Source organism: Trichomycterus rosablanca, chromosome 14 (assembly GCF_030014385.1).
Source record: "Trichomycterus rosablanca isolate fTriRos1 chromosome 14, fTriRos1.hap1, whole genome shotgun sequence".
Classification (NCBI taxonomy): Eukaryota; Metazoa; Chordata; class Actinopteri; order Siluriformes; family Trichomycteridae; genus Trichomycterus; species Trichomycterus rosablanca.
In genome coordinates, this window is record NC_086001.1 from 28,688,430 (window position 1) to 28,760,518 (window position 72,089).

At 38.3% G+C, this 72,089-nt stretch overlaps 3 protein-coding genes, 1 long non-coding RNA gene, 3 other non-coding genes and 1 pseudogene across 7 annotated transcripts; 2 read left to right on the forward strand and 6 right to left on the reverse strand.

The window, feature by feature from the left end:
• Positions 1-371: 371 nt before the first annotated feature.
• LOC134326816 (zinc finger protein 658B-like) lies at positions 372-1,430 on the reverse strand (the record flags this gene model as incomplete). The annotated part of the gene is made up of 1 exon (XM_063008971.1): positions 372-1,430. A coding segment is annotated over one exon (1,059 nt), but the record flags the coding sequence as incomplete, so codon positions are not given.
• Positions 1,431-27,053: 25,623 nt separating this feature from the next.
• On the reverse strand, positions 27,054-28,228 carry LOC134326833 (uncharacterized). The gene is made up of 3 exons (XR_010014593.1): positions 28,177-28,228; positions 27,251-27,386; positions 27,054-27,137 (listed from the first exon to the last, which is right to left on the reverse strand). It is a non-coding gene; the product is annotated as an uncharacterized LOC134326833 (long non-coding RNA).
• A 12,002-nt stretch (positions 28,229-40,230) lies between these two features.
• Positions 40,231-40,302, forward strand: trnaq-uug (transfer RNA glutamine (anticodon UUG)). The gene has a single exon. It is a non-coding gene; the product is annotated as a tRNA-Gln (tRNA).
• Positions 40,303-49,796: 9,494 nt separating this feature from the next.
• On the forward strand, positions 49,797-52,374 carry LOC134326274 (uncharacterized). Its single transcript, XM_063008442.1, has 6 exons — positions 49,797-49,884; positions 50,084-50,198; positions 50,282-50,484; positions 50,835-51,040; positions 51,130-51,289; positions 51,865-52,374. Exons 1-6 carry the CDS (start codon positions 49,797-49,799, stop codon positions 51,999-52,001), a joined length of 909 nt encoding a protein of 302 aa, XP_062864512.1. The 3' UTR covers positions 52,002-52,374.
• A 2,755-nt stretch (positions 52,375-55,129) lies between these two features.
• Positions 55,130-55,201, reverse strand: trnaq-uug (transfer RNA glutamine (anticodon UUG)). Its single transcript has one exon. It is a non-coding gene; the product is annotated as a tRNA-Gln (tRNA).
• Positions 55,202-59,993: 4,792 nt separating this feature from the next.
• On the reverse strand, positions 59,994-60,067 carry trnai-aau (transfer RNA isoleucine (anticodon AAU)). Its single transcript has one exon. It is a non-coding gene; the product is annotated as a tRNA-Ile (tRNA).
• An 8,681-nt stretch (positions 60,068-68,748) lies between these two features.
• Positions 68,749-68,857, reverse strand: LOC134327203 (5S ribosomal RNA; annotated as a pseudogene).
• A 1,642-nt stretch (positions 68,858-70,499) lies between these two features.
• Positions 70,500-71,558, reverse strand: LOC134326817 (zinc finger protein ZFP2-like; the record flags this gene model as incomplete). Its single annotated transcript, XM_063008972.1, has 1 exon — positions 70,500-71,558. A coding segment is annotated over one exon (1,059 nt), but the record flags the coding sequence as incomplete, so codon positions are not given.
• Between the last annotated feature and the right edge of the window lie 531 nt (positions 71,559-72,089).

Below are 72,089 nucleotides of genomic sequence, written 5' to 3' on the forward strand. Positions count from 1 at the left end.
TCTAGTAGATATTAGTAGAAAAAGAAAGTACACATAGCTTTTTCTGTACATGCAGTAGTGGAGTATCATTTTATTTTCTCCTCTGAATGCGCAGGTGTTTTTCAAGACGACTCCAGTCACAAAAACTATTAAAAATGCTGCTTCCAGTAAAACTTCATCCGCACTAAAAGCAGCAATATGGGTCATCCTCTTATGTGAATGCGCTGGTGTGGTGTACTTAAAGAATATTCCTTTCACTAAAGTTATTTTCAGACAGTGAACGGTGATATTACTTCTCTCTTGTGTGAATGCGCTGGTGTTGTTGGAGAACATAATTATGCAATAAAATACTTCCCACACTCTTAACAGTGATGTAGTTTTTCTATGTGAATACGCTGATGCCGTTTGAGATTATTTTCATGAGCAAAAATCTTTCCACACTCTGAGCAGTGATACGGCTTCTCTCCTGTGTGAATACGCTGGTGTACTTTAAGGGCACCACTGTGAGTAAAACTCTTTCCACACACTGAGCATTGATGCGGTTTCTCTCCTGTGTGAATACGCTGGTGTACTGTAAGGGCACTACTGTGAGTAAAACTCTTTCCACACACTGAGCAGTGATACGGTTTCTCTCCTGTGTGAATACGCTGGTGTTTTTGAAAGGTACCATGTTCAGCAAAACTGTTTCCACACTCTGAACAGTGATACGGTTTCTCTCCTGTGTGAATACGCTGGTGTACTTTAAGGGCACTACTGTGAGTAAAACTCTTTCCACACTCTGAGCAGTGATACGGTTTCTCTCCTGTGTGAATACGCTGGTGTTTTTGAAAGGTACCATAATCAGCAAAACTGTTTCCACACTCTGAACAGTGATATGGTTTCTCTCCTGTGTGAATACGCTGGTGTACTTTAAGGGCACTTCTGTGAGTAAAACTCTTTTCACAAACTGAGCAGTGATACGATTTCTCTCCTGTGTGAATACGCTGGTGTACTTTAAGGGCATTACTGTAAGCAAAACTCTTTCCACACTCTAAACAGTGATATGGCTTCTCTCCTGTGTGAATGTGCTGGTGTTGTTGGAGTGTAGTCTGACGAGAAAAACTGATTCCACACTCTGAGCAGTGATATGGCTTCTCTCCTGTGTGAATACGCTGGTGTTGTTGGAGATTACTCTGTGTAGTAAAACTCGTCCCACACTCTGAGCAGTGATATGGCTTCTCTCCTGTGTGAATGCGCTGGTGTTGTTTGAGATGACTCTGCGTAGTAAAACTCTTCCCACATTCTGAGCAGTGATATGGCTTCTCTCCTGTATGAATGCGCTGGTGTCTTTGGAGATTACTCTGCATAGTAAAACTCTTCCCACACTCTGAGCAGTGATATGGTTTCTCTCCTGTATGAATCCGCTGATGTTGTTGGAGATGACTCTGCTTAATAAAACTCTTCCCACACTCTGAGCAGTGATGAAAGTTCTTCATGTTTATGCTTTGATAAGACTGTAGAAACTGTTTCCTTGGAAAGCAACAGAAACAAAGAAACAAGTCGATTAATTAGAATTACTTTTACTACATTAATACCACAATAATATTAAACTCTTCACCTAGTAATAAAAACATGAAATTCACTTCACGTCTAAGTGAGAATCTGAATTCAAAGAACATCAGGATAAAATACTTATAAATACTGCAGATATTAATAATTAAATAACTATAAATAACTTGATATAAATAAAGATATAAGAGATCTGACTTTCTCAACATCAGTCCTGCACCAAGCAAATCTAATCCAGTTCATGACAGGACTAATAATTGGCTCACAAGTGTAAATCTTTGGTGTGCTGGGAGTAGAAAAGGCTTCATAAAACACCACAATTATGAGCATAAAGCTATTTTAAACAGTCTGAATATATTAACCTAATAATATTAAATAACATAAAATAAAAAGAACAACAAATGCAACATAAATGTAAAAGAAACAAACAAGAAAAGCCTTTACCTTCCTGTTAGAATCCTGGCAGCCACTTTAACAAAGCTGGTGTCTCCAGCAGGTCGTTTCTAATGAAGAACGTGCAGAAGATCCTTCTTACCAAGTGACTCAGCTACAAGTCTAGAGTTTAGTCCTTAAATAGAGCTGAGGACAAAGACCCAAGACCAGTTAAAAACTCTGCATTGGTCAATCATCAGACAACTATTCACACCTTCTTGTGTGAAGTACTAGCTCATTATCTATGGTACGTATGCAAATGAAGTAGATGGAGCCACAAAGCATGATGGGTGAGGTCAAACTACACCTATTTATCTCAGCAGAGAAGTTATTTACATTTAATCCTAAACACAAACAAGGAATTGAAAGGCTATTCTGTAAAGTGAAATGACATGAACTTTATATATATATATACAGTGTATCACAAAAGTGAGTACACCCCTCACATTTCTGCAGATATTTAAGTATATCTTTTCATGGGACAACACTAACAAAATGACACTTTGACACAATGAAAAGTAGTCTGTGTGCAGCTTATATAACAGTGTAAATTTACTCTTCCCTCAAAATAACTCGATATACAGCCATTAATGTCTAAACCACCGGCAACAAAAGTGAGTACACCCCTAAGAGACTACACCCCTAAATGTCCAAATTGAGCACTGCTTGTCATTTTCCCTCCAAAATGTCATGTGATTTGTTAGTGTTACTAGGTCTCAGGTGTGCATAGGGAGCAGGTGTGTTCAATTTAGTAGTACAGCTCTCACACTCTCTCATACTGGTCACTGAAAGTTCCAACATGGCACCTCATGGCAAAGAACTCTCTGAGGATCTTAAAAGACGAATTATTGCGCTACATGAAGATGGCCAAGGCTACAAGAAGATTGCCAACACCCTGAAACTGAGCTGCAGCACAGTGGCCAAGATTATCCAGCGTTTTAAAAGAGCAGGGTCCACTCAGAACAGACCTCGCGTTGGTCGTCCAAAGAAGCTGAGTGCACGTGCTCAGCGTCACATCCAACTGCTGTCTTTGAAAGATAGGTGCAGGAGTGCTGTCAGCATTGCTGCAGAGATTGAAAAGGTGGGGGGTCAGCCTGTCAGTGCTCAGACCATACGCCGCACACTACATCAAATTGGTCTGCATGGCTGTCACCCCAGAAGGAAGCCTCTTCTGAAGTCTCTACACAAGAAAGCCCGCAAACAGTTTGCTGAAGACATGTCAACAAAGGACATGGATTACTGGAACCATGTCCTATGGTCTGATGAGACCAAGATTAATTTGTTTGGTTCAGATGGTCTCAAGCATGTGTGGCGGCAATCAGGTGAGGAGTACAAAGATAAGTGCGTCATGCCTACAGTCAAGCATGGTGGTGGGAATGCCATGGTCTGGGGCTGCATGAGTGCAGCAGGTGTTGGGGAGTTACATTTCATTGAGGGACACATGAACTCCAATATGTACTGTGAAATACTGAAGCAGAGCATGATCCCCTCCCTCCGGAAACTGGGTCGCAGGGCAGTGTTCCAGCATGATAATGACCCCAAACACACCTCTAAGACGACCACTGCTTTACTGAAGAGGCTGAGGGTAAAGGTGATGGACTGGCCAAGCATGTCTCCAGACCTAAACCCAATAGAACATCTTTGGGGCATCCTCAAGCGGAAGGTGGAGGAGTGCAAAGTCTCGAATATCCGCCAGCTCCGTGATGTCGTCATGGAGGAGTGGAAAAGCATTCCAGTGGCAACCTGTGAAGCTCTGGTAAACTCCATGCCCAGGAGAGTTAAGGCAGTTCTGGGAAATAATGGTGGCCACACAAAATATTGACACTTCAGGAACTTTCACTAAGGGGTGTACTCACTTTTGTTGCCGGTGGTTTAGACATTAATGGCTGTATATTGAGTTATTTTGAGGGAAGAATAAATTTACACTGTTATATAAGCTGCACACAGACTACTTTTCATTGTGTCAAAGTGTCATTTTGTCAGTGTTGTCCCATGAAAAGATATACTTAAATATCTGCAGAAATGTGAGGGGTGTACTCACTTTTGTGATACACTGTATATATATATATATACAGTGTATCACAAAAGTGAGTACACCCCTCACATTTCTGCAAATATTTTATTATATCTTTTCATGGGACAACACTATAGACATGAAAATTGGATATAACTTAGAGTAGTCAGTGTACAGCTTGTATAGCAGTGTAGATTTACTGTCTTCTGAAAATAACTCAACACACAGCCATTAATGTCTAAATAGCTGGCAACATAAGTGAGTACACCCCACAGTGAACATGTCCAAATTGTGCCCAAAGTGTCAATATTTTGTGTGACCACCATTATTATCCAGCACTGCCTTAACCCTCCTGGGCATGGAATTCACCAGAGCTGCACAGGTTGCTACTGGAATCCTCTTCCACTCCTCCATGATGACATCACGGAGCTGGTGGATGTTAGACACCTTGAACTCCTCCACCTTCCACTTGAGGATGCGCCACAGGTGCTCAATTGGGTTTAGTCCATCACCTTTACCTTCAGCTTCCTCAGCAAGGCAGTTGTCATCTTGGAGGTTGTGTTTGGGGTCGTTATCCTGTTGGAAAACTGCCATGAGGCCCAGTTTTCGAAGGGAGGGGATCATGCTCTGTTTCAGAATGTCACAGTACATGTTGGAATTCATGTTTCCCTCAATGAACTGCAGCTCCCCAGTGCCAGCAACACTCATGCAGCCCAAGACCATGATGCTACTACCACCATGCTTGACTGTAGGCAAGATACAGTTGTCTTGGTACTTCTCACCAGGGCGCCGCCACACATGCTGGACACCATCTGAGCCAAACAAGTTTATCTTGGTCTCGTCAGACCACAGGGCATTCCAGTAATCCATGTTCTTGGACTGCTTGTCTTCAGCAAACTGTTTGCGGGCTTTCTTGTGCGTCAGCTTCCTTCTGGGATGACGACCATGCAGACCGAGTTGATGCAGTGTGCGGCGTATGGTCTGAGCACTGACAGGCTGACCTCCCACGTCTTCAACCTCTGCAGCAATGCTGGCAGCACTCATGTGTCTATTTTTTAAAGCCAACCTCTGGATATGACACCGAACACGTGGACTCAACTTCTTTGGTCGACCCTGGCGAAGCCTGTTCCGAGTGGAACCTGTCCTGGAAAACCGCTGTATGACCTTGGCCACCATGCTGTAGCTCAGTTTCAGGGTGTTAGCAATCTTCTTATAGCCCAGGCCATCTTTGTGGAGAGCAACAATTCTATTTCTCACATCCTCAGAGAGTTCTTTGCCATGAGGTGCCATGTTGAATATCCAGTGGCCAGTATGAGAGAATTGTACCCAAAACACCAAATTTAACAGCCCTGCTCCCCATTTACACCTGGGACCTTGACACATGACACCAGGGAGGGACAACGACACATTTGGGCACAATTTGGACATGTTCACTGTGGGGTGTACTCACTTATGTTGCCAGCTATTTAGACATTAATGGCTGTGTGTTGAGTTATTTTCAGAAGACAGTAAATCTACACTGCTATACAAGTTGTACACTGACTATTCTAAGTTATATCCAAGTTTCATGTCTATAGTGTTGTCCCATGAAAAGATATAATAAAATATTTGCAGAAATGTGAGGGGTGTACTCACTTTTGTGATACACTGTATATATACAGTACAGGCCAAAAGTTTGGACACACCAGCCAAAAGTTTGGACACACCTTCTCTTCAATGTTTTTTCTTGATTATTTTTATTTTCTACATTGTAGATTAATACTGAAGACATCCAAACTATGAAGAATTATGTAGTGAACCAAAAAGTGTTAAACAAACCAGAATATGTTTTATATTTTACCAACTCTACCTCTGCACAACCCAACTGATGGTCTCAAACACATTAAAAAAGCAACAAATTCCAAAAATTCACTCTAGACAAGGCACAAACATTCATTGAAAACCATTCCAGGTGGAAACCTAATAAAGCTGGTTGAGAAAATGTCAAAGAGTGTGCAAATCTGTCATTAAAGCAAAATATGGCTACTTTGAAGAATCTAAAATATAAAACATATTCTGGTTTGTTTAACACTTTTTTGTTTACTACATAATTCCATATGTGTTCCTTCATAGTTTGGATGTCTTTAGTATTAATCTACAATGTAGAAAATTTAAAAAAATTAAGAGAAACCACAGGAATGAGAAGGTGTGTCCAAACTTTTGGCCTGTACTGTATATATATATATATATATATAAATATATAAGAAATATTTTAAGCACTTTTTACATTCTGAGCAGTGATACGAGCTCACTAAGGAAACATAAAGATTAATAAAGAGAAGGAAATAAAAACCTGAAAATAAGAGCTTTACCTTCCGTTCAAATCCTGTTAAAACAGCTGAGAATTAGAGCAGTTCATAACTACAGGAACACAGACTGTACTTGTACTCGGTCTGTTTACCTCCAGCAGCGACTGCCCCAACCTTATATACAGTTGCTTTGCATAATGACCGATCACCACCCATTTCATAACAATGGAACCGGTGATCAGTCCATATGCAATTCACAATTGGGGTAAATGTGTGTCTTTTTCCCCAATCATGTGTAAAAGACACACATGGCCATTGTCATTAATGGTCATTGTGAATTACATATGGACCTGATCACCGGTTCCATTGTTATGCAATGGGTGGTGTTCGGTCGTAAACATAAATAAAATTTAATTAAAAAATAATATCAAACAATAAAACAACAAAACCCTTTCAATGGATAAAATAAATAGAGTAGAAAATGATGAACCTGAAATAAAAATGCAAACTAAACCTTTCTATAAACGTTTACTGGGAAAAGTGAAGGTACAACCTAAAGCTAACACATACTAAGCTACAGCTTACAGCCACACCTGAATCAGATAAAGACAGACCATGGGGACAAGGTGATGATTGCAGGCAGGGAAGGAATGATTTGTTTTTGAGGAACGTGACTTCCATTTATTTGATTGTTTGCTGAATATTGAAGGCAAACACAGAGTATCACATCATGACCACAAGTTTGTTACTGATATGTTGGCAGTTTTGAACAGAAAATACAGACTACACATCAGGCTTAGACTACTAATGTTATATATGAAGTTATAAAATTAGAATAAATACAAATAATCATAAATACAGTAAAAAGTAAGAAGTAGATGTATTGTGAGCTGGTGTGAAGAACAATGTTTGTTTCCAGATGTTCTCCTTGATTGCATGAATTTGTTAAATCACCAGCACACTTAGTTTAAAATAATGAAGTGTTGATTAACCAAACTAGGTACTGGATGATAACCACAAATAATATTAAACTATACATTCACATACAGAAAAGCACTACTTACTGTATTAATGTTGGTGGTTTTTATTCTATAATTAGTTTTATCTGAGCAAATAAACTCTTACTTTTAAATAGTTTTATTTTTATAGCTTTTAAACTCTCATTTACTCACAGTACTGTATGTGTTTCACATTTCCTATTTAGTTGTTTGCTAGAAGACATATTGAGAATAAAATATAATCACAATTATCTATCTATGTTTGCTTTTTTCTAGATATTGAGCAGTTGCAGGCAGTCAGGGACGTCTTAGACCGAGTTGAAGAACACAAAGGACTCGAGAGTGGACTTCCAATCCCAAAGGCTAGATCTGCCCAACATGAGTTATACCCAAACAGTGGACCAGACTGGCAGCAATTCAACAGGAGGCAAAAAAGGACTTGAGGACGTAATGAGTGTGTCAACTCACTGCATTTGAAAAGCATGGCAAAGTTCCAGAGGGGAAGAAGAGGCTGGATAAATCTAAAGTAAATGGATTGCTAATAAGTATCTTTTAGCTTTCTCATTTCATACTGAAGCAACCTTAGATGTACACAGTGTGGGTAGCGGTCATTACATTGTGGTCAGTATAACCAGTATAGCAGTGCTGTGGATAGATGTGTTGTAGACTCTTAGTACTCATTTATAAAGCCAATCACTGTACATACTTTCATTTTATATTCTACTGCACCTTATACCATGATCTGTGGTAAACTGCATGGATGGGAACCAGTTGAGAAAGCCAAACTGAAGAAATCCGTTATCGACAAATGTCATATCAGGGCCGAGTCAAAGGTTTTATAAAGGAAGGGAAGAAAAGAACTCGAGGTGCTGTTTTTGGATACAGAAAGCCCTTTGTCTTTACTACCTACCGTGTTTTGTGTCCCTGATCCATACAGCATTTGTTTATTTTGAGTTAAATTAAGACAAAGTTCTACAGTTTGTCTCAAATTAATCCTGTTGTTGTGAAATTCAAAACTTTTGACATTAGTTGTATTAGATTAACTTCTTATTAGACGTGTTGTACTTGTATTAGGTCATTTTATCTAGAGAAAGTTTTATTCCTTTAAAAAAAATGCATTATCCAAGTAATAATGCTTGAATCAAGCACGAGTATCTTTCATAGGCACCAGGCACTTTCATTAGGTAAAATTACTTAGAACAAGTTAAAACAATCATAAAATGATATGACATATATGGACTAGATTTAAGATGATTTCACTTGTGAAGATGTGATGTGTGTTATGAACATAAGATTACATTGATATTAACTAAACATTGTAGACTGTTTTCTGAGGTGTGTATATGGTGTCAATAACTCAGTTGCTTTAGATTCTATCTGATTTATTATTGTAAGTTGTTTTGTGGGAATATTGTGTTACTACTACTGTCAGCTGTATAACCCATTTATCTGGTGTATAATGATGGCAGTCCCAGCACCTGAAAATGCACTTAAGCTGTAATATGTTATTTTTTTTACTATGCAAAATTATTTCTGTTTAAGAATAAAAGGTAAAACTGATTGGACAGTTGTTTGTGTTGATTGATTTGAATGTCTTTAGTTAGGGTTACAAAGCTTTACTTCTTAACTTCTGAATGATTTTGCTACCTTTAAAAAGTGGCACTTTCGGAGAATTGTTAAATAAAAATAATATAATATAGATAGATAAGATAGAGCTTTATTAATCCTGATAAATTTTTTGTTACAGCAGCAAAACACAGAACTCTACACAGAACTTTACACATGTTACACAACCATAGAATATAGATCAAAACAGTAAGGGAGGAATATACAGGGGCACCGCTATATACACATATGGAGTAAAAAACAGTATACTGGATCAATAAAGTATCAATATACACATTTATTATTACCATTATAATTACCACTACCATTATCACCACTCTTATCAACATTATTACCATTACTATCACTAGATTATTAATAACAATAATAATAATGACAATAACAAAATGGGGTCTAGAAAATAAAGTGACTTTAGTGAATAAGTGGTTTACGATCAAGGAAAGCCCTAATCAGTCCAGCAACATTAGATCTAGCTGCCTCGACTGTGAAGAGACTCGTTGTAGAGTCTGATGGTGGTGGGTAAAAAAAATCATTAAAGATTTTATGGATTTTACTGTTTTTACTTCAAAAGAAAGGAACCAGATCCTGAACCAACCCCTATTTCTGAACCCAGCCATAAGATTAGTATATAAAGGAGCATTAAATCAACAGCTAAAAGACATTTAATATGAATTTACACACAGATTTTTACCCACACAAGCATGCACTGACTTAATGAAAGAAAAAGAAAGAAAAATAACAAATAAAATGAAAATAAAAAAAATAAATATAAAAAATAAAACAGGACCTTTTAAATGGATAAAAGAAATTAAGGAGAATAAAAAAATTATAAACCTGAAATAAAAGTACAAATAACAATGAAAACCATAGAATTGTTACTCAAATATTATTGTAACTCAATTCATAATGTAATAATACAGACCCTGTAGCGGTGGTGGTGCTAAAAGAATCAAGAAACTGTGATTGGATAAAAGTCTGGGTTGTTCACAAACATACCACATTTTTGTCCCTGTTAAAAACTTTAGCTTAGTTAAAATAACCCTTTATGTGTTCTGTCCAATATTTACCCAGAGCTGGGTTGCCAAATAACACCTTTTCACCTGCATTCGGACTTTTTTTTCCTTCATACCAAAAACAGTCGCCATTGCAGGTTTACAAAACACTTGGGACAGAAGAGCCATAAACACTTTCTAATGTTTATATATTATACAAATGAAATAATGATAAAGTCACAAATCTGTACCCACGCAACAAGCTGTAATGGTAACACTTTACAATACGTGTACATAACTAAGCATATACTAACACTTAACTAACAGTGTATTAACAATGAGTTAATACATCAACTAATCATTAGTGCATCATGATTTAATGATGAATTAAAGATATGTATACATTAACAAATTAATGAGTGACATATAGCCATTAATAAAGCCATCTGTTAACTATTAACATATTATTAACTAATGCTGTTAACTAATTAATTACTTATTGTATTAATTAACATTCAGTAATGCACAATAAATTGTATATACAGAAACTATTTAAATTAGACACTGTTAATATATCATCTTTATATATACATGTATATAGGTCAAATTATATACCTGTACTTATCAGGTTGTAGTTGGTGTTTTTGAGAAGGTAAATGGAATCAGTACTCCACAGTTTTCCTGTCCTTTATGTTTCACACACAACACTGAATAAAGCTGACACTATTTTTTGGATGGTAGACCATTCAGAACACACCTGTGGCCTATCCTGGTAGTGACATGTTTATATATATAATGTAATTTAAGTTCGTATGAAGAAGTTTTAAAACTACAAATGTTTAAGTAAAGTACACTCGTTTCATGCGCAGTTCAGTCTGCACAATACGTCAATAATTGTGCGCATGTGCTAAGAAGCAGAGCAAGGAGAACAGAGGACTCATTAGAAGCGTAACTTTTTCTGAGTAGGTAAGTAATTTAACTTTGTAACATTTGTTTTTTGTTTCCTTAGTCGCACCTGCTTTTCATATGCCAATAACTGCCAGTAATTAAAAATCGAACATTAAACAATTAGCGCAGCTAGCTTGTTAGCTCGCTAGCTCACATGTCACACAGCCTCAACAGAACAACACGTTTTTAACAAAATTGTTGACCTGGCTCATTTTTATTGATTTGAAGTGATAATTTGATGTGTTTATTTAAAATGTAGTTAGTGTAGTTAGTGTTTGTCTAGTCAGGCGACAGGACGAGTATGAATTTTAATGAATTGTGATTTATTAGTATACGCTAATCTCCGCACTGCTACAGTTCAGATGTTTATAACCATGTTGCTTCAGTCTGACAGACTCGCTGTACACAATAAGAGAACGACTGGCTGTGCTTTGTGATTATGGTTATATTTACTGCTTGCCAGGTCGGCAACATTTTAAGTCAGCTTTTAAATATACTTAAAATTTTACTCTATGCACATACTGCAACATGTCTACAAACATCAGAGAGACAATAATGTGAATAAATAATTTCACTGTACTGTAAACATGCATATGTATAAATGACTAAATCATTCCATCTGCCCTAGATTATCCAGATCACTCACAGTATTTTTGTCTGCAGGATTCAGATGCTGTTACAGATATCTTGCAGCCTCCTGTTGGGATAATAACTGTTATACCTGAAGACAGCCAGCATCCAGGTCCAAATACCCTGCACGTTGAGCCATCCAGCACTGGTATCATACTGGGATGTAATATCATTATGGATGGCATTGCAAGTCACACTCAAGCTATTTGCTTGACTTATGGACAAATACATTAAACATGATTGAACATTTATGCTTGTTAAACTGTGCCAAACTAAGTAATATTTTGATTGTCTTAAATGTGGATGTTTTATTTGTGTAATTAATAATAACTCTTCAATGTTATTTACATGTTACATGTATATTCTTTTAAAGTAGGAACTACTGCATTTACAGTGTAGAGACGTTTTTGTATAATTGTATATGTTATAAGTATAAGTATATGCTAAAGACAATAAAGTAAAACATAGTCTGTCATGCTGGTTTGCTCAGTTTGTTTCTTATTATCTCATATTTTATGTAGCAAAAAAAGGTTTGGAAATTGTGCATTTTAGTAGATGGACTGCAAAATATATGCAACTTATTAGCAAGCATTTCATTAATGTGTAAGTTACTCATACTTAATTATTGATTTATTAATATATACATATGTCATCACTTTACTTGGTGGGGCACATCATCATGAAATTATGCTGAATGTAGACAAATTTCATAATGCATAGATACATTAATTAATGATGTGCAAATATGTAGTTAATTAATAAATGGACAGTTTATTTAAAAATTGAAATTTGAATCATGAAACAGTGCACCAAAGCAAAATATCCAGTCAACAATGGATGGGCTATAGTCTCTAAGTATAGCATAACAGCAAGGTGGAGGTGCAAGGTAGATGTGGCTAATAAAAGGGCAGGTAAGTGTACACTACAACATTTCAGCAATGTTGTTTTGTCAGAAACATTCATGTTGTTGCAACACACATTAACATGTTACTACCAGGATAGGCCACAGGTGTGTTCAGGATGGTCTACACAATAAAGGACAAGAAAACTGTGGAATACTGATTCCATTTACCTTCTCAAAAACAGCAACTACAACTGTTGTTCAAGACTTGATAACTACAGGTATATAATTTGACCTATTTAAATGTATATATAAAGGTGATATACATATAAACAGTGTCTCAGCATATAACATTTATTGTGCATTACTGAAAGAATGTTAATTAATACAGAAAGTAATTAATTAGTTAACAGCATTACTTAATAATATGTTAGTAGTTAACAGATGGCTTTATTAATGGCTATTCATATGTCACTCATTAATTTGTTAATGTATACATATCAATTCATCATTAATTCATGATGCACTAATGATTAGTTGATGTATTAACTCACTGTTAATAAACTGGTAGTTAATTGTTAGTATATGCTTAGTTATGGACACGTATTGTAAAGTGTTACCACATTTTCTAAGGGGCCACATAAGAAACTGGGACTGTTGTGGAGGGCCAGACCAATAAGGTGAACTTAATTCTGCTCAATATTAATTTTATCTCTTTATTTACATTTTCAGCATTTTGCAGATGCCTTTATTCAAAGCAATTTACAATATAGTTACAGTATACAGTCTGAGCAAGTGAAGGTTAAGGGCTTTGCTCAAGGGTCCAACAGCAGCAATCTGGCTTTGGTGGGGCTTGAAACTGCAACCTTCTAATGACTAATCCAGTACCTTAACCACTACACTACGACTGCTCACTCTTTATGAAAAGCAGTAAATTGTACAGTTTAATGTAAACAAAATACATCACAAAAAAGTATCAATGGAATGTAAAATGAAACTATATTATTATTAATAATAAAAGATTCACTAGTAGTACTAATCGTTTATTTGCCATTTCACCAATATCTGTGACACCCTGGATTCTGGGCTAGTTTCAGCTTCAGGGTTGATTTTAGACCAGACATTAGGCTAAACCTGGCAACTCTCGTGGTTTTTCAAATTGGGCTACTTTTAAAAAGCTGTCTAAAAGCTTTCATTACAAACCGTACAAAATGTTTTAATGAGGATTTGTGCTCACATACCTATGAACAAGGTCTGCTAGTTTTAGCATGTGAAGGGCGGGTTTAGACAGACTTTGAGCTGGATATTTGTGCTGGACTTGGCATCCCTGGGTAGAGTTGAATTGTTTGGCGCTGGTTCCAGTTGCTGCTGGAGGTAAACAGACCGAGTACAAGTACAGTCTGTGTTCCTGTAGTTATGAACTGCTCTCATTCTCAGCAGTTTGAACAGAATTTGAACGGAAGGTAAAGCTCTTATTTTTAGGTTTTGTTTCCTTCTCTTTATTAATCTTTATGTTTCCTCAGTGAGCTCGTATCACTGCTCAGAATGTAGAAAGTGCTTCAGTAAATCCAACAGTTCACATATTTCTACACCATAAATACAGATAAATCTATAGGTGGGTGTTTCCTCTTCTAGTTTTCTTATTGTTCCTCATATACAGTAGAAACTAATTCACACAAATATACATACAGCATTTTACATGACTTAGATTCTTATCATAAAAGCTTTATCTAAGTTCATGTCATTTCACTTTACAGAATAGCCTTTCAATTCCTTGTTTGTGTTTAGGATTAAATGTAAATAACTTCTCTGCTCAGATAAATAGGTGTAGTTTGACTTCACCCATCAGGCTTTGTGGCTCCATCTGGTTCATTTGCACACGTTCCATAGATAATGAGCTAGTACTTCACACAAGAAGGTGTGAATGGTTGGCTGATGATTGACCAATGGAGAGTTTTTAACTGATCTTTGGTTTTTGTCCTCAGCTCTATTTAAGGACTAAACTCTAGACTTGTAGCTGAGTCACTTGGTAAGAAGGATCTTCTGCACGTTCTTCATTAGAAACGACCTGCTGGAGACACCAGCTTTGTTAAAGTGGCTGCCAGGATTCTAACAGGAAGGTAAAGGGTTTTCTTGTTTGTTTCTTTTACATTTATGTTGCATTTGTTGTTCTTTTTATTTTATTATGTTATTTAATATTATCAGGTTAATATATTCAGACTGTTTAAAATAGCTTTATGCTCATAACTGTGGTGATTTATGAAGCCTTTTTTACTCCCAGCACACCAAAGATTTACACTTGTGAGCTAATTATTAGTCTCACTTAGACGTGAAGTGAATTTAATGTTTTTATTACTAGGTGATGAGTTTAATATTATTGTGGTATTAATGTAGTAAAAGTAATTGTAATTAATCGACTTGTTTCTCTGTTTCTGTTGCTTTCAAAGGAAACAGTTTCTACAGTCTTATCAAAGCATAAACATGAAGAACTTTCATCACTGCTCAGAGTGTGGGAAGAGTTTTACTACACTGAGTAATCTCAAACAACACCAGCGCATTCACACAGGAGAGAAGCCATATCATTGCTCAGAGTGTGGGACAAGTTTTACTACGCAGAGTAATCTCAAACAACACCAGCGCATTCATAAAGGAGAGAAGCCATATCACTGCTCAGAGTGTGGGACAAGTTTTACTACACAGAGTAATCTCAAACAACACCAGCGTATTCACACAGGAGAGAAGCCATATCACTGCTCAGAGTGTAGGACAAGTTTTACTACGCAGAGTAATCTCAAACAACACCAGCGTATTCACACAGGAGAGAAGCCATATCACTGCTCAGAGTGTGGAATCAGTTTTTCTCGTCAGACTACACTCCAACAACACCAGCACATTCACACAGGAGAGAAACAGTATCACTGCAAAGAGTGTGGGAAGAGTTTTGCTTACAGTAACGCCCTTAAAGTACACCAGCGTGTTCACACAGGAGAGAAACTGTATCACTGCTCAGAGTGTGGGAAGAGTTTTGCTTACAGTAATGCTCTTAAAGTACACCAGCGTATTCACACAGGAGAGAAACCATATTACTGCTCAGAGTGTGGAAAGAGTTTTGCTCAACAGGTTAACCTCCAAAAACACCAGCGTATTCACACAGAAGAGAAGCCGTATCACTGCAATAAGTGTGGGAAGAGTTTTGCTTACAGTTATGCTCTTAAAGTACACCAGCGTATTCACACTGGAGAGAAACCATATCACTGCTCAGAGTGTGGAAAGAGTTTTATTCAAAGAAGTGACCTTAAAGTACACCAGCGTGTTCACACTGGAGAAAAGCCGTATCACTGCTCAGAGTGTGGAAAGAATTTTGCTCAACAGGTTAATTACCGAAAACACCAGCGTGTTCACACAGGAGAGAAACCATATCACTGCTTAGAGTGTGAAAAGAGTTTTGCTTACAGTAATGCTCTTAAAGTACACCAGTGTGTTCACACAGGAGAGAAACCGTATTACTGCTCAGAGTGTGGGAAAATTTTTGCTCAAGAAAATAATCTCAAACGGCATCAGCGTATTCACATAGAGAAACTACATCACTGTTAAGAGTGTGGGAAGTATTTAATTGCACATTATGTTCTCCAACAACACCAGCGCATTCACACAGGAGAAAGGTCGTATCACAGTTTACTGTCTGAAAAGAACTTCAGTGAAAGGAATATACTTGAAGTACACCACACCAGCGCATTCACATAAGAGGATGACCCATATTGCTGCTTATAGTGCAGATTAAGTTTTACTGGAAGCAGCATTTTTAATAGACACCAGTACGGTCACACAGAAGTTACGTTTTTGTGACTGAAGTCGTCTTGAAAAACACCAGCGCATTCAGAGGAGAAACTAAAATGATACTCCACTACTGCATGTACAGAAAAAGCTATGTGTACTTTTTTTTTTTTCTTTTTTTTACTAATATACAGTGCCTTGCAAAAGTATTCAGCCCCCTTGAACTTTTCAACCTTTTGCCACATTTCAGGCTTCAAACATAACGATATGAAATTGTAATTTTTTGTGAAGAATCAACAACAAGTGGGACACAATCGTGAAGTAGAATGAAATTTATTGGATATTTTAAACTTTTTTTAGAAATAAAAAACTAAAAAGTGGGGCGTGCAATATTATTTAGCCCCTTTACTTTCAGTGCAGCAAACTCACTCCAGAAGTTCAGTGAAGATCTCTGAATGATCCAATGTTGACCTAAATGACTGATGGTGATAAATAGAATCCACCTGTGTGTAATCAAGTCTCCGTATAAATGCACCTGCTCTGTGACAGTCTCAGAGTTCTGTTTAAAGCGCAGAGAGCATCATGAAGACCAAGGAACACACCAGGCAGGTCCGAGATACTGTTGTGGAGAAGTTTAAAGCCGGATTTGGATACAAAAAGATTTCCCAAGCTTTAAACATCTCAAGGAGCACTGTGCAAGCGATCATATTGAAGTGGAAGGAGTATCAGACCACTGCAAATCTACCAAGACCCGGCCGTCCCTCTAAACTTTCAGCTCAAACAAGGAGAAGACTGATCAGAGATGCAGCCAAGAGGCCCATGATCACTCTGAATGAACTGCAGAGATCTACAGCTGAGGTGGGAGACTCTGTCCATAGGACACAATCAGTCGTACACTGCACAAATCTGGCCTTTATGGAAGAGTGGCAAGAAGAAAGCCATTTCTCAAAGATATCTATAAAAAGTCACCTGGGAGACACACCAAGCATGTGGAAGAAGGTGCTCTGGTCAGATGAAACCAAAATCGAACTTTTTGGCCACAATGCAAAACGTTATGTTTGGCGTAAAAGCAACACAGCTCATCACCCTGAACACACCATCCCCACTGTCAAACATGGTGGTGGCAGCATCATGGTTTGGGCCTGCTTTTCTTCAGCAGGGACAGGGAAGATGGTTAAAATTGATGGGAAGATGGATGCAGCCAAATACAGGACCATTCTGGAAGAAAACCTGTTGCAGTCTGCAAAAGACCTGAGACTGGGACGGAGATTTATCTTCCAACAAGACAATGATCCAAAACATAATGCAAAATCTACAATGGAATGGTTCACAAATAAACGTATCCAGGTGTTAGAATGGCCAAGTCAAAGTCCAGACCTGAATCCCATCGAGAATCTGTGGAAAGAGCTGAAAACTGCTGTTCACACACGCTCTCCATCCAACCTCACTGAGCTCGAGCTGTTTTGCAAGGAAGAATGGGCAAAAATTTCTGTCTCTCGATGTGCAAAACTAATAGAGACATACCCCAAGCGACTTGCAGCTGTAATCGCAGCAAAAGGTGGCGCTACAAAGTATTAACGCAAGGGGGCTGAATAATATTGCACGCCCCACTTTTCAGTTTTTTATTTCTAAAAAAAGTTTAAAATATCCAATAAATTTCGTTCCACTTCACGATTGTGTCCCACTTGTTGTTGATTCTTCACAAAAAATTACAATTTCATATCGTTATGTTTGAAGCCTGAAATGTGGCAAAAGGTTGAAAAGTTTAAGGGGGCTGAATACTTTTGCAAGGCACTGTATACTAGAACTGTTCTACTTCAATTATCAAATGTACATGATGGTGTGAATATGATCATTAATCATCAAATGTAATGTGGTGTAATGTACCAACCTCAGATCTGAATCTGTTTTTGTTCTTTATTCAAGTTTAATCTACTTTAATAAACACAGAACAACTTTTACTTTCCATAAATGAATAGCTTCTTACTTTAACACTTTTAGGTCTACACTCCAAAATTCTAGTCTTTAGATGATTTCCACTTAGCAAATAATGAACCCTCCTCCACCAGAATGTACATGAGAAGGTGTGAATGGAGGGCTGTGGACTGAACAGTGTTGCATTGTTCTATCATCATGAGTCTTCGTTCTTTGTGTTTATCTATAGACCAGATTAGTGGTAGCTAAACTCCTTTGTTAAAAGAAATACTCATATTTACATTTAATTATCCCACCATCTTCTAGTGCATAAAACCCAGTTCATCTAAATCCTAGTGAAAAGCTTGAATCCAGATGATTTGTTATGGTGTTTTGTACCAAATTCATCGTCTCTATCTAGTGGTGCTAGGAATAAATTACAGCTTGTGTCTTAAGTACAGATTTGTGACTTTATTATTTTATTTTTATAATTATTAATCGTTGCCGTTGTGTTTGTTGTAATAAAAAACTCTTCATATTTTAAAGTGTAAAAGCGTAAACATCACCGTCTATAAATAAATGAATCCTCTTGTGCTTATAGACTAATTGGTTTGTAGTGTTATTTTTAAGCTTCTACTGGTGTGAATGTGTGAGTTGGAAAACAAAACATGACATTAGAGAAACTGCTTGGACTGACTGTAGTCCTCGCTAAAGCTACCTGAGCAGTGTTGTTACTCAAAAAAGTAACCCATTACTGATTACTCATTACTTATTACTTAATTAAAATTGTAATGGGATTACTTTACTCATTACATCCTGGAAAATGTAATCTCCCTGATAGCACATATACGTCTCAGAGATGTCTGGAAAAGGTCGGAACATCTTAATTGCATCGCGTTCCATTTAACTTGATCTTACTTTGGTCTCATCATCATCACCGCGTTCTACATATTGAACGTATACGCATACACGTCTTTTTGACATCTGCATTATGCAGCGATTTTCACCCGAGCTGTCGAACTTTCACACCATATGCTCACAACATAAAAAAAGTAGTCCCAGCACGCTGGAAGGTAGAATTATTACTGTTTTTTTAAACCTCTTTATTAACTCGCACTTACGGCATAACTACACTGGGCGAGGTCGCACGGCTTACCAGTTCATACAGACAGGCAAATGTGACCTACCTTTGGAGAAGGATGAAATAAAAGTGGGGAGGAGAACAAAAAAAAAAAAACCCACACCATTCATTATGTTGTTGATTGAGAAACACACATGCAGCAGTTTCTGCAGTGGCCACGCTGAATTGAACATATGACCATATGCATTTATTCTCGATTAGTGCAACTAGGAAACCTCATACTTGTCTAAACATCTAAACAGCTAAATAACGGATCAAGTACATGCAAGAAAAATAAAGGTTTCTTTAAAGTTAATGGAAAGTATAACATTCGTGGATCTTACCTCTGCTAAGAAAATTTTACAGACATTTGAATATTTAATCTACTTAATATAGTAAAAAATATATATATTTATACACACACACACACACGTATATTAGACATTAGACTTGGACCAATTGCAGCATGCATGAATTCACATCTTATACCAAGCCCTGAAAATTTGGTTGGAAACTGTCCAGTAGCTGGACAAGATCTTTGTTTACTTTTTATACTTCCTGAGTTACATTACAAAATCAAAACAAATATAACTCAGTAACTACTGTATCTGGCATTTGATGATCTGATGGACCCAAGTTCAACATCACAAAACGAAAACGAAGCAAGACACGTTGAAGGTAAGCACACTTATTTTATTGCAAATAGTAACAGAAGTAGCATAGATCAATGCCTTCAGAAATGTTACACTCTTCTTTGCTCATGTGTTCCATGTGTGTTGTGACATGCACAAATTTAAAGTTCAGCAAGAGTCAAAGTAATTAAACACTTTACGAAGCTGTAAATGTGGTCTGCATTACAGGAGCGAGGAGGGTAGCAGTTTTTTTTTTTTACTACCATGCAGAAATGGTCAAGAATCCATGCAGTACAGGTGCAGCAGATGGAAATTGGGTTAAAACTCCACTCATCAGAAACTTTCAAGACAACTCAAAACCCTTGCATGGCTGCTACAGGCAACACATATGATGTCTGCATTCACCTAGAAACAAAAATAGCAAGATTTACAATACAAAAAAGGTGCACTGTAGAAATTCTACAAGTGTCCTTATAACTGTGTGCATTGGTGTGTGTGCACTGCTGCAACAAAACACTTCATCTGGAAAATACACTTTGTATTACTTATATTTAACTTTCAACTAAATGTCTTAAGATTCGAATGAGGTTTAAGTTTTTGAGAAATGTAACATCAACAAAAAAGCCTGTGCTTCCCTCCAGCTAAAAGAAAGCAGTGTAAACTCACTTCCACTGCATAAGCTTAATAAAGCACCTGAACTAAGGATGCTGTGTGAGAGCTCTGCTGCAGCTGGCCAACATAATGCTCCATTTGGGTCACGGTCATCAGTTGGGGCCAAATAGTATAGCTAACCTTATTTTTTTTAAACTCCATCAGCTGGCTAACAGAGCTTCTGTCTGTATCACACACATACCAACAGTTTCTGTAATATTCAGAAGTGTTTGAGCACTGTGATATACAGTACTGCATTTTGAGTTTCCTTTTAATTAACCGTCAGTTGTTTGTTAAATTTTTACCATTTGTCTCTCCGGAATGCCTGAATCCTAAATTATAGCTGTAGTATCTCATTGTTTGAGCACTGTGATATGCTACAGTAATTTGCACAGAGCTGAAAGGTAGTACTACACTGCTTTACACTGCTGCTTTCACTAAACCACAAGGGTTTTGGTGAAAGTTTATTACTCAGCATGCCAGTGATGGAACTAACAAAGCAGCCAGAACTCATTCATTTGTAAGTAGTACTGCAATTTTGAGTTATGCAATGAAGTTCAGCTCTGCATTTTTTGGAAATGAGCAGTGAAATTGGGCATTGATAACCAGTCAGAGGAGAGGTTCCTTCTCTGACTGGTGCAGCATGTCCACTAGAACATGCTTTGCTCACCTTACTATCAAACATTTGTTCAGTTGAAACAGCAGGGTCTGAGATTACCAAGCTGTATGGAGTTCTGTTTATATACCATCGTCTTAATAAAAGTGAGAAGTCTAATTAAATGATAACCATGGCAACAAAGTTTTAATCTTATGATGTGACGGCTTGAGATTTGATGAGCACTTTTGAAACAGGAGATGCAGCAGGCAACGTTTATTCCAAACTTTTTGTTTAATGTTAACATTCGTCTGCCATTTCAGAATGATCTACAGCTGTTAACATCTGCTGAGTGAGAGTGTGTTGGAGGCTCAATAGGAAGCATTGCAGAGTTACGATTATTGGTTAAACTGTCCAATCGAAATTTTATTCACATTTAGCAAATGCTTTTGTGTTTTTTATCAATTGATAATTTAAGACTGAAAGCAAACCTAAGCTCATATTGAGCTCATATCACAGTTCAAAAACAGAAATCTATTCACCAGTAGAAACTATAACAGCATTAAGGAAAAAACTATAAATAAGATGATTCATTATACATTATAGGCAGTCAAGTTAACAACCATACAAATGACCAAGAGAACTTACCAAAGGTGACCAGGATTGGGATTTGGAGTTTCAGCATCCATTTCCAAGTGCTGTCAAACTAATGAAATTGAGTCACTAATAAAGAAAGAAGAAAAAAAGGGAGTAACTGTAATTATTGTAATCAGTTTGTTCAATTGAAAGTGAAATGGTCATGAAAGGATGCACATGGTCAGCAACAATACTCAAACAGTCTGTGACATTCTATATACACAAGGCAGGCTGGGTTTATGGATTCAAGCTGTGTCAAATTCTGACCCTACCATCTGTGTACCTCAGCAGAAATTATGTTTCATCAGACCAGGCTATGTTTTCTCAGTCTTCAACTGTCCAGTTTTGGTGAGCCTGTGCCCACTGCAGCCTCTTTGCATACTTTGGGTCTATTTAGATCAATTCATCACTTGAATACCACAGACTATTTGAGTGTTGTTGCTGACCATGTGCACCTTTTCATGACCAGTTTACCATCTTGTAATGACTTCCAGCGTTATTTGATTTTATGAACATGAGTTTAGTGTTCTTTAGTGGGCTTCCTAGTTACCAGGTTTTAATCCAGTAGAGCACGTTTGTGATTTGGCAGAAGGGGAGATTGGTAACATGTAAGTGCACCTGAAAGCTCTGCAGCAATTGCATGACAACCTTGTCAACAAGCACCACAATCTCAAAGGAATGTTTCCAACATCTTGTGGAAACCATACCATAAACAATTGAGGCCTTTTTCAGAGCAAAATGATTGTAATACTGGGTAGGCTAAAATGCTACTCCATTACAGTTTAGCGTTAGACTTAGCAGTTTTATTTTTACTTAGAATAAAAATATTTCAAAAAGATCAAATAGGTGAATATCCAATCAAAAAAATAAATAAAAAGAAAAGGGAAAAAAAGGCCAGACTGCCCCCCCCCCCCCCCCCCCCCAACCCTCCCCCATGTTTACGTGGCTCTGAACATGCAGCCAAATAAACATGGGCGTTTCTGCAGCCCTGCACAAAGTCTGTATTTCCATCTAGCACAGGGGTGCACAACTCCAGTCCTGGAGGGTTGGTCTCCAGCAAAGTTTGGGAGTTGCCCTACTGAAATACACCCACTTTGTCTGGTAATTAACTAGAGATGGGAGGATCGATCGGCTATGAATCGGTATCGGCCGATTTTTAATCAAAATATGCTATCGGCGATCGGCCGATATCTCCTAAATGTAGCCGATCCGATCGTGTGATATATAAAGACCATGTTAAGTTAACAGCTCAGTGGATTGATCCAGACGCCAACCATCACATCACCATTCATCAACCATCGTACAGAAACCACAGTGAAAGCTCTTCATGACCTAAAATAACATCATTAACTTTGTGCATCATACATACGATGTAATTTTGCTGATTGTAATATTTACTTTAAAAAGATAATTCAACCCGGTCACATCTGAGTCGATTCTATCAGCACGTTATATAAACTCCTGGTTCACTTTGGTAAATCGTAAGCGGTTCTTACTTGTGATGTAGATGAGAACAGAAAATGTTACAGAGCAAATCAGAGGCAAAAGTTTATTCATTACCAAATTCGTTAGTTCAGGATCATCTGCTGAACTTTTAGCTCCTTAGACGGAACGAGTCTGACTCGGTTACAGATCTGTGGTAATAGCAGTTTAATTAAGCTTTTTAATTAAGCTTTTTAATGTAAGAGAGTCACACAGAATGTTCTGTAGTAGCTGGTGTTTATTTAAAACCACGACATTTAATTAATAACAGTTAACACGGAGAGATAACTGAGAAGAGAAACTTACGCTTGGCGAAAAATGAATCGACTCATGAATCAATGAATCACTTATAGCGATACTGTGAACAAAGCGTATCTTCTAAGGGCACACACAAACACACACACACACGCGCGCGCTGCTCCGGTTTATCTTCACTGTGAGGCTCTTTTTAAGTTTATTTATTTTATTTACTGCTAAATCCCCCCCCCCCCCCCCCCCCCCGATCGCAATCGGCTATCGGCCGATGTCCCTGAAAGAAGATCGCAGATCGGAATCGGTGCCAAAAACCCCGATCGGCACATCTCTATAATTAACTGATGAGTTGAATCAGGTGTGTTTGAGTAGGGCAACTACCAAGCTTTGCTGAGACCAACCCTCCAGGACTGGAGTTGTGCACCCCTGCGCTAGCCTAGAATAACCAATCTCCGTGACCCTGTGACTGAGGGGCCTCTATCAATCTGCTAAATGTGAATCACATGATCTGATCAGCTGATCTCAGGATCAGCAAAGTTAGATTAACAAATTCTAATCTCTTAGATCAATCAAAACAAATGACTAAAACTGAGTATTTGACAGTTATTTGTGCTCAGGTAGGCTGAGAACCAAAACATTTCAGATTTATACACAGGAGTTACCTACATGCACCCTGTGTGCCTAGGAGTCATGAACCAACTTCTTTCTCTTCAGCTGAAGTGAGGACCTTTCATTAGAAGGGTGTCTGTATTTACTGCCAAAGATCTCACAACCAATGTCTGGAAGAGACCAGTCATCTGATTCTCCACAACCACCTAAGTTCTGCAAACAGGACAGAGAAATTGCATATAATTGTTCAGGCATTAGAAAACATTTGATAATGAGTAAAGGGAGCTGTTGACGTCACATTAAATGAACGCATGAACATGAAGCTATGAAATGAAGACAAGAGCTACCCTGTTACTAAGAAAAATGTATATATTTGATGGAAAAAAACGCCAAGAACCATCCTAAATTTATGGGTACATTTAATGCCCAATGTTGGCATTCATATTTTGTTCTGAATATTTTCACAAAAAGATTTACAGCTTCAGGAAAAACTATGGGTCTGTCAGAGAGCAATCCAGCTTAAACCCAGTTACTAATATTAAAAAACAACCTGCCTTTGATCGAAATACATGTTCTGATACTAACGCATCTAATCTCATATGCTCTTAATACTTGCATGCATAAGCACGTGTAGTTTGGTTAACACGATAAGCATGCATATGCCTTAGGCAAGAACACCTAATTTCATCATTTTAAATCATGTTGCCATTTAATTTCAATTAGAAAAACTGATAAGGAATCAGGTATGTTTCTGCTTAGCTGATGTTTAAACCTGCAGCCACACTAGCCATTTATGAATAAGACTGGAGAACCATCTAACGATATATAAGCGTTAAAGAATTCCACTAGCATTCAATGAGGGAGAGAACAACTTTGTCTTAGAAACGACCAAATACGTTGAGCTTAAAGGGAAATATTTAGACATTAGCTATAGGTGGCATGAAATGGAGTCCAGTGATTACCAATCCTGGCATTTAAAATCCATATCCCTGTATATTTTGAAGTTCTCACTTTTTATACCAACACTGAACTAACAAATCATCTCATTAGGAGTTATAGCTCAAGCACGAAACACTAACTGTGCACGTGGATGAGTTAGAATCTTCGTGGCGAATTTAAAAGATTAGCGCGAGCGAACCAGTTAACGGACACTCAACGGTTTTGTAAGCTATAGCCTGACACGCTGCTCTTCTACCCGTCAAAGCCATCGATTTATTGTAGCAAATAGTTGCTTTTTGTATATAGTAATTCCACTGACTTTTCTTCAGTACATCTTCCCTGAGTATAAGTTACACTCCTGTTTGTATACAAAGTATTTACCCCCATTTACAAAGTAAGTAGCACTAGCTAGCTAACTTGGCTAGCATTACGACTTTAGCTTGAAGCTAAAAAACTAGCTATAGCGTTAGCCAGAAATAGTTTTGGTATTTGTTAGTTAGAAGTGTCAATTCTGAATACAATTCTGTTATTAACTTACATCAGTAGCGTAATTACGAGCTAAACGACTTTTGCTAGCTAGCACTAGTATCCTAGCTAACCTCGTCTCATTTTAGCTTTAGCTAACGCTAAGAAACATGCCTTTAGAAAAACACGAAATGTTAGTATTACCTCTCCGCAGACTTTTAAGCAGTGAAAATTTCAACATACTACGTGAAATCCCTCCGTTTCTCATCAGCCGCAGCTAAACCACTCACCTTTAGTTCTTTGGGGTTTTTTTTGTTTGTTTTTTTGAAGTCACACCTCTCCACGTAAAGCATGTGATACATGCTTCAGCCAGTTAAATAAATAGTAGGCGAGTACCCTACATCCGCAAAGGGCCGGTGTGGCTGCAGGTTTTCATAAAGCAGCCTGGGCACATATACTTGTGTAATCAGTTGGCCTCAGTCTTTAAACAGTTAACCTGATGTGCTCTGGCTTGTCTGGAAAGAAATCCAGCAGTTAACTGGCCAGTTGTGGATAAGTCTGGACAACGCTGAATAAAAATACACAGGTTCTTTCAAACATCAAGAAACTATATATTAAAGAAGCATGTTAATTTAGTCGTTCAATGGATAGTTAACATTATCTCCCATTTATTATTAAATACATGTGTAAAAATGATCAAACCTACATTTAAATATATTTACCTTCACTATAGTTGAGCAGTCGAAAAAGTGCACAAAATCAGGAACTTTGCAAAAATGTCAACACACCACAGGGTCAGTGTTCCCAGATAGTGATTAAGATCAATCCAGGATTACTTTTTTCTTTATGGAAAACTGTCAAAGGGTTCTGAGTGATGCCACAGAAGATTCGCGTTTGTTACCATAAAATACAAAGTTTGCACATGGGACGTGAGAGTGTGAAGAAACTTTAAAATTAAAAAAAAAAAAAAAAAAACCTTTTCCAAATTAAGATTCTTTAAGACTTCTTCACACTCACACATCCCTTCTACAAACAGTATTTTATGGAACCAAAAGTAATTCTTCTGTGGCATGACTCAGAGAACCCTTGACAAAACAATGATTTTTTTCAAGGGTTCTTTAGTTAAGGAAGTAGTTCTACTTAGAACTATGATTTCTATATGGAACCATTTCATGCTTAAAAGGTTCTTTGCATAGTGAAATGGTTCTTTAGATTGTGTTGTGCATGGTTCTATACAGCACCAAAATGTTTCTTCTATTGTTACAAGCTTGACATTGTAACACTACAAGCACTCTCTTGGTGCTAAATAGAAACATGTACAACGAATTCTCCATTCTATATATGTCCTTAATGCTCATGGTCATTCACTTTACTAAAGAACCCTTGAAGAACCATATTTTTTAAGTGTGTACACTTATCAAAGGAGTATGGATTATTTACCATATTAACCATATTACCATATTTTCATACAATTACTCAGTTGTCTTCTTATACTCAGGTTCACTAGCAAGACAGGTGTGCAAAAGACAAAGGTATGTAATAAACAAGCAATAGATCCTTTAATAACTTTAATAACATACATTGAATGTGACAATGATTCTGTTTTGTATCTTTTGACTAACTGTGCAGAATGTACATAGTAGAGTTTGTTGGGGAGGAGAAGACCGGACCAGTGGCAAAATCTTGGTATAAGGATGGCTTCTCCTGGTGGCCTCCCTACAAAGATGAAAACCGACTCTTGAAAAGTGTCAGGAAATCAGAGGTCCCACAGCCTGATAAAGGGTGGAGCAAGCACAGCGTGCGAATACTTTATGAATCAGGTGATAATAAAAGTTTGGTGACCACACACTATATGGAAAAATATATTATTGTAACCATAATATACCTGATCTAAGCTGCTTTTTTCTTTTTTTGCCCTCCTCACAGAGTCGTTTGACAACATTGTTGCCAACTGGAAAAAGTCATGCTACACATCAGATCTTAACTCAGAAACTGAGTTAAGAAACTCCAGCACAGAAACTCTGGGAAAGAGAGTCAGGAAGTGAGCTGTGCATACTGTGGTATAAATATTGTAAAACAATTCTGCAGTGTGTACGACCTATTGCTAATTTATTACTGTACTCTTGTAGAAAGAAAATATACTCTTCCTCTGAACAAGAAGAAGAAGAAGAACCACAACCTGCCAAATTAAAACTTGCAAATGCACCAAGGCACCCAGCCCCACCACAAAGACAAAAACATGGTTCAAAAAATAACGGTTAGTGCATTTAATTTTACAATTGTGTGGATCCTACCACACAGACTACACACATTTTTGTTGTTGAAGCAACCACAGTGCATGTCATCTACTAACAATCTCATACCATAGCTACACCTTTAATCACAAAAGAGTTGCAAAAATGTCAACGCTCTAAACCTGACTTTTTTGCATTCTTAGCACTAACCAGCACCTTCCAGCCTGGAAGAGCAGAGCAGGAGTGGTGTAACAATCTGTCAGATAGTCAAGGTATAATGTCTGAAACATTTAGAATGGTGGATTTAAAAGGAACACTTCAGTATTTTTAACCTAATGACTGAAGTAATCAACAGCATGCATTTTCTCCTGTTACCTTTAAGCAGTAAAAACTTCTGTTTTAATAAAATATTAGTATCAATCTCATTATGCAAATGGACATTCAGACATCATCAATCCAACTTGTTAATATCATGTTTCGTTAATGATCAGAAAGCCATTTTTGTTTCCCCACATGAAGGAAATGACTGTTGTCCACTATAGATATTGGCACTTCTGAAAAAAAATTAAATACTTACCCGGTCTTTTCTGCTTTATTCAACACATGGATCACCACAGCAACACTGTCCTAAATGACGACAAATCAGAAGCAGGGGACAATTGTATGTCACGCCACATTTTATGTTTACTTTTTTCCAACATGTTAAATTCAGCTAAAAATAGTAATTGTGTTCTCTGTAGAGTATCTGTACTTATTTTCACTTACCAAGGGCTCCCAAATGTTAAACACAACAAAGACAACATTCAAGGAATTTTCAATTACATTTAAGAAAAAAGTTGATGTTATCATAATGTCAATGCTAGTTTGCAATTTGCAATTTGAAAGTGTTTGTGCATTTGGAACAATAGATTACTTTTACGCCAAGGATAAATTGGGATCATAGTTACATACGTCAAATTACAACTGAGACTTCAAGGTATCAACATTAAACACTTCTGATTTGAAGCTAACATGAGCACACAACAAACTTGTGATTTATTTTTGAAGATTACCCCATTTGTTCCGCAGTCAGAGAAAATGTTTAATTCTCTAAATTCTATACATTTTGTATACTATCTAGGCCCTTAAAGATTTGGAACTTTAATTTTTAGTAATTCAGTACAGTAAGTGTTTTAAGGGGGCTGCTTAGCTGCTGGTTGCTTTGTTTAGTATCCACTTTGGTGGCCTGTTTAAAAATAAAATGCTAGTGTACAAAATCATCACTCTTGGCTTTAATTAGATGGGGCTGTATCAGCTAATAAAGCTGGACATAGCACTGCAAATAGTTTCTATCATGACAATACACATGGTGAAACAATTTTTTTAATTCATAAGAAGTCCTGCGGTTAACGAGCAATTATTAACTAAAGACAGGACTTAACAGCCATGTGAGTTAGTTATAAAGCAGGCATGGGGTTTTTAAAAGCATCTTAGCATGAATATGATTCTTAAATTAGTGTTTATGAATCTTAACTAGTAGAGCGTAAGTCTTAAGTGTAATGCTCGCTCTACAAGTTAAGATAATCTTAACACTAAGGGTGAACTAACCTTTTGGGAATCTTGGCCCAGGTTAGTTAGTCTTCTTGTGACATTCCATAATTGAGCCATAATTGTCATAACCAAACTAATCTAGTCATGCCCTGTCAATACCAAAACTATAAATAAATAATCTCAGAGTTAGAGGTGGGTGATATGGAAAAAATGTAATATCACAAAGTCATTTTTTTTTTTTTTTTAATTTTCTGTAAACAGCACCTACCATGCAACAAGATGCATCAAGGTGGCCCATGTCCAACCAGTGTACATGGGCAGATGCTTCTCATGGGACAGCACAAGGCCAGGGTGTTCTACCTCATGTCAGTGGTGAGTTTACTGAAGAAGCAGAAAAATATTTTTTTTCCAGTTGGGCATTAATACATGAATAATATAGTTAACAATGACACTTTAGGTCGCTAAAATAAAAGAATAAAAGTCAGGCATTTTCTGTAGAGTAACCATTTTTATTTTAATTTCCCCATTAACAGCACCCACCATACAGCTATGACAGTTAAGTCACTTTTAATCTCAAAAGCATCTGAGCACGAATATGATGCTTAAAATAGTGTTAAGATAATCTTAACTGTCAGAGTGTGTGTTTAGTGTGATGCTCGCTCTACCAGTTAAGTTTATCTTTACACCAAGATTCTTTTAAGAATCTGGGCCCAGGTTAGTTAGTCTTCTTGTGACACACAGGATGAGCCATAATCACCATAACCAAGCTAATTTTCTCATCATGCCCAGTCAAAACAAAACTAGAGTCACACATTTTCTGAGTATCTTTTTTTTTTTATTCCCTGTAAACAGCATATACCATGCAACAAGAACCATCAAGGTGGCCCATGTCTGACCAGTGTACAGGACAAGGCCAGGGTGTTCTACCTCAAATAATAAAAATCAGGCATTCTCAAAAGCACAGGATGTGCCATAATTGCCATAACCAAGCTAATTTTCTCATCATGCCTTGTCAAAACCAAAACTACAGTGGTGCTTGAAAGTTTGTGAACCCTTTAGAATTCTATATTTCTGCATACATTTGACCTAAAACATCATCAGATTTTCACACAAGTCCTACAAGTAGATAAGGAGAACCATATCAAACAAATGAGACACAAATATTAGACTTTGGACCATTTTCTTCAATAAAAAAATGACAATGTTACAGATCTGTGAGTGGTAAAAGTATGTGAACCTTTGCTTTCAGTATCTGGTGTGACCCCTTTGTGCAGCAATAACTACAACTAAACGTTTCCGAAAACTCCTGATTAGTCCTGCACATCGGCTTGGAGGAGTTTTAGCCCATTCCTCCGTACAACTTCACAGCTTCAACTCTGTTATGTTGGTGGGTTTCCTCCCATGAACCGCTTGCTTCAGGTCCATCCACAACATTGTTTCATTAATATCGGGACTTTGACCTGGCCATTCCAAAACATTAACTTTATTCTTCTTTAACTATTCTTTGGTAAAATGACTTCTGTGCTTCTGGTTGTTGTCTTGCTGCGTGACCCACATTTTCTTGCGGATGCAGCAAAACAGGCCTAAACCATGATACTACCACCACCGTGTTTCACAGATGGGATAAGGTTCTTATGCTGGAATGCAGTGTTTTCCCTTCTCCAAACATAACGCTTCTCTTTTAAACCAAAAAGATCTGTTCCATTGTTCCAATAGTCTTCTGACATCAGAGCAAACCTGAAAGTGCTGGCTAATGCTAATCGTAGATTTTCGAAGATTGTTATCCACGTCGGCACTAATGATGTTCGTTTACGGCAGTCTGAGGTTACTAAGAGTAATGTTAAAGAGGTGTGTGAGTTAGCTAGGTCGATGTCTGAGGCAGTAGTGTGCTCTGGCCCCTTACCGATTCGACCCAGTGGCGAAACCTACAGCAGGTTGTTGTCGCTGAACCGCTGGATGTCTAAATGGTGCTCAGAAAACTGCATCGATTTTGTAGATAACTGGTCCACCTTTGAGGGAAGGCCTGGTCTTTTGAAGCGGGATGGTGTCCACCCCACGTGGGAGGGTGCTGCTCGCATTTCTTGCAGCATAGGTGACAGGCTTTACCACCGCGTTAGTGTAGCGGCAGATAGTGTTAAATGACTATCCAGAGCCAAGACCAGGCAGCAGACTAACAGGCCTAACCGACTGTCTGCGAGTCGCCATCGGACGTCACCCGGAATCCTTAGGTCACAAACCATTGAGACTGTGTCTGTTTACCGTGGCAGGTGTAAGCCAAAACAAAATCAAAAAGTATGTCATAATAACTTAATTAAAATTAATCTAAATGAGCATCATGAAAACCCTAGTAAAGTTAAACTAAAGTTAGGACTTCTAAACATCAGGTCACTTGCATGCAAAACAGTAATTGTAAATGAAATAATTACAGATAATTGTCTTAGTGCCCTGTGTTTAACCGAGACCTGGGCTAGACCTGATGAGTATCTAGGTTTAAATGAAGCATCTCCTCCGGGTTACAGTTATGAACATAAGCCACGTCTTAGCGGTCGTGGTGGAGGAATAGCCGCAATTTATGATAAAGACATAGGTCTTACTGTAAAATCATCTCCCATAACAAACTCGTTTGAAGTTCTTATCTCTGACATAACCAATAAATGTTCATCTGATAAAAATAGTATGTTTAAACTGGTTACTGTTTATCGACCCCCTGGTCCTTACTCAGAATTTCTTAACGAATTTGCCGATTTTCTTTCTAAATTAGTCTTATCAACTAAGAAAGCTTTAATTGTTGGTGACTTTAATATTCATTATGAGGATAAGTGTAATCCACTCAAAATTGCGTTTGATTCTATTTTAGAATCCTTAGGCATCACCCAAAATGTAACAGGACCCACTCACCGCTGTAAACATACCTTAGATTTAATACTTACTTATGGTATAAACATAGACAACCTGGAAATTATACCACAGAATGACTTAATCTCTGATCACTCCCTACTAATATATGAAGTGTCCCTGTCCAATAATATACAGCAACCAAATCGTTTTAAATGTAAGCGCACTATTACATCTGCAACTGCAGCAGCGTTCATAAACTGCCTACCAGAATTACCAAATATATCAGCATCAGAACCTAAAGAACTAGATCAGGCAACTCAAAACCTAGAGACCGTACTGCGCACAACCTTAGATAACGTAGCCCCACTCAAAACTAAACTGATTAGGGAGAAAAAACTTGCTCCTTGGTACAATGACCACACATGCGCACTTAAACAAGCAGCACGGAAATTAGAACGTAAGTGGCGTCACACTACACTGGAGGTGTATAAGATTGCTTGGAAAGATGCTCTAACTGAGTATAAACATGCACTTATAAAAGCTAAATCTTTATATTATTCATCCCTAATAGAGAAAAATAAAAACAATCCTAGATTCCTTTTTGAGACAGTGTCCAAATTAACTAAAAACGTCAATGAAACTGAATCTAATATACCGCCCGACTGTACCAGTGATGATTTTTTAAAATTCTTTAATGACAAGATAGAAAAAATACGACTTCAGAGTCAGAGTGTGTCACTTGCCAATGTTAAGTATGGACTCACTCCGAGCAGCATTGGTGATAATAGTAACGAGTTAATCCAACTAAATTCCTTTAATCCAATCTCCCAAAATGAACTAACTGTGTTGATTAAATCATCGAAGTCATCATCGTGTATACTCGATCCTGTTCCAACTCGTTTACTTAAAGATTTACTCCCAGCTATTGTAGAGCCCCTGCTTACATTAATCAATGCATCCCTTAGCCTTGGGTATGTACCTAAATTGTTTAAAAGTGCTGTTATTAAACCCCTGATTAAAAAACCTAATCTTGATCCACATGTTTTATCTAATTATAGGCCAATTTCAAACCTTCCTTTTGTCTCAAAGATATTAGAAAAAGTCGTTTCCAAACAGCTATGTTCTTATTTGAATGAAAATTGTATTCATGAAAAATTTCAATCAGGATTTAGACCCAACCATAGTACCGAAACCGCATTAATTAGAGTAGTTAACGAGTTGTTAATGTCTTCTGATAATGGATGTGTCTCTTTTCTTGTTCTATTAGATCTTAGTGCAGCGTTTGATACGGTCGATCATAACATTTTACTGGAGAGGCTAGAAAATACAGTAGGTGTTAAAGGACTCGCACTCTCTTGGTTTCAATCATATTTGACTGACCGCTCTCAATTCGTTTATGTAAATAATAAATGCTCAGAAACTACAAAAGTAAAGTGTGGTGTTCCACAGGGGTCGGTACTTGGACCGCTATTATTTACACTCTATATGCTTCCACTAGGTGAAATTATTCATAAACATGGCATAAACTTTCACTGCTATGCAGATGACACACAGCTGTATATATCAGCCAAACCAAATGATACTGACACAATCAGTAAGATAGAAGATTGTGTAAACGACATAAAAAACTGGATGTCGTGTAATTTTCTTTTACTTAATTCAGATAAAACTGAGGTTTTACTTGTTGGCTCTAAAGCTGCAAGAGACAAGTTGTCTAACCTGGTGCTAAACTTAAACACGTTCTCTGTTACTCCCAGCCCAGATGTAAAAAACTTAGGTGTCACAATAGATTCAGATCTCTCCTTTGATACACACATTAATAATATTACTAGAGTTGCTTTCTATCATTTGCGTAATATCTCTAAAATAAGAAATATACTATCTGTTAATGACGCCGAAAAACTGATCCATGCGTTTATAACTTCTCGGTTAGATTATTGTAATGCTCTTCTAACTGGATGCTCTGGTAGATCCTTAAACAAACTCCAGTTAGTTCAAAATGCAGCAGCTCGAGTGCTAACTAGAACTAAAAAATTTGATCATATCACTCCTGTTCTATCATCTCTACACTGGCTGCCAGTTAAATTTCGCATTGATTACAAAATACTTTTACTAACCTATAAAGCGCTACATGGTCTGGCTCCACAGTATCTGAGTGAGCTTATTAATTACTACAACCCAGCACGTCCACTTCGTTCACAAGATGCAGGGTTACTTATAGTTCCTAAAATTAAAAAGACCAAAGCTGGTGGAAGAGCATTTTCTTACAAAGCTCCACAACTCTGGAATAATCTTCCTGCCTCTGTTCGGTATTCGGACACAGTCTCAATGTTTAAGTCTAAACTGAAAACATATTTATTTTCTCAGGCTTTTGATTAGTATAGACAAAGGCGCAGAGCTTGGGGGTTCTTGGTCATAGAAACTTGTGGTGATCAGGGATGTTGGGTCGCTGTCGTTCTGCCTCTCTTGTCCAATCACTCTGGTTTGGGTAGGAGAGGTGGGCGCTGATGTCCTGTGAAAGCCTTCATGACCTTGTTACCTGCTCGCTCTCCCTTTTAGTTATGCTGTAATAATTAGGGCTGCCGGAGTCTAAAACTCTCTGTAAAACTGTTTGTCAACTAGCATTGTACATTATTAACTACATTCTCTGTTGTTTTACCCCGAGGGCATTCTGATGGAAACCTGTTTACCCGCCGAGGTTAAGGATTAAAGTCGAGACTGCCGGGACAACGATGCTGCTCCTGTCAGATGTGACGGGTCTGGAGTAATTGCAACGACAAGAAATCACTACAGACTTTATTGAAGACTAGAGCGGATAACAACTCTATTATTATTTAATTGTTTATTTATCTATTTATTACCACTGTATGACTTTTAGATCATTCAATTCTGTGTTTGTATGATTTGTGTAAATCGTGTATTTATTTAAAGTATCCTCCAGACCACCCAAGAAGGATGGGCCCTGTTGAGTCTGGTTCCTCTCAAGGTTTCTTCCTGTAATTTTCAGGGAGTTTTTCCTTGCCACAGTCGCCCTCGGCTTGCTCAACAGGGGTTTTTGTATCTGTTGGTCCTGGATTTTGTAAAGTTGCTTTGAGACAATGTATATTGTAAAAAGCGCTATATAAATAAAGTTGACTTGACTTGACTTGGCTTGTTCATGTGATCTTTAGCAAACTGCAGACGAGCAGCAATGTTCTTTTTGGAGAGCAGTGGCTTTCTCCTTGCAACCCTGCCATGCACACCATTGTTGTTCAGTGTTCTCCTGATGGTGGACTCATTAACATCAACATTAGCCAATGTGAGAGAGGCCTTTAGTTGCTTATATGTTACCTTGGGTTCCTTCGTGACCTCGCAGACTATTACACGCCTTGCTCTTGTCGTGATCACTGTTGGTCGACCACTCCTGGGGAAGGTAATAATGGTCTTGAATTTCCAACATTTGTACACAGCCTGTCTGACTGTGGATTGGTGGAGTCCAAACTCTTTAGAGATGGTTTTGTAACCCTTTCCAGCCTGATGAGAATCAATGACTTCTCTCAGAAATCTCCTTTGTTCGTGCCATGATACACTTCCACAAACGTGTTGTGAAGAGCAGACTTTGCTAGATCCCTGTTCTTTAAATAAAACTGGGTGCCCACTCACACCTGATTGTCATCCCATTGATTGAAAACACCTGACTCTAATTTCACCTTCAAATTATCTGCTAATCCTGAAGATTCACTCACAGATATGTTATATTGGATCATTTTCCTCAATAAATAAATGAACAAGTCTAATATTTTTGTCTTATTTGTTTGATTTGAATCTCCCTATCTACTCTTAGGACTTGTGTGAAAATCTGATGAAGTTTTAGGTCAAATTTATGCAGAAATATAGACAATTCCAAAGGGTTCGCAAACTTTCAAGCACCACTGTAAAAAAATTTTTAAAATAAATAAATAAATAAAAAAGAAAAAAGTCATGTATTTTCTAATTTTTTATTCGCTGTAAACAGCACCTACCGTACAACGAGATCCATCAAGGTGGCCCATGTCCAACCAGTGTACATGGGCAGATGCTTCTCAGGGGACAGGACAAGGCCAGGGCGTCCTACCTCATGTCAATGGTGAGTTTAATGAAGAAGGAGAAAAGCAATTTATCAGTTTATTAATACATAAATATTATAGGTAAGAACAACGTGCAAAATGCCTCTTCTGTAGAGTGAACTTTTTCATTTTAATTTCTGCTTTAACAGCACCCACCATACAGCAGGGACTGTCAAGGCGGTTCATACCCAATCAGTGCGCACGTAAGTTTGATCAGTTAGAATGAACAGCCCTACAACACATTAATCATGAATAGAAAATGGACTAGATCTTGTAAAATGATATATTTTTTTTATTTTGCAGCTGTAGACAGAACTGTCCTGGAGGCACTGAGAGAGATGGACCTGAAGATAAATTACCTGACATCTCTTGTAGAATCTCTTGTGGGTGGTCGTCGAATTTTGCCCCCACAACAGCAAGACGATGAAGACTTGAATGTCATCCCTCTGGATTCAGTAGAAGCCCTAGAAAATTTAGAAGAAAGGCTTCTGAGCAACGGACTGAAGCAAAGGATGGTAAAGCTCATTTATTAATTATTTTCCATCAAATAAGACCATGACATGATTCACAAAGTATTCACAAATATTTCCTGTTGTTTTATATTTTTAAGCGTATGATAGCTTTAACTTTAAAAATGTAATACAAATGCAAGAAAAAAAATACAAATAACACTTGGGTGAGTGACAATGGGAGAATGTAACTTTATATATAAGGATTCATACTTAATAAAAAAAAACCTTTAAATAAAATGCAAATAAGACATTTAATAGTAACAACAAAATGTATGAAGTTTATACATTTCTATTACTGTGCATTATTTCAGATTAACATGCTGTCACTAAGTGGTGGACATACCATGAAAAAGACAATCTGGAGAATTGCCAGCAAGGTGTTCACCCCCAACCTTGCGAAAAGCCTTAACTGGTGCGGCAGGGGAGACAAGCGAGGTCTAAAACAAACCGCATGTGGACAAGTTATTATTGGTAAGTCAAGATAAACAATTTACACCTAAAGAAACAATCAGAATGTTTATATAATACACTGTTAAAAAAATTTAATCTTTCCTGATATGAACTGGGTAATGTGTTAGGAACTAAAGGATGCCACATAGTTTAATGGAAATTATAATTATCATGCTAGAGAGGGTTGAATTCAAAGACACTCCAAACATCAAAGCGAAAAAGTTATGCAGCAGGCTAGTCCATTTAGCCCAAATTTCATTGCAGCAGGTCAAAATGGTACTCAGTAGTTTGTATGGCCTCTACGTTCTTGTATGCATGCCTGACAACATCGGGGCATGCTCCTAATGAGACGATGGATGGTCTCATCCCAGATCTGGACCAGGGCATCACTGAGCTCCTGGACAGTCTGAAGCACAACCTGGCGGCGTCGGATGGACCAAAACATAATGTCCCAGAGGTGTTCTACTGGATTCAGGTCGGGCGTGCACCAGGAGGAACCCAGGACCCACTGGGCGCCAGTGGCGGATCTGCCAATTCCGGTGTTCTATGGCAAATGCCAATCAAGCTCTAAGGTGCTGGGCTGTGAGCACAGGGCCCACTACAGGACGTGGGGCCTTCAGGCCACCCTCATAAAGCCTGTTTTGATTGTTTGGTCAGACACATTCACACCAGTGGCCTGCTGGAGTTCATTTTGTAGGGACTTTAACCTTATACCAATCATGCAGCCACCTGACTAGCTAGCTTATCTTATTCGGTACACCACAAACTTTTGCCACAATGCACCTGGTAACTCACACTGATAATTCTACAAACATGTCCAAACTGCACTCACGTATTCATATACCTAAACTGTAATGATAAACACATTTATTTATTTATTCATTTAGTTTACAAACTGAAACCTACCGTTTAGAAAGCTGATCTCCGCCACGTGTCCTCCTCCTCCTCCTCCTCCTCAGGAGTCTTTTCGCTACAGGTCAGTCACAGCGTTTTACTGCCGGCTATTTGGTCAGGTGGTTTTCACGTGTTGTCAAAGCACATAGGATACAATTTGTGTAATTTGTACAAAAAAATCGACTTTACTTCAAATGGGGTAAAGCTCTCAGCAAATTTAACCTTTAATGTCCCATTTAATCTTATAAAAACTCAATAAAAGCTCAAATACAAATAAAGAAGCAACATGTTTAAAACCATGTCCTTTTGTCAGATTAGGTTACGTTTTGCTTACATACAGCACCATTTATCTATTTTATTATAACATAAGTGTAGCACTTATTTTGTGACTCTTTTAATACTGTTTGTTTCTCACACACAGCTGCCGCGATGAAAAATCCAGTACTGCCAGCGCCAACTGAAGCAGAAGCGGAGAAATGCTTAAAAGATTACTTCCCAGCTAGCAAAAAATGTATGGCCCAGTTCTGGGCCAAATCTGGCATGCCGGAACTTTTTGTGTCGGCCCACATCCGGCAGCCGGATCTGGCCTGGTGTCAAAAAGAATGACGGTTAGATTGTGGCCCGTATACAGCTGCCCAGATCCCAGCCATGACTGCCAGCAATATACCAGCACTTAACCACCTGCTAGCCAGAAGAGCCATTATCGGGCCAATAATGGCCCAGTTCTGGCCTGCAGTAGATTTTTAAAAGGCTTTTCCCTGCCATATTTAACCTTTAATGGTCACTGGAACTACTACAACTGTTCTTGCTTCTTATTGCTATGAAAATACTCTGTAAAATATATATACTTTATTATAATTATAAGTAATAATAATAGAGTACAATTAAAACAGTAACAGAAAAAAAAAAAAACGTACACTTTAGTAGGCTGAAGAACATAAGCGCAAACTTTGAAATATGTGCTTTAGACATGATAATGTGCTTTTTGGTTATAATATTTTACAGTGTTATGTACAGTGCTTGCATACATTATCCCTAATCAATCCTGAAAATGTCTTTCAAACTGTATGTTGATAAAAGCAGCTTTTGTAAACATCTTACCAAGATCAGTGTAGGACAAATAACAGAAGATGGCTGAGTGAGCTGGGTGCACAAAAAGTCACTGCAGAAATATAAACACTTAATTAGTTAAATAATTCAATCAAGGAAATGTATAAAGACCTTTAAATATGTGCTTTAGGCATGATAATGTGTTTTGTCTTTGTAAACATGTTTCCTGGGTTATTTATGCCAGCCAATGACTAAAAGTTTTTATAATATTGTCAACTGCCAGGAAGAGGGAACTAATGTAACCTTTTATATACATCATGACCCTTACTTAAAAAAGATGGACCACCAGCTCCACACAGCTGTAGGTATAGGTAACTAATGTAATCGTTTTATAATATTATGTTTGTAATATAACTTGGCTATATTGTTAGATGGTTTATATCGTATTCATAATATCAGTGTAAGTTTCCTTTAGATGTATGTTTTAAATTAATTTTGATAGCCTTTGCTGCCATATTTATGTATAGCTGGCTAGATAGTTAGTTTACCGTACCTGCCAAGCTAGCATTTTTTGGCTAACGTTAAAACATAGCTATAATAAATTTATTAATTATCAAAAATATGAAATTATTTGATTATATATATTGTTCTGTTACTACAATATATCGGTATTTTCAATATAATGTTTTAGTAAGTTTTTAGTCATAAAGAGCAGCTGTTAACGTTACCTTGAAATCCTCAGTGAGTAAGTGTTAAAGATAACGGTTTTCCTATTTAAACTGAACTATGTGCGCGAGGCTCCTCGCGCATGCGTTTAGGGTAGCTTTCGTATTGAAGTAGTGAACTGATTCTATCTGACACCCCCATGTATTAACGTTAAGGTAATAGTTAAAAATCACTTTTCAGTTATCATTGTTATAAGCAGTTATCATGGTTTATAGTACATACATCGGATTCAAGTCAAACAAGCTTATCAAGCGACTGTAAAATAATTTTACACATACATATACAACTATTAAATTGGATAAAAAAAAGTTGCTTTGAGTCTCAGTCAGCCGTCATGCAGCCATAATCGGGCCAGATGCGGGGTGCCGCAATGTAGCCGAGTCTCAGTCAGCCGACAGTGCCGACATGCAGCCATATTCGGGCCAGATGTGGGGTGCCGAGCCAACAGACAGCCGACACTGCCGAACCGGAGCCGGAATCGGCCCAGATCTATCGTGCGAGCTGGGTAATTATTAACTTTTGGGCTTAAATAAGACCTCACTGTGTGGTTCCATGGTGTAATGGTTAGCACTCTGGACTTTGAATCCAGTGAACTGAGTTCACATCTCGGTGGAACCTGGTTTTATTTAAGTAATAACACTGTTATCAGTGCCGAGTAGACAATAGTGTTCCACATGTGACTGCTCTATGCCGAATTGTAACACCAAAAGGCAAATCATTGTTTACAGCGCCATCTACCGACCAACTGGGTCCTAAACTTAACTCAGTGCAGTTTTCCAACAGTGGAATAGTTTGTTATTTTGATACTTGGGTGGCAATGTTTAACTAAAATTACTTTTATTTACTTCCTAAAACTTCTAAATTACCTCAGAATTACAATCACATAAGTTTAAAAACTCTGAGATGTAAAAGTCTGAAGTTGTCTGTGTATTTTTCTTTTTGACTTCATTTACTCAGCAAATGGTAAGTTTCATTTGGGAGCTGGCGTGAGTTTCAAGTTTAGAAACATTAGCAGTATCAGGATGGTAGCGTTCAGCGCATGTGCAAGTACAACAGAGCGCTTGTGGGGTGTAGACCACGATTACTTGTGCTAGCTGTGTCAACCAAGCAGATCACCATTCAGGACGGTACATCAGTGCCAAAATACGATCCAGTTTGTTCAGTAAAACTTTATAAGCCAACAGCAGCGAATAAACTTAAGAATCACCTTAGATTACATGTTAACTTCCATCTATCCATCCAGCTTAAATACCATAAACACTACGTACAAAACATGTGGAGCTATTCTTACTACAGTAAAACACACTGAACTGACTTTTAAAGTGAAGTTTAAACTGTTGTACAGAGATCGTTCCCATCTAGTGGTGCTAGATAAATTACAGCTTGTTGCTTGGGTACAGATTTGTGACATTATTATTAAATTGTTGTTGTCGTGTTTGTTGTTATTTTTAACTGTTCATTTTTTAAGTGTAAAACCATAAACAGCACCGTCTATAATTAAATGAATCACCTTGTGCTTCCACTTGAGATTTTTGTTTACGTGAACAATGTCTGAAATTTGACGAGCTTGATTAGTTTGTAATATGTGTTAAGATGATGAATGAACCTAAACACTTGCTTTTCAATTTTAAGTTTTTATTTATTTATTTTAGTTTCAATACAACGTGACCAGCAAGATAAAGAAAGCAAAAATAAAGTGTCCCAAATGTTTTTGTAACGTGTTGTAGACCTGCACTGGCGACTGTTTTTGGTACACAGGAAAGAAAAGGCTGAATGCAGGTGGAAATTTATTATTTGGCAAACCAGTACTGTGTAAATATTGGACAGAACACATGATGGGTTATTTTAACTTGTTGGGTTGTGCAGTTTAACCATTGTGCTGAGCTGTGAGGTTCTTTTTTACCATGGGTCAACTATGTAACTTTACTAAAGCTTGTATTTAAATAAAATATTTACATTGCTGTCTTCAGGATTTCCTCTTTAGTGATATTTTGTGTTAATAGCTGTTCTGATCTAAAAGATGCTGCTGCCTTTGAACTTTAAAACTGAGAAGTGATTTGTGAGATAATTAATAATGAGATAAGATAAATGGGCCAGTGATAGCTCAGTGGTTAAGGTACTGGACTAGTAAACAGAAGGTTCCCGGTTCAAGCCCCGCTACCACCAAGTTGCCACTGTTGGGTCCCTGAGCAAGGCCCTTAACCCTCAATTGCTCAATGTGTAAGTCGCTTTGGATAAAAGCGTCTGCTAAATGCTGAAAATGTAAATGTAATTAACGTACCACACTGACAAGTAAAGAAGGACCCACCCCAGATAGCATACGGATGTGGGCCACTCCTGGCTGAGATATGGCATTGCTGGCCCACTGTCGGGACTGGCAAACTGCATGTGAGCCAAAGGTGGCCCTCATATTGAAAACACACATTTGGCCCACATGCCCCAAAACACATCTGGTCCACTTCTGGCAAAGATATGGCAATGTTACCTACACGTGTGCCATAAGTGGCCCACATATAAAAAAACTCATATGGCCCACAAGTTCCAAAACAGATGTGGTCCACTTCTGGTAGAGATGTGGCAGTGTTACCCACATGTGTGCCATAAGTGGCCCACATATAAAAAAACTCATATGGTCCACAAGTTCCAAAACAGATGTGGTCCACTTCTGGTAGAGATGTGGCAGTGTTACCCACATGTGTGCCATAAGTGGCCCACATATAAAAAAACTCATATGGCCCACAAGTTCCAAAACAGATGTGGTCCACTTCTGGTAGAGATGTGGCAGTGTTACCCACATGTGTGCCATAAGTGGCCCACATATAAAAAAACTCATATGGTCCACAAGTTCCAAAACAGATGTGGTCCACTTCTGGTAGAGATGTGGCAGTGTTACCCACATGTGTGCCATAAGTGGCCCACATATAAAAAAAGTCATATGGCCCACAAGTTCCAAAACAGATGTGGTCCACTTCTGGTAGAGATGTGGCAGTGTTACCCACATGTGTGCCATAAGTGGCCCACATATAAAAAAAGTCATATGGCCCACAAGTTCCAAAACAGATGTGGTCCACTTCTGGTAGAGATGTGGCAGTGTTACCTACATGTGTGCCATAAGTGGCCCACATATAAAAAAATAAAATCATTCAACTGAATCGAAGGAGTGTGCATTTAAGCCAAGCTTCAAAAGAAATTGTTCTCAAATAATCCGCACCAACATATAAACATATAAAACATGTCTGTTGATGCATGGTCAATAATCCAGGTACACAATTCTACAAAGTTGAATCAGTTCATCTGGACACAAGTTTGTAGTAGAGATACGTTTCGTCACTCAATCCGAATGACTTCTTCAGTCTCTTCCTGACTGAAGAAGTCATTCGGATTGAGTGAAGAAACGTATCTCTACTACAAACTTGTGTCCAGATGAACTGATTCAACTTTGTGGCATATAAAACATGCTTTATTTATATATATATATATATATATATATATATATATATATATATATATATATATATATATATATATATATATATATATATATATATATATATTGCTGCTGCAAGATTAAAGGTGGAACAAAAACTTCCAAGCTAGTAAGGTGAGTGTATGTTTCAACCACACACCGTACATACAGTGTATCACAAAAGTGAGTACACCCCTCACATTTCTGCAAATATTTCATTATATCTTTTCATGGGACAACACTATAGACATGAAACTTGGATATAACTTAGAGTAGTCAGTGTACAACTTGTATAGCAGTGTAGATTTACTGTCTTCTGAAAATAACTCAACACACAGCCATTAATGTCTAAATAGCTGGCAACATAAGTGAGTACACCCCACAGTGAACATGTCCAAATTGTGCCCAAATGTGTTGTTGTCCCTCCCTGGTGTCATGTGTCAAGGTCCCAGGTGTAAATGGGGAGCAGGGCTGTTAAATTTGGTGTTTTGGGTACAATTCTCTCATACTGGCCACTGGATATTCAACATGGCACCTCATGGCAAAGAACTCTCTGAGGATGTGAGAAATAGAATTGTTGCTCTCCACAAAGATGGCCTGGGCTATAAGAAGATTGCTAACACCCTGAAACTGAGCTACAGCATGGTGGCCAAGGTCATACAGCGGTTTTCCAGGACAGGTTCCACTCGGAACAGGCTTCGCCAGGGTCGACCAAAGAAGTTGAGTCCACGTGTTCGGCGTCATATCCAGAGGTTGGCTTTAAAAAATAGACACATGAGTGCTGCCAGCATTGCTGCAGAGGTTGAAGACGTGGGAGGTCAGCCTGTCAGTGCTCAGACCATACACCGCACACTGCATCAACTCGGTCTGCATGGTCGTCATCCCAGAAGGAAGCTGACGCACAAGAAAGCCAGCAAACAGTTTGCTGAAGACAAGCAGTCCAAGAACATGGATTACTGGAATGCCCTGTGGTCTGACGAGACCAAGATAAACTTGTTTGGCTCAGATGGTGTCCAGCATGTGTGGCGGCGCCCTGGTGAGAAGTACCAAGACAACTGTATCTTGCCTACAGTCAAGCATGGTGGTGGTAGCATCATGGTCTTGGGCTGCATGAGTGTTGCTGGCACTGGGGAGCTGCAGTTCATTGACGGAAACATGAATTCCAACATGTACTGTGACATTCTGAAACAGAGCATGATCCCCTCCCTTCGAAAACTGGGCCTCATGGCAGTTTTCCAACAGGATAACGACCCCAAACACAACCTCCAAGATGACAACTGCCTTGCTGAGGAAGCTGAAGGTAAAGGTGATGGACTAAACCCAATTGAGCACCTGTGGCGCATCCTCAAGTTGAAGGTGGAGGAGTTCAAGGTGTCTAACATCCACCAGCTCCGTGATGTCATCATGGAGGAGTGGAAGAGGATTCCAGTAGCAACCTGTGCAGCTCTGGTGAATTCCATGCCCAGGAGGGTTAAGGCAGTGCTGGATAATAATGGTGGTCACACAAAATATTGACACTTTGGGCACAATTTGGACATGTTCACTGTGGGGTGTACTCACTTATGTTGCCAGCTATTTAGACATTAATGGCTGTGTGTTGAGTTATTTTCAGAAGACAGTAAATCTACACTGCTATACAAGTTGTACACTGACTACTCTAAGTTATATCCAAGTTTCATGTCTATAGTGTTGTCCCATGAAAAGATATAATGAAATATTTGCAGAAATGTGAGGGGTGTACTCACTTTTGTGATACACTGTATATAGCCTGTTTACATTTACATCACATTCAGATGACATTAACAGTCTGAGTTTAATCACGGTTTAGTAATCCGTACCCTCGGTTTAGTAATCCGTACCCTCGGTTTAGTAATCCGTACCCTCAGTTTAGTAAACCGTACGCACGGATTAGTAAACCGTACCCTCGGTTTAGTAAACCGTACCCTCGGTTTAGTAATCCGTACCCTCGGTTTAGTAATCCGTACCCTCGGTTTAGTAATCCGTACCCTCGGTTTAGTAATCCGTACCCTCGGTTTAGTAATCCGTACCCTCGGTTTAGTAATCCGTACCCTCAGTTTAGTAAACCGTACGCACGGATTAGTAAACCGTACCCTCGGTTTAGTAAACCGTACCCTCAGTTTAGTAATCCGTACCCTCGGTTTAGTAATCCGTACCCTCGGTTTAGTAATCCGTACCCTCGGTTTAGTAATCCGTACCCTCGGTTTAGTAATCCGTACCCTCGGTTTAGTAATCCGTACCCTCAGTTTAGTAAACCGTACGCACGGATTAGTAAACCGTACCCTCGGTTTAGTAAACCGTACCCTCAGTTTAGTAATCCGTACCCTCGGTTTAGTAATCCGTACCCTCGGTTTAGTAATCCGTACCCTCAGTTTAGTAAACCGTACGCACGGATTAGTAAACCGTACCCTCGGTTTAGTAAACCGTACGCACGGATTAGTAAACCGTACCCTCGGTTTAGTAAACCGTACCCTCGGTTTAGTAATCCGTACCCTCAGTTTAGTAAACCGTACGCACGGATTAGTAAACCGTACCCTCGGTTTAGTAAACCGTACCCTCAGTTTAGTAATCCGTACCCTCAGTTTAGTAAACCGTACGCACGGATTAGTAAACCGTACCCTCGGTTTAGTAAACCGTACGCACGGATTTGTAAACTGTACTCTTAGTTTAAAGTCCGTCCGCGGTCACGCTAACTGCGCTACAAGTTTTACTGTGCGCCTAAAACCCGTTTTACGGTAATACAGTTGCGAAGCATTGAAGAGGATAAAGCATCTTTTTGCAGCTTAATATATTAGATATAATAAACACACACACACACACACACACACACACACATATATATATATATATATATATATATATATATATATATGTGTGTGTGTGTGTGTGTGTGTTTGTTATATCTAATATATAGTATGTTAAGCTGCAAAAATATGCTTTATCCTCTTCAATGCTTCGCAACTATATATATATATATATATATATATATATATATATATATATATATATATATATATATATATATATATATATTGGCAACAAAAGCACATAACATGGTAAAATTATGCAAATGTATAATTTTAAAATTCCATTAAAACAAGTGGAATTCTTACAGACCAATTTGAAAGGTCTAAAATAAGCAAATCAAATTATTATCAAAGTACTCCACTTTTTTCTTTAAGAGCATGAACTCTTTTATTAATGGAATACATTTCATACATCTTTACTGTAGTAATCTGGGGTGATGGGATAGCAAACTTATTAAAAAGTCAAATCAATAACAATAAATAAACAATAAATAAATCAATAAATAACACTAGTACTCATCTTGTGATTTTGAGACTATTTTACCCTAGGAATTTAGAATAATAGGATTGCAAACCAACGTAAAGTGAAATGCAAATCAAATTATTATCAAATCGCCCCATCAGACTCTTAAAGAATACTTCTACTTCTACTTACTGACTTTATGAGTCTCAGACATTTATACTGTACATTTCACTTTACGTTGGTTTGCAATCCTATTATTCTAAATTCCTAAGGTAAAATAGTCTCAAATCACAAGATGAGTACTCGTGTTATTTATGATTGTGGGGTGGCATTTGATAAGATTTTGATTTGACTTTTTAATAAGTTTGCTATCCCATCACCCCAGCTGTAAAAAGATGCTTTATTCTCTTCAATGCTTCGCAACTGTATTACCGTAAAACGGGGTGTGGGCGCACAGTAAAACTTGTAACGCAGACAATCCGTGCGTACGGTTTACTAAACCGAGGGTACGGTTTACTAAACTGAGGGTACGATTTACTAAACCGAGGGTACGGATTTCGTCTTCACATATTTTTTTTTCCTTAGTGACCCCTAGGGGGCTCCGTAGACTGGAGATATTCTGAAGAGCAGAAAAAAAAACAGTTAAGTGTATAATGGAGAGACATTGGTGGAATACAGCACGCAGCAATTTAAGGAAGAAAGCTAAGAAAAGGATCAATGGTTTACTAGAATCTTTAAGTGAAGAAGATGTGGGTGGAAGTTTTGGAGATGTTTCCTTAGTGTCCCCCAAAAACTGTGCGATATGTGTGTCAGGGAATAATGGGGCTAGTATGTCATCTTGTGACAGTTCTGACGATGATGAAGATTTTCCCAAAGATGATTTAGCAGGCTGTTTGAGAGATCGGGCAACTTGTTTTAGTATTTCATTGGTTGCGTTGTCTGCTCTGCTGTGTATACTGAAAGCTCACCATCCATCCTTGCCCAAAGATGCACGATCATTGCTCAAAACACAAACTTCATACAATGTTGCTTATTTGGCTGGTGGATCATTTTATTACTTTGGTGTGTTGAATATGTTCAGTGGGGTGTTTGAAAAACTGTCATCTTTTGTCCCAAATCGGCACACTTTTAAGTTACAGTTGAATATTGATGGTCTTCCGATTTTTAAAAGCTGTGCTGTGCAATTCTGGCCAATTTTAGGGATGCTTAAAGGCTGTACAAAGAAGCCTGTTTTAATAGCCATATTTTGTGGTAATTCGAAGCCTCGGTCATTGTCAGAGTACCTGAACGATCTGGTCAGTGAATTGAAATCAATGAGTAGTGGGTTTGTTGTCAGTGGTAAAACTTTTTACTTGACATTGTCCTCAGTTGTTTGTGATGCTCCTGCTAGGGCATTTATTAAGGGTATTAAATCCCACAATGGCTACAGCGGCTGTGACAAATGCGTACAGTCTGGTGTTTATATCAGCAATCGAATGACATTTCCAGAAGTGGATGCAAGACAAAGAACAGATGTGTCTTTTGCAAACTTAGAGGATGAAGACCATCATGTGCAACCTTCTCCTCTTTCTGAAACCACTGTTGGTATGGTCAGTGGTTTTCCACATGACTACATGCATTTAGTGTGCTTAGGCGTGATGTGTCGCCTGCTGGACTTGTGGAGGGGCAATGGTGGCCCCTTGCGTTGCCGGATTTCATCTCAACAGGTGTATTGCATCTCAGAAAAATTGATTGCTCTGAGGCCTAACATACCAACAGAATTTGCCAGAAGACCTAGGGCGCTTTCTGAGCGGTTACGGTGGAAGGCAACAGAGCTACGCCAGTTTTGACTGTACACAGGTCCTGTAGTTCTGAGAGATGTGTTACCTACTGAGATTTATCAGAACTTTATGTTGTTATCTGTGAGCATCTACATCTTGGCAAGTCCTTCATATTGTTTGTTGTTGAATAGCTTTGCAGAAACTTTGCTGGTGTCATTTGTTGATTATTTTGGGGAGCTCTATGGTCATGAATTTTTGGTTTATAATATACATGGGCTGATACACCTTTGTGGTGATGTAAAAATACATGGCCATTTGGACCTTATATCAGGGTTTCCTTTTGAAAATTACCTGAAACAATTAAAAAAAATGGTCCGGAAGCCTAGATATCCATTGTCCCAAGTCATACGAAGACTTTCAGAACTTAATTGTTCCACAGATGTTTCTTTGCCCTCCCCTAGAACAGCATTGAAAATGCAGCATTCGGGTGGTCCTGTCACTCAGACCTTTGAAGGAACCATTTGTCAGTTTAAAGAGCTGGTAATGGATGAGTTCATCATTAACACATCAGAGAGGGATTGCTGCATTACAGTGAATAGCAAAATTGTCTTGGTTCAGAATATCATTGTCCTTGAGGGAGTGAAATACATTGTCTGCAAAGAATTCAGGCATGCCACAAAGGTTTTTGACTATCCAATTGATTCAACAGATTTAGGAATTTGTTTTGTGTCAGATCTCTCTTCTACTCTACTGTGCCTTAAGCTTGAAGGCTGTATACGGAAGTGTGTCCGGTTACCTGTAGAGTCTGGTTTTGTCATCATTCCGCTTCTACATGCAGAGTCCTCCTAAATATTTGAGATATTGTGACCAAAAAAATTTAATTAATAGTAATATATTCCAAACAAGAGCAACAGGAATAATAATATAAAATATATAAAATGAGCATAAAGCTATGGTCACAATATTCCTTTGAATTAAAAGGGGCTACTTTACAGTTTACTGTGTTTTTTTTATTTGCAATGTTACATAAAGCTGAACTAATATGTAGTATTGGCTGCGTGTGCCACGCTTAGCGTATACTACATATCACATCAACAATATGTTAACCCTGCAAATTGTAAAGAAGCCAGCGGAGTGTAGCAAACATGTAGAAATGGAGGTTGAGTGTAAGGTTTAGTGACTGACTTGTATATAGATTCATCCTAATTCTTTGTCTGAAATATGCAGTGTGGTAACAGATTATTTATTTTTTTTAACTGTGATTCATGGTCTCTGTGCAGACAGACCGAGTGCTGACTGATTGGCTCTTAGTTGTGTATGTGAGTATGATTTAATTTCAGCTATTACTGTTTGTTGTAAATGCTATCATTACAATTTCATTGACGTTACTGCTTATTGATGCCAATACTTATATAATACAATATTCTTATTAATACTACTCTCCATAATTTATAATTGTCTGTGTGTGTGTGTGTGTGTGCTTGCTTGATTTTTAGATAATGTATTATATTGTAGAGTTTTTACAAACAAACGAAGTTGCAGTTGTCCCATCAATTTGGGTTAAAAATGGAATGTGTCAGTGGTCGCTGACATATAAAATGAGTGACATCATGAGAGCTACACGGAATCAAGAGCAGCCTGGAGACCATTGGGAGTCATTCAGTATAAAGATTTTATATACAACTGGTATGTACATAAAGGATTTATTTGCAGATTGATGGAGTTTAACTCTGGTTAATACTTGTGGAGACGTACCTTCAAATTAATGTACATTGTACAAAGTTTTTTGCATTGTGGGAATGGTTTCTTCTGTCTACAAGGAGTTCAAACTGTACTTGCAACTCATTTAACAAAATTTGCCCTTTTTTCCTTTGTTTCTCTTCAGACAACTATAACAGTGCACGTTTGAAACTCCCTGAGGCAGAAGCCATGACCGACATCCACACAGCGGAAGAAGATCAAGATGACACAATGGCAAAAAAATCCAAGAGAAAAAAAATGTAAATTAGTTAAAAGTTATTTTCCTATATTGTAATGCTTGTCATTTAAAATAATTTAGTTTTCTATGTATTACCCTCACAAGACCCAACAAAAGACTTCTTGACAGTGAAAGTGATGATGAGCTCCCTATCAAAAAGAGCAAAAAACTCCCACCACCACCAGCAATAAAGCATCCAAACCCAGGATTGGCTAGCTCCAAGATTCAACCAAGACCAGTGAGCCCCGAGACCGGACATGGAACATCTCAAATCAGAAGATGGCCCTCTCAGACTCATGATTTTGCATGTGAGTAATTTTATAACTTGTTTACAATATGATGTTCTAAGTCAGTGTTCTTATTACTGTTTAACTTGATGCTTTTATTCTGAGCGACTTACAAGGTTACTTGTATTACAGATAGGTCAACATGTCAGGAGTCTTGCCCAATGAGTGTAGCACAGTGTGGGTACCCAGACCGGGAATCAAACCCGAGATTTCTTTCAGTCTAAATTAATATTAATTTCACTGCTTTTAATTACTGGGTAAATAGTATTAGCATGACTAATGACATTTATATACAATTTTTTAAAATCTGCCTGTATCCTAAGTCTAACCCTTTCTGTTATCATGTATTGATTGTTTTTATTGTTTTTCAGCTGCTCTACATCATCTACTGATAAAACAAGAAATGGTCATAGACCAATTGAAGATCATCCTGAGGACTGTTCAGGCTATACAAGGAAGTACTGGAGGTCCAAGCGAGCAAGATTTTGATGAAGGGGCACTGCCGCTTACAGATCTTGAGTCACTGCTTGATCTGGAGAATGTTCTGAAAAATGAACAAGAGCTTAAAAACAAAATGGTAATAATACATTACTTTTACGTCTTTCTGAATTTTCTTGATGAAAGGTCTGTATCTTGGACACACAGTTAGTGCATAATTGTTTGCAGATCACTGCTTTGGGGCTTAATGGAGGGGTGGACCTGAAGGATACCATGTGGCGAATTATGAAGCGAACTGTGACTAACTCTCTGGCCAAGAAGTTGAACTGGCGGGGCATAAATGGGAAAACGGCATTCAACAGCTTGTTACTAAAAGATGTGATTGCTGGTAAGTGCTGTTTTATACTACTGACTTGTTTGGTTACCATAAACTCTGATTCCTTGAAATTGACTTAATGCTTTAAAGCCACAATGTTTCTGTGTGATAAAAATAGTGTACTTGTTGCCCACTTTTGTTCCACTGCAACTTAAGGAATGAAAAAATAGAAATTAAGGGTTTAAGCAAAAGAGTAGCTTTTATATTGAAATGCATTGTTTGGTGTGTGAGGTAAAATGATGTGGATTTGTTAAGATGTTGACCCATTTGAAAAGTTATGAGAAGTTGTCGATAAATCAGAATGAGATTAAAAGAAAATTATTTAATCAAAATGTCAGCTGTGATAAATGAAGTGTTAAATTCAGCATGAGTGTGAAAAGGTTAATTTCGCATGGTTAACGTTTTTCATTTTAAAAAGGATAAAAGGCAACAGCTATTTTAAACATTTTGTTAAAACGGCAGATGGATTTAAATTAAAATTTTGAGCTCAGTAGTGCATTTATGAGTGTCACGTTCTGTAATAACACTTGCTTTATTAAGCATTATAATCTCTGTTTTTTTTGTTGTTGTTTGTTTTTTCCATAAAGGAGCTGTTAGAAGAAATCAGCTCACCAGACTGGCAACAAATCAAGAAATTGAGTTCTACATAAAAAGATGGCTACATTTAGCAATAGATAGAGAAGGAGGGAGGAAGTTACGGCAGGAGAGACGGTCTGTCTTGTAAGGTCCCCGTCCCCCCCTCTTCTTATCATTTGTAGCTCTCTGGTCCTACTTGGATGCTGTCTATGCAACGGACAGAAAGAGAGAATTTCTCTTTGTTAACTTTGGACTGTTTGATTGTTAAAGATGTTGGTGCTGTTTCCAAATATTCACTTGTTCCTGAGTTTCATGCTGACCATTGTATTGGACGGAGAAGAAGAGAGGAAGTTACGGCAGCATCCTCTTTTTTTGTAACTTTAGTTAGTTTTGGTTTTAAAGAAATACAAGTATTGTGTGCACTATGATTTCAGTGTTTATTTTAAATGTTTACAATGGAAAATGGGCAATGGAAAGAGAAAGCAGGACAGTAGTTTGAATGTTAGATAAATTAAATAGTTTTGCACTATTCCAGTGTTTGCTTCCATTTTTTGCTTTCAGATGGCATTGAGATAGTATATAGTATATATTGCTATATATGATGCAATTTCACCTGTGTCTTGGATAGAAATCAAGGCTAAGTATTTTAAGTTTAAAAATTATTTCATTCCAGTATCCTGTGTGAAGGCCTGTAAAGACTGCAACAAAAGTGAAATTGCAAAATATACTGCTTTTTAATTGCTAAAACACTGCATGGTTTTTCCCAACAGCTCACTGCTGAAAAATGCGTTCAGGACTCATTTATTTAGCAACACTAGTGAGTTTATCATTATGCATTAAGAAGAATTTCATGTTTTAGATGTTTGGAGTTGCTTAAGAGTGTAAAAAGTGCTATGAAATGGTGTCTATATGACCAAGTCTGCAGCCGGGAGTGGTCCACCCAAGTGCCGTCAATCCATGCGGCAAGTGAGCCGGATGAAAATGGGGAATGTGGGCCAGATCTGGGCCAGAATCGTTTTACTGTCTAAAATGAGTCTGGTGCAGATCTGTTCCAGATATGGCCCACATCTTGTGGTCAGCTTCTGGTCCAGATTTGGCCCAGTCGTGTGCTTCACTTTTGGCTGACGTGTGGCCCTAATCTGGTGCATATGTGGCCCAAATCTTGCAACTGGGAGCGGTCCGCCCAATCGCCGTCAATCCATGTGGCAAGTGGGCCAGATGAAAATGGGGGATATGGGCCAGATCTGGGCCAGAATTATTTTGCTATCTGGGATGTAATCTAAGGTGACTCTTAAGTTTATTAGCTGCTGTTGGCTTATAAAGTTTTACTGAACAAACTGGCTCGTATTTTGGCACTGATATACCCTCCTGAATGGTGATCTGCTTGGTTGACACAACTAGCACAAGTAATCGCGGTCTACACCCCACAAGCGCTCTGTACTGCACATGCGCTGAACACTACCATCCTGAAACTGCTAAAGTTTCTAAACCTTTAGGTAGATGGCGCTATAAACAATGATTTGCCCTTTGGTGTTACAATTCGGCATAGAGCAGTCATATGTGGAACACTATTCTCTACTCAGCATTGATAACAGTGTTTTTACCTAAATAAAATCAGGTTCCACCTTGATTTAAACTCCGATCACTGGATTCCAAGTCCAGAGTGCTAACCATTACACCATGGAACCACACAGTGAGGTCTTACTTAAGCCCAAAAGTTAATAATTAGTAATTTAAGAGCAAGTTGGCTGTTGGATGGCACTGTAAACAATGATTTGACAGCTCCATAACTGAAGGGCTGTCAGTGTCGAATCGGGTATGTGGGTATATGCCCTGTCTTTGCACACCGGCCGGTTAGCTCAGTTGTTTAGCGCGTGGAGCTAATAACGCCAAGGTCGTTGGTTCAACCCCTGTATGAGCCACACCCACTTTAGGACTTAAACTAACAAACAAGTGAGCCTTCTCTAACTAGCAGGTCCTATTGACCTGGGCTTCAAACGTTGTCTCTGACAAGTGTGAGATCTTTTTAATGCTGCTCTCATTCAGGTCAGAAACATGCCATTATTTCAATTAGCCAAACTTAATTGCCCTTCTGTAAAAGTTAGCAAGTCATGTGACCTGTGTGTACCGTCCAATAAAACAACTGTAACTCTGTCTCTGTGGCGCAATTGCAGCATGTCAGAACAGACAACTTATCAGTCAGACCATCAGAGAGATGTAGGTTTAATTCACTAACATCACGACCAGATGAAGAACTAATGGTTAAACTGCACAACCCAACAAGTTAAAATAACCCATCATGTGTTCTGTCTAATATTTACACAGTGCTGGTTGCCAAATAACACATTTTCACCTGCATTCAGCCTTTTCTTTCCTGTATACCAAAAATAGTCACCATTGCAGGTCTACAACACGTTACAAAAACACTTGGGACACTTCATTTTTGCTTTTTTTAAACTTGTCAGGGTCACGTTGTATTGAAACTAAAATAAATAAATAAAAACTTTAAAAACAAGTGTTTATGTTCATTCATCATCTTAACACATATTACAAATAATCAAGCTCGTCAAATTTCAGACATTGTTCACGTAAACAAAAATCTCAAGTGGAAGCACAAGATTCATTATTTATAGACGGTGCTGTTTATGATTTTACACTTAAAAAATGAACAGTTAAAAATAACAACAAACACAACAACCACAATTTAATAATAATGTCACAAATCTGTACCCAAGTAACAAGCTGTAATTTATCTAGCACCACTAGATGGGAACGATCTCTGTACAACATTTCGAACTTCACTTTAAAAGTCAGTTCAGTGTGTTTTACTGTAGTAAGAATAGCTCCACATGTTTTGTATGTAGTGTTTATGGTATTTAAGCTGAATGGATAGATGGAAGTTAACATGTAATCTAAGGTAACTCTTACGTTTATTCGCTGCTGTTGGCTTTTACTGAACAAACTGGCTCGTATTTTGGCACTGATGTACCTTCCTGAATGGTGATCTGCTTGGTCGACACAACTAGCACAAGTAATCGTGGTCTACACCCCACAAGCGCTGTGTTGTACTTGCACATGCGCTGAACGATACCATCCTGAAACTGCTAACGTTTCTAAACCTCTAAAGCTGAGTTAAGTTTAGGACCCAGTTGGCCGGTAGATTGCGCTGTAAACAATGATTTGCCTTTTGGTGTTACAATTCGGCATAGAGCAGTCATATGTGGAACACTATTCTCTACTCAGCATTGATAACAGTGTTTTTACCTAAATAAAACCAGGTTCTACCGAGATTTGAACTCGGATCACTGGATTCAAAGTCCAGAGTGCTAACCTTTACACCATGGAACCACACAGTGAGGTTTTACTTAAGCCCCAAAGTTAATAATTAGTAATTTAAGGGCAGGTTGGCTGTTAGATGGCGCTGTAAACAATGATTTGCGATTATATTTTGGGATGGAGCAGTCACATGTGGAACACTATAACACTACTAGTGCTATTATAATATTCAGGCTGGATGAATGGATGGAAATTAACTAGGGCTGTCAAACGATTAAAATTTTTAATCGCGATTAATCTCAGAATTTCATATAGTTAATCGCGATTAATCGCATTAAAAAAAATCTGTGTAAATGTTATAGAAAACAAGGATTTTTAAGTGAAATGTTACAATTAAAATGGTGAACACATTTTATGCTAAATGTACTGATGTTAAAAACTGCTGGGACAAGAGAAAACTGTAAGGGAGTTTTATTCACTCACATACTAGGCAGTAAATGTCAGATTGTAGTTTAGAATTTCTCCATCAGCAAACATTGTAGATCAGCGGTCACCATTGTGACAATGGTTTGATGGCCGTTTCTACACGAAGTGAGTGTGTTTTGACCCTTTGGGGCTTCCATAGTGCATGGACTAACGTGCTTGACTCAGCTTTTCGGTATTTGGTACCTTAACAGAATAAGTTAATAAAAGTGTTCTGCTCCCGACAACTTGTGAATATAGCGTGTATTTATTTCTTTATAAGTGCATCACTACAACGCTCGGTTACATTATGTTAACAAACCGCAAATGAAAAACGGTGGCAAGTCCGACATTAGTGTCGGACTTGCCACCGTTTTTCATTTGCGGTTTGTTAACATAATGTAACCGAGCGTTGTAGTTCTACCAGTCAAGTCTCAACATTAACTAGAATTTGCGTTAACGGCACTATTATTTTTAATCGCGTTAAATTGAAATCGCGTTAATGCGTTATTATCGCGTTAACTTCGACAGCCCTAAAATTAACACAAGCAGTTGTGATGCTGTTGTACTGCACATGCGCTGAGTGCTACCATCCTGAAACTGCTAATGTTTCTCAATCTTGGACCTCACATCGGGCCCCAAATAAAAGCAGCAAGGTCCCATTGAGATTTGAACTTGGATCACTGGATTCAGAGTCCAGAGTGCTAACCATTACACCATGGAACCCTGACACCACAAAAACTAAACATAATGATTAGCCATTTGCTAAGTAAATAAAGCAAAAACACACAACTTCTGACTTTACTTTTACATCTCAAGTGATTTAAACTTACGTGATTGATATAATTGACTGAAATCAACTGACAAAACCGAGGTCATTTAGACGTTTTAAACACTAAATAAAAGTAATTTTAGTTAAATATTGCCACCCAAGTATCAAAATCACAACAAAACGTTCCACTGTTGGAAAATTACATTAAGTTCAGGACACAGTTGGCCCGTCCCTCCATGTCGCTCTGAAGCAGATGATTTGATGTTTGTGCACCTGTTCAGGAGATCACAAGTCACTAATGATCACACAGAAGTCACTTGATTTTAATACTGTTTGTATTTGAAATGAGATGTCCAACAAGCTCATGGTAAGGTGTCCAGATAATTTTTGCCACATAGTGCATCATTATTATTGCTGAGGAGTTAATATGTGTGTCTACATCACTTCATGTATCTATGTGTGTCTAACATACGTATCAATTCTGTTAATATTCATAAACATGCACACACACACACACACACACATGCTTCCACATTCACTTGTTTTTGCTGTTTGTGTTATGTAGATAATATTTAGGTGATTTGATGTATTTTTGACATTTTATTATTATTTAAGTGAAGCTTTTTACAAGTGTAGGGGTTTTGTGTTTTGCTTCACTGTATGTGTGGTACATCATTAAACTGTTATACATTATTTATTCTATTTTATATTAGATGAGATGGTTTGTCTTTGTATTGACCCGCGATTCATTTTTTAATGACAGCTAATGATAGTGATCCGACTCTTTAAAGTAGTTTGTATAACATATAAAATGATGACTTATGACGTTCTGATCCAACTACACTGGATCTTTTGATTCAGTCGGTAATTACGTCTATCTCCCCAGTAGTCCCGCCCCCTGCGCCCCTAAGCCCCGCCCCTGCAGCTACAGGTACAGATCAGTTTTGCAACACGCTGACTGAGATATTTGTTGCACAAATTAATTTTTTACAGGTACAAATCTTTTTTACAGTTACAGATTTATTTTTTACAGATAAAAAATTTACAGATTTTTTTTACAGTTACAAATTTATTTTTTACAGGTACAAATTTTACAGATTTCGTTTTCACAGGTGCAAAACTTTTGCTACATATTTACCTCCATATAAAAGTCACCTTTTAAAATATTACTTGAGTAAAAGTCTAAAAGTATCTGATGTTTAATGTACTTAAGTATTAAAAGTAATTTGATATTAAATGTACTTAAGTATTAAAAGTAGAAGTAAAAGTAAATGCTGTTAGTATAAATTGAAGCGGTCATTTAGAAAAATATAAGATTGTTCTTTTAAGCCTGTAAACCACCTTAACAAGCTTTTGTCTTCCTTCCATCTGAACATGATCTGTGCCAATTCATGATTATAATCAGCTGTTCACATCACCTATTTGAAATCACGTCATTATTTAGTTGTTTTTAACCTTATTACGAGGACTAAATTGCCCTGTTCCAACTTTTTTTAGAATGTGTTGTAGCTTAAAATGCACGTATGTGTATGTTAAGAATGAAGTTGACCAGACAAAACATGAAATATTTTGGGTTCATAAAAGATGGAATAAGAGTCGATGTAAATGTAAGAAACACTGCATCTATTTTATTTGCATTGTCTATACCATTCCATTTTTTGACTTGGGTAGTACATTCAAGTTATAGATACTGTATATATCCCAATAACCTAAAAAAACTGAATTTTGGCAGAATTAATTTAAAAGCAAAACTCAAGCAAGTTTAACTAAACGTGTGGCACTTTTAACCCTTTAATGATCTGCTCAACCATTAGTATAATCTAAATAGCTGGGTAAAATAAGCTATATTTAAATAATCTTTTTTGGGCTGTATCTACAGTGAGTCCATACTCTGTAGAAGGTGAGGGGTGAAGAACCTGTAAAAGAGAAGAAATGTTAGATAAGCATATGCTGTAAATATTGGAAATGTTGTTACTGAATGGGTTTGAGTATTGTTTGTAACTCATAAAATTTTGCCATATTTGATGCTCTGTGAACTAGATATTTATTTTTTATATATATTTTGTCTTTACCTGTATGAGGTATGGTATGATCCAGGGGAGGAGCTACCTGTTTAAATACAGCTCTGGAAAAGGTGTAGGGGGTTCTTTTTTCTGGAGAAGGGCTAAAAGCTATGCTAGGCCTGTGACTTGTAAACATCAATGAATGTGACTTAAGTGACTTTGCAGTCACAAGTCTGTTTCCTCTGGTGGTAGAGGTTGAGTTTTCTATTTTTTTTCTCATAGCGCGCTTGTAAATATTTTGATTGTTGTGGCCAAAAATGAAGGTGACGGGGAAAAAGAACAACTTCTGTGCTCCTGCTAATTCTTTTCAGTGCTTTCAAGCATTCGCCCTACATTACCAAAGAGTGCCCTTTTCTACTTGTTTTGTGGTAGTCTGGGAACACGCCTTTATCACACAGTGTAATACAGAAGAAATCTGAGGAAATATTTGTCTGTAGGTGAGTTTTTAAAAATGATGGGACACATCATGTCTGCACTGAATTAATTACAAGCTAATGTAGTGAAACGTTTTATTTGTGGTTCGGAAATGTAGTGGAGTAAAAGTGAAAGTTGCCGAATTTTTTTATACTCCAGTAAAGTACAGATACTCCAAAAAACTAGTATTATTAACAAAGTATTATTACTTCATTACTATACACCACTGTAAACCTCCAACGGGTACGAGAGTCTTTGCAAAAAGAGAAGCAGAACCAGGAGCAAGAATCTCTAGCCTCTGTCAAGTGAGGGATTGCAGATTTAACAGCACACTTGCATAGTCTTCTGTGGTAGCGGTTAAGAACTGGCTCTCTGAACCGGTTGGCTCCAAAAGACATTAAACACTCGGTTAACAAGCTCCATCATGTCATGCAAGCCAATAGAAAGTCCCATCCAAAATTCATCTAACTCCTGTACCTTTGCTCAGTCAGCTGGGTGAAGTTTAAAACGGGCTTGTGATTGAGTCTGACTAAGTACCTGGATATTTCAAGGGATTGTGACACTCTGGAGCTCATACAGGCACGACATGCAGTACCTCTAAGCTGCCAATCCCTATGTAGAGGAAATGTGCTGGTGTGGAAGCACAGCATTAATGTGGTAAATAAGACCTGCAAGGGAAATTAGGAAATGAAATGTGATTCTTAAATTAGCCTAGAGGGAATGTGAACTAGAGCATATTGGTCATGTTTTAAAACGAGAGCATGCATGTTACAGGGACAGAACCCGTGATTTTCGGTTTACGAGACCGACGCCTTACCACTTGGCCATCGCACCTCTCCAGGTAACTGGCAGAAAGTTGAAAAAACGTTATTGTGCAAAAGTAACAACTGGAAGCTGAGCACATTCTTAAAGTTCAAGAGTAACAAGCAGAACGCCAGCTTGATGGTGACCGTTCTTAAAGCCATCGGCTTTAGAAACACACTTGACCATAGTTTTTAACCTGCTTTCACCCTTGTCTGTTTTAATCTTTACCTAACTAATTGGGCAAAAGGGCCAGGGGTTTGGTCACTTTTGGCCAGCCTTCTCTGGCCTTCTCTAACTAGCAGGTACTATTGACCTCACTTGTTTGTTAGTTTAAGTCCAAAAGTGGGTGTGGCCCATACGGGGATCGAACCCTCGACCTTGGCGTTATTAGCACCACGCTCTAACCAACTGAGCTAACCGGCCTGTGTACAAAGGGCAGGTCATATACCCACATACCCGATTCTACACTGACAGCCCTTCAGTTATGGAGCTGCCACACAGAAATGATGGAGAGCTTTACTGTTGTTGAGCAGAACAGATCTTCGTGTGAGATGACCGAGGTTCATGTATTTTTCTTTTAAGAATAAATAAAAGCTGATGCTGTAACCTCATACTTTCCTAATACTTTTATTCTACACGCTCTAAATTTCTTTTAGTCCTCTGCCATGTGCAGTGCAAGAATTCACTAAATTACACAGCAGTTCTCTTTTTTATTGACAAAATTGACAAAATTTTATTGATAAAATTGATTGTAACCATTTATAAAGATCATGCCACGTTCATTAGGTGAAATGAAGCCAGAATTAAAGATGGTAGAAGAACAGGGTGATATTCTTACTTTCAGTGATTAAATTACTCAGGTTAGAAAGTCCTGATACACAGAACATGCTCACCTGACTCTCAGCCATGCTAGCTTTAATCATTAAAGTGGGTGTGACCCTGATTCTGAATCATTCTCGTACCCGTCTGATTCCTGCTGATTTAGACGCATTAAACTGATGTTACAGAGTCGAGAACCGAACCCCTCCCCTCCCGGAGTATAGTGGTAATGATAATTCACCTCGCTCTCGACTGTTCCTTCTTCTCTCTCAGTCAGGTTCTGAATGGCGCTGATCCACGCCCGTCTACCTGCCTCACAGTCGGCCTGGAACGTACAGCTCCTGTACACACACGGTGATTGATACAGATTATATAGGATGCAGACAGATAGACAGTTTGAGTAGATAGATAAACAGATAGATAGACAGACATTCAGACAGACAGATGGATAGACAGATAGATAAATAGTCTGTCTATCTACCTGTCTGTCTGTCTATTGATCATCTGTCTGTCTGTCTATCTCTGATGATTATAGATCTGGACTTACCTTGTGGGCGTGACCACACGGAAGCAGAAGCGTCGCCCGGTCTCCTCTCAGCTCTGGACCGAACAGCGCTGCAGGTCTTCCGCCAGTACCGTGAAGTCACGCTGGGGGAATAGAACATAAAACCTTCTTATTTATACAGTCAATGATATAAACGCCGGTGAAATCGTCCCAGACTTAAACATGACGGGGCGGTGTGGGACACAGCCCGGCACAGAAGTCGACCTCTGCTGTGATGCGCCCAAAAGATGAGGGTGCATTATGGGTCCAGGAGAGAGCTGATTTAGATCATGTAAAGTCATGTGACCTACCTTAAACCTCTTCTTGTAGAGAAGCTGATTGTTGTGTATGATGAACCACCGCCTGCAGAGATCAAACGCATCGTTTATATATATATAATATTGAGTGTATAAATATAATATTGAGTGTGTGTATATACAGGGGTTGGACAAAATAACTGAAACACCTGTCATTTTAGTGTGGGAGGTTTCATGGCTAAATTGGACCAGTCTGGTGGCCAATCTTCATTAATTGCACATTGCACCAGTAAGAGCAGAGTGTGAAGGTTCAATTAGCAGGGTAAGAGCACAGTTTTGCTCAAAATATTGCAATGCACACAACATTATGGGTGAAATACCAGAGTTCAAAAGAGGACAAATTGTTGGTGCACGTCTTGCTGGCGCATCTGTGACCAAGACAGCAAGTCTTTGTGATGTATCAAGAGCCACGGTATCCAGGGTAATGTCAGCATACCACCAAGAAGGACAAACCACATCCAACAGGATTAACTGTGGACGCAAGAGGAAGCTGTCTGAAAGGGATGTTCGGGTGCTAACCCGGATTGTATCCAAAAAACATAAAACCACGGCTGCCCAAATCACGGCAGAATTAAATGTGCACCTCAACTCTCCTGTTTCCACCAGAACTGTCCGTCGGGAGCTCCACAGGGTCAATATACACGGCCGGGCTGCTATAGCCAAACCTTTGGTCACTCGTGCCAATGCCAAACGTCGGGTGGAGTTTGCATGTTCTCCCCATGTCCTGGGGGTAACGGAGTACCCTAGGTATAAGTGTGTTTGTTTACGTTTGTCTGGCAACCTGTCCAGAGTGGTTTGTTAATTCCACCCAGTGAATCACACCCCATACCATGACACACCCTGGTACTGACACACCCCAATACCATGACACACCCTGGTACTGACACCTCATACATGTGTATGACGTGTGATTGTGTACTGATGTGTGTGTGTATTACATGTGTGTATAAGGTGTGTGTATGATGTGTGTGTATTACGTGTGTACAAGATGTGTGTGTGTTTGTGTGTGTGTGTATTTAGAAAGGGAATATTGTAAATGATATTTTACTAACAGTAATGGAGAGAGAAATGTTGACTGTATTAGAGCTGCTGCTACAACAACATAATGAAAAGCTCGACCTACTCAGGTCCATCACAAATGCTCTTGGAAAAAATGATCCAAAACAAATTGAGGATTTCACTGCTCCACTTGCCAACGAATCTCAGTTCAGACACTTTGACATGAACCTCTAGACTAGTAAGTGCTTTCTACGTTAAACTGTTTTTTATGTGTTATGTATGTACTTTGTTATAGTCCCTGTAAAAGATGCACTTTGACAATTTACCCAACCCTGGTGTGTTCTTAAGTGGCCCTCTACTATGTTTAAGAGCAGAAAAAAAACCTTAAAACTTTTTGACTTTTATTAGTGAGCACAACATTAGAAAATGTGTGTGTGTGTGGTGTACAGTACCTGAATAAATTTGGTTACAGTATGTATACTGACTGTGGTGCAGTAACAGATAGAGGTGCAGTATAAGGGTGACAGTGAGTGTCAGTATGTTGGGTGTGCAGTATAGTGCAGTGAATGTGCAGTATGAATTACATTTGGGTTCATTAGGGATGATCAGGATTATATTCAGAGATCTTAGAACCTCATCACATTCATGCACGTGTCTTTCTTTTACAGATTAAGTGTTTTGGTTTTTGTGGAGGTACGACTGGAAAGGAAACTGTAACAAACGACCTGGTAAATCATCATGGGTAAGTTTTTTTAAATTAATATTGAAACTGAATTCACTCATTAAGTCTCCTCTCCTACAGCCGAGACGAACTTGAGACCACACCCAACGGAAGGTGACGAAGACGGCGGAGGAAGAGACGACAAAAACGAAGATGCCGGTCTTAGCAAGGCTAAAGAGCTCCTTACAAACCACCGCTAACAAGTCTGTTTGTCACGAACCTCAGGTCGCTTTCAAACGATGGATGAACTGAGACTAAGTTTAACATCGCCAACATCTATACAGAAAACGTGTATGATGATAATCACAGAATCTTAGCTTAATCCAGATGTGCCAGATGCAGCTATTGAATTAGTAGGCTGCTTAATCCACCAGAGAGACAGAAACAAAGACTCCGGTAAGAGTCACAGAGAGGGCGTGTGCTTCTATATAATACCTGGTGCTGTGTCTATTCCAACATCACTAGAGGATACAGAGCAGAGCAAAGATCTTCAAACAGCTAACAGCGTCTCGCTGGCAGAGGATCTAAATAATTTCTTTGCCCGCTTTGAGGCACAAGGGATGGATCCAGCTGCTGTAACCACACCAGCTACCAGTGAGCACTCTCTTACTGTACAGACGAACCCTTAGATCTGTGAATGTCAGAAAGGCTGCAGGGCCTGATGGGATCCCAGGAATAGAACTCAGAGACTGTGCCCACCAGTAAAATCTTCAGCATGTCAATGAGAACCTCACTTCCTTAAACATCAAAGGATTAGAAGTGGAAAGAGTCTCCAGCTTCAAGTTTCTGGGAAGCCACATCATAGAGGACCTCACCTGGACCACAAACACCACCTGAAAACACTCAGGAAAACCAACCTGAACATGGAGCTTTTGGTGGCATTCTACCACTGCTCTGTGGAGAGCATACTGACCTACTGCATTAATGCATGGTCTCAAATAGGACGGAGATCTCGGATCATTAAAATAACACGAAATTGCTGCATTTCTGGTGCAATAACAACCAAATTCAGTTTAGGAGCCGCTCATTTCTGCAGATCTTCACTGAAAGTGTGCAGAATCTCTAATGGTTTTTGTGCTGCCATGCAGCTGCTTGAATGGAGTTAGTGTAGAATTATGTACAAAGATCTAAAGAGTGTAGATAAAGAGTGTAGATAAACTGGCTGGTTAGCTCAGTTGGTTAGAGCGTGGTGCTAATAATGCCACGGTCGTGGGTTCGATCCCCGTATGGGCCACACCCACTTTTGGACTTAAACTAACAAACAAGTGATCCTTCTCTAACTACCAGATCCTATTAACCTGGGCTTCAGACGTTGTCTCTGACAAGTGTGAGATCTTTTTACTGCCCCTCTCATTCAGGTCAGAAACATGCCATTATTTCAATTTACCAAACTTAATTGCCCTTCTGTAAAAGTTAGCAAGTCATGTGACTCATGTGTACTGTCCAATGAAACATCTCTGCGTGTGTCTCTGTGGCACAATTGGTTAGTGCATTCGGCTGTTAACTGAAAGGTTGGTGGTTCGAGCCCACCCAGGGACGAGTGCCTTTTATTGCACAACCTGCCTGTTGATGAAACGGATATTAGACACAACAACAATGTGTAGTCCCACAGAATAGTGGAAATAAGTAACTGAAAACATTCAGTAAACAACAGTCCTACAAGCACAAATATCCACCTGATAAGTCACTGGAGACCGGCTGTCCAAAGTGGAAGAACGTTCCTTTTGGTTTCAGTAGATGTTAAATGAAGATACTCGTCCAACATGGGGCTCGAACCCACGACCCTGAGATTAAGAGTCTCATGCTCTACCGACTGAGCTAGCCGGGCTTAAGCAGCATGTAAGAACAGACAGCTCATCGGTCAGACCATCAGAGAGATGTAGGTTTAATTCACTAACATCACGACCAGATTAAGAACTAATTCACAGTTTACAAACAAACACAATTCAGAATAAACAACAGAAACAGACACAGACTTACTGTCACTTTTAAACTACTACCTTGACTTGTGTTGAGTTATGAGATTTGCAGTATGATGTTGTTTGGTGTTTGTTAGTGATGAATAGAAGGCTGGTCTATAGAATTTACAATTAATGCCAACTTCAGTGGTTATACAGTTTAAAAAAGTTTTATAAGATAGGCTGTCCTAAAATGACACATTACACATCCCTAAATGCAGTGGCGGCTGGCCAATACGGGGTGCAGGGGCACCGCCCCCCTTCAAATTATTAAGATGTTAAAATAAGTAAATTACATACTGCAAAATAATTATGAAATTAATTAGTCTGTTTGTCTAATTGTCTAATTAACTGTTTATCTAATGGTCATGATAGCATTTTTTAAATAAATAAATATTTGTATTTAATTGTTTACATCGTGCACACGTCCCATGCGCGGGGCGCCGGTCTAACGAGTGTCTATGTACGTGCATAAACTTTTGGCAAGCACGTGGTCTGAGGCTGCTCTTTAAATGGTTGTTTTCAATTTTCCACAGGGCGCAGCTCTCTGCGCCCCATATACACCCACTCTTATTAGAAGTGTGTCACTATTGGCTTATTTTTTTTAAACGCCGTGTGATTGGACAATCCCCGAGTCCACTCATTAACTGATCAATCAGCTGCGGTTCATCAGCTTGGTTCACGTTTAACAGTTAGTTGCAGATGAAGTTAGTTGTAAGATGAAGGTTACAGGATTACAGGAGGTTACAGGATTGCTGTTAGAAGGCACAATGAAGAGGTGACAAAAAATCGGCACATCCTGTCTAGAATAATAGACTGTGTGAAATTTTGTGGAGCCTTTGAGCTGGCCTTGCGTGGCCATGATGAAAGTAAGAGCTCAGATAATCCCGGAATTTTTCGAGGGTTGGTGGATTTTGTTTCTTCTCTTGATGGAGTGCTGAAAGAGCACACTGAGAATGCCACTGTGTTTAAGGGAACTTCAAAAACTGTGCAGAATGAGCTACTGGACTGTATGTTGTCTGTTCTGAAGGAACATATAATCAAAGAAGCCCAGGGCAGCGATTTTCTTTCAATCCAGGCAGATAAGACCATGGATATTGCCACGCAGTGCCAGCTTGTTCTTGTACTACGCTATATTGATGCTAAAAACAATGTGCAGGAAAGATTTTTTGAGTTCATCCCTTTGCAGTCGGCCACTGCTGATTCCATTGCTACAGCCCTAAAAGAACGTCTTGCAACTATCCTTCCTGAGGATCAAAAGGGTAAGCTCATCTGCCAGGCATATGATGGAGCCAGCGTGATGAGGGGTGCCACTGCAGGTGTTCAGAAGAAGATACAAGACATGTACCCAAATGCACACTACATCCACTGCTACGCACATCAGCTCAATCTGATAACGCAGCAGGCTACTTCTCACATAACCAAAGTGAGAATTTTTTTTTTCTTGGTGGATTTGCCAGCTTTTTTTCCAGATCACCCAAGCGCACAAGTATTCTTGATAAAGTTGTGGCGCACAGACTACCAGCATCCAGCAATATCAGATGGAACTTTCACAGCCGGACCATCAATACTGTGTTTGAACACAGAGAGGACCTCATTCGCTGTTTTGAAAGCATACGAGACTCTGGTGACTTTGACCCCATTACTGTCAGAGAGGCAGGTGCGTTTGCCATGCTACTGGAGGATCAGGATTTTAAGTTCTTTCTGCAGCTTTTCCACCATATCATGCCTCATGTGGACCTCCTCTATTCCAAACTCCAGAAGAAGGTCATAGATTCAGTTTATATCAAGGAGAGCATTCAGCAGTTCCAGCAGGACATTCAAAAGATCAGGTAATGGTTGTGCATTTTCCTCCTTTGTTTATTAGTATTATTGTTATTATTATTGTTATTATAATTTTTTTCCTTTGCAGAAATTCTCTCCATTCCATGGTTGGACAAAGCAGTGAAGGTAGCGGTCAGCCAGTAAAGAAGCGTCGGACACTCAGTGTAGAAGACCATGAAAGGATTGCTGCAGAGGTGAGTTGTGGAAGTCACAGTCCAATTAGATTAGATTTGTTTAGAGCTGTTTCTATGCTATGCATGAATGATCAGTGTATGTTGGTGTAATGCTTGTCAGCAATATATGTTATTATTCTTGCTGTACTGCAATATATGGGTAATATGGAATAAAACAAATTCTCATAACATTTGGTTCCTGAATTTTCTATAAACCTGTCCCACAAAAATTCTGTTCCAAAAATGCTTGAAAATGGCAGCAAACTCATTTCTATGACTTGATCTATGACTAAATTTCAACAGTGATAGAAAAATAACTATTTAGATGTGAAATAAATAAATTATGATCACTTCATAATTTTCATGTTTATCCTTCTCTAGGTCTGTGATATCATACTGGGACACACCAGTGAGCGCTTTTCCTTCACAAACCACCTTGTTAGTGCCACACTCTTGCAGGGGGACAGGTTTGAACAATACAAGACAGCATTTCCTGAAGATGCACTGAGCAACACCTTAAAAGCCTATCCAGTGCTCAATCAAGGTAAGCTGAAGACAGAGCTTAGTCTTATCTACAGCAGGGAAGAGTTCAAAGCCTGTTGTGGTGCTGTGGGCCTATTCCAGATGTTTATGGAAAATAATCTTGAAGAAGTATTTTCAGAGACAGTCACTCTCCTGAAGATCCTCATCACCACACCCATGACCACAGCAGAAGCTGAAAGGTGCTTCTCAACCTTGAAAAGAATTAAAACTTTTCTGAGAAACTCTATGACCCAGGGCAGGCTGAATGCATCGGCCATGTTGTCAATAGAGAAGAGACTAGTGACTGAGATTACTGACTTTAATCATAATGTCATTGAGAAATTTGCAAGACAGAAGGAAAGGAGGGCAAAATTCATGTTCAAATAGTGCTACTTTTAAAGGCTTGTATTTTTAGTGTTTTGTTTTTAATTTATTGTTTTGTTTGCGCCCCCCTAAAATTTTTTAGCACCAGCCGCCACTGCAAACAAGTGAGCCTTCTCTAACTAGCAGGTCCTATTGACCTGGGCTGTGTGAGATCTGTGTACTTTAGATTTAGGAAGTAGTTTTATAGCTTTATAAAAACATTTACTTACGTGTCCAGCCCTGCTACACAAACTGTCATTTTTGTCCCTGTTAAAAACTTTAGCTTAGTTAAAGCAAATAAAGACACATTTAAAATGTTCATCTTTTATTACAGGTTTAAAGTTGTATAAAACAAATGTTTGTACAAATAATATAAAACCAAAGTACAAAATAAAGATTTCACTTATTTTAATTATCTCACAAATCACTTCTCAGTTTTAAAGGTCAAAGGCAGCAGCATCTTTTAGATCAGAACAGCTATTAACATTAAATATCACTAAAGAGGAAATCCTGAAGACAGCAATGTAAACCTTTCATTTAAATACAAGCTGCAGTAAAGTTACATAGTTGACCCATGATAAAAAAAAACCTCACAACTTAGCACAATGGTTAAACTGCACAACCCAACAAGTTAAAATAACCCATCATGTGTTCTGTCTAATATTTACACAGTGCTGGGTTGCCAAATAACACTTTTTCACCCGCATTCTGCCTTTTCTTTCCTGTATACCAAAAACAGTTGTCATTGCAGGTTTACAAAAACACTTGGGACTCTTTGTCTCATTGTGTTGCTTGATGAAGAAAAAGCCGCTGGGTCAGTGTGTAACAGGAGGTTTGAAGTGAAGGTGGGTGTGTGTGGATAAAAGCTTACAGCACCTGGTATTCCCAGTCGGTCTCCCATCCAAGTACTAACCAGGCCTGATCCTGCTTAGCTTCCGAGATCAGGTGTTCTCAGGGTGGTGTGGCTGTAAGCGAGAGACGCTGTAAACAAGCTGCTTCTTATAGACGTCCGTCGTTCTGCCTTTCACTCCGCTGTGTGTCGTCCTTTACTTTCTCTGTTCTACACGCAGCTTTTCAAATAAAAGATCCTGAAACAGTGACAAAACACACAGAGAACTACACACACCGCTCAGCTGCTGCTGCTGATCCTCTTTCACCTGCATTTAGTACAAAACACCACAACAAATCATCTGGATTCAACCTTTTCTTCACCAGCAGCACTGTGATTAACAGAGTGACGGTGGGACCTAGTAGCGGTATTGGTCGCTCTTATTACATTTAATAGTAACATTTTAAATACTAAAAGCTCTGAATTTCACTTCTACTCTTTTCTGTTCTTTCCTCTCCTGTTTTCTTCTCCTCTCCAATCTTTTTTTATTTATGATTTATTCTTTTTATTCTCTTATGATTTATGAATAGAATTTCTGGTTACATGAAGAACTATTTTGAATTATTACCCACCCAGTCCTTTACATCCACTTTATCAAGCCTACATACAAATACATGGACCGTGAGTTTAGACGTCGCATTTAACAACCATGGACACATTTGCTGACATCGGATTCAAAACCAAACTCTCATCACACAGAGGACTCGGATGGAATTTACAGTTTAACAAATACATTTATTCATCAATAAAAAAACACTTGTCTCCCGACGCCTCAACTGGTCTTGGTCAATTGGTCACCTCCATGATAAGAAAACACCTGAACTACCACAATAGTATTTATTTATTTTTAAATGTAAGTTTAAAACATGTCAGTGCAGTCTGTATTAGGATTTATATGAACTGGGTTTTATGCACTAGAAGATGGTGGGATAATTAAATGTAAATATGAGAATTTCTTTTTACAAAGGAGTTTAGCTACCAGTAATTTGGTCTACAGATTTACACAAAGAACAAAGACTCATGATGATAGAACAATGCAACACTGTTCAGTCCACAGCCCTCCATTCACACCTTCTCATGTACATTCTGGTTGAGGACGGTTCATTATTTGCTAAGTGGAAATCATCTAAAGACTAGAATTTTGGAGTGTAGACCTAGAAGTGTTAAAGGAAGAGGCTATTCATTTATGAAAACTTAGCAATTATAATATACTGAATTCTTGCAAACACCATAAAGACCAGGGTAAAATTATTCCACTTGAAAGTAAAAGTTGTTCTGTGTTTATTAAAGTAGATTAAACTTGAATAAAGAACAAAAACAGATTCAGATCTGAGGTTGGTACATTACACCACATAACATTTGATGATTAATAATCATATTCACACCATCATGTACATTTGATAATTGAAGTAGAACAGTTCTAGTGTATATTTGAAAATGAAACACGACATCAGTCACAAAAACGTAACTTCTGTGTGACCGTACTGGTGTCTATTAAAAATGCTGCTTCCAGTAAAACTTTATCTGCACTATAAGCAGCAGTATGGGTCATCCTTTTATGTGAATGCGCTGGTGTGGTATACTTAAAAGATATTCCTTTCACTAAAGTTATTTTCAGTGAACTGTGATACTCTCCTGTGTGAATGCGCTGGTGTTGTTGGAGAACATAATGTGCAATAAAATACTTCCCACACTCTTAACAGTGATGTAGTTTATCTATGTGAATACGCTGATGCCGTTTGAGATTCTTTTCATGAGCAAAACTCTTTCCACACTCTAAGCAGTGATACAGTTTCTCTCCTGTGTGAATACGCTGGTGTACTTTAAGGACACTACTTTGAGTAAAACTCTTTCCACACTCTGTGCAGTTATACGGTTTCTCTCCTGTGTGAATACGCTGGTGTACTTTAAGGTCACTACTTTGAGTAAAACTCTTTCCACACTCAGTGCAGTTATACGGTTTCTCTCCTGTGTGAATACGCTGGTGTACTTTAAGGTCACTACTTTGAGTAAAACTCTTTCCACACTCAGTGCAGTTATACGGTTTCTCTCCTGTGTGAATACGCTGGTGTACTTTAAGGACACTACTTTGAGTAAAACTCTTTCCACACACAGTGCAGTTATATGGTTTCTCTCCTGTGTGAATACGCTGGTGTTTTTGAAGGGTACTATGTTCAACAAAACTGTTTCCACACTCTGAGCAGTGATACGGTTTCACTCCTGTGTGAATACGCTGGTGTTTTTGAAGGTAACCCTGTTGAGCAAAACTCTTTTCACACTCTGAGCAGTGATACGGTTTCTCTCCTGTGTGAACACGCTGGTGTTTTTGGAGGTTCACCTGTTGAGCAAAACTCTTTCCACATTCTGAGCAGTGATACGGCTTTTCTCCAGTGTGAACATGCTGGTGTACTTTAAGGTCACTACTTTGAATAAAACTCTTTCCACACTCTGTGCAGTTATACGGTTTCTCTCCTGTGTGAATACGCTGGTGTTTTTGAAGGGTACTATGTCCAGCAAAACTGTTTCCACACTCCAAGCAGTGATACGGTTTCTCTCCTGTGTGAATACGCTGGTGTTTTTGGAGGTTAACCTGTTGAGCAAAACTCTTTCCACAAACTAAGCAGTAATATGGTTTCTGTCCTGTGTGAACACGCTGGTGTACTTTAAGAGCACTACTTTGAGCAAAACTCTTCCCACACTCTGAGCAGTGATATGGCTTCTCTCCTGTATGAATGCGCTGGTGTTGTTGGAGATTACTCTGCGTAGTAAAACTCTTCCCACACTCTGAGCAGTGATGAAAGTTCTTCATGTTTATGCTTTGATAAGGCTGTAGAAACTGTTTCCTTGGAAAGCAACAGAAACAAAGAAACAAGTCGATTCATTAGCATTACTATTAGCATTATCCATTAGCATTATTACTACATTAATACCACAATAAGTAATAAAAACATTAAATTCACTTCACGTCTAAGTGAGAATCTGAATTCAAAAAACATCAGGATCAAATACTTATAAATACTGCAGATATTAATAATTAAATAACTATAAATAACTTGATATAAATAAAGATATAAGAGATCTGACTTTCTCAACATCAGTCCTGCACCAAGCAAATCTAATCCAGTTCATGACAGGACTAATAATTAGCTCACAAGTGTAAATCTTTGCTGTGCTGGGAGTAAAAAAGGCTTCATAAATCACCACAATTATGAGCATAAAGCTATTTTAAACAGTCTGAATATATTAACCTGATAATATTAAATAACATAATAAAATAAAAAGAACAACAAATGCAACATAAATGTAAAAGAAACAA

Bases quoted from the DNA above. Each gene is read 5' to 3' on its own strand.
- LOC134326274 (XM_063008442.1), top strand. From the start codon at position 49,797: ATGAGTGACATCATGAGAGCTACACGGAATCAAGAGCAGCCTGGAGAC. The intron at 49,885-50,083 runs GTATGTACATAA...GTTTCTCTTCAG, and splicing joins AAAGATTTTATATACAACTG to ACAACTATAACAGTGCACGT. The intron at 51,041-51,129 runs GTAATAATACAT...AATTGTTTGCAG, and splicing joins AAGAGCTTAAAAACAAAATG to ATCACTGCTTTGGGGCTTAA.